General features: G+C 45.4%; 1 protein-coding gene across 3 annotated transcripts; it reads left to right on the top strand.

The window, feature by feature from the left end:
- Window positions 1-14841: 14841 nt before the first annotated feature.
- nucks1a (nuclear casein kinase and cyclin-dependent kinase substrate 1a) lies at window positions 14842-57919 on the top strand. 3 transcript variants are annotated; one of them, XM_038819437.1, is made up of 8 exons: window positions 14842-15249; window positions 16794-16837; window positions 28865-28970; window positions 29497-29579; window positions 31028-31171; window positions 45552-45704; window positions 53195-53350; window positions 56013-57919. In XM_038819437.1, the coding sequence occupies exons 1-8, from the start codon at window positions 15233-15235 to the stop codon at window positions 56243-56245; spliced, it is 936 nt and encodes a 311-aa protein (XP_038675365.1). In that variant the 5' UTR covers window positions 14842-15232; the 3' UTR covers window positions 56246-57919. The 3 variants fall into 3 exon arrangements, with proteins under 3 accessions (XP_038675365.1, XP_038675364.1, XP_038675366.1); XM_038819436.1 differs by having other exon boundaries at window positions 14844-15249; window positions 45549-45704; XM_038819438.1 differs by having other exon boundaries at window positions 15148-15249; window positions 16794-16860; window positions 45549-45704.
- The last annotated feature ends 1991 nt before the right edge of the window (window positions 57920-59910 follow it).

Below are 59910 nucleotides of genomic sequence, written 5' to 3'. Positions count from 1 at the left end.
AATTGAGGCCTGTCTGCAGGTTGGGTGGACGTAAAGGATCCTGTGGCGTGCCCTGGTACCCTGGTCTATCACTCATGCAATTGATAGGACAACAAAAATCTGGCCATTATCACTGGGGGCTTGCTGTATGTTGGCTGTTGTGTTTCCCATGTGCTATGACGTGTCCTGTGCTGTAAGATGCAATGCATTTCTGATTTCCAGCATCTGCAGAGTTTGCTTTTTATTTAAACCAGCCAGGGTGTTGAGTGCCTTGGGGATTCCTGCAGGTGAGGTGTTCCCTTTTTGCCTGGATTTGGATTTGTTTATTGTCGCATGTTGCTCCTTCTGGGTGAGTGTGCTTAACACTCAATTTGGCTCTGTTTCGTTACTTAGCTCTGGAGTCGCCAGGTGTCGTTAAGATACTGCCACATACTTCAAGGTGAAGTTCAAAGCAATAAAACCATACACCAATTAGTAAGTTCAAACAACTGAGTTTATTATAATACAATTATAATAACTACCCATGCACACGCTAAGAGGATTAAACTATTCCTACCGCTAAATAAACAAATACTTATCTCGAAGGAACTGCTGGATCAGGGGGCAAGGCCTCTTGCTCTGGTCTGCAGACTTCAGGTTGGTACAGATTAAAAGGGGGTCAGGAGTGTCTATCTCTGGTAGTGATCGTTGTGAGACTTACTGGCGGCTGCTGTCCCAAACCCCCCCCCTCTCTCGTTCAAGGTCTTCTTGGCAAAGTTGGTCGAAATGCTGGTCCGGAGAGAAGGGCTGGTCAAGGAGGAGAGGAGGGCTGGACAAGAACGAACTAAGTGGGACCTGTCTTTTATAGGTCCCAGGGATCCGCGCCCCTTTGGGCGGACCCCTTTACCTGCTCGGAATCAATTGGGTCTCTTCCCAATCGGTATGTTTGAATCCCCCCAATACTGAGGCTGTTCCTTGGCTACTGGGTGGGCTTTCAGGTGCTTTGTTTTCGGACCCCGCTGGTGTCTGGTATCTATACAATGTTGCAATTACTTCCCCATTTATGTCCATTGTCTCTGGGATCATTCCATTACGATGCTAACTATCCCGGAGATTGCCTCATTAGTATGCGGAATGTTCATTTCGGTGCTGTCTGCTCTCTTAGCCGACAGAATCCACATTTTGCTTGGTGCAGCCTGCTGGTGCTGCAAACATTTGTCCATTTTAACTTGTAAGCTTTGCATTCCTCCATTTTGAATTTAGGAATGACCAACCTCGGTGGCTACACACATGTATTGGGGTACAGTGAAAAGTATTGTTCTGCATACAGCTCACAGATGATTCCGTACATGAAAAGAAAATACATAGGGCAAACATAATACATAGACACAGGCATCGGGTGAAGCACATAGGAGTGTAGTACTATTCAGAAGAGAAGTATGACAAGATCAGATCAGTCCATAAGAGGGAGTCTGGTAACAGCAGGAAATAAACTGTTTTTGAATCTGTTAGTGCATGTTCTCAGACTTTTGTATCTCCTGCCCAATGGAAGAAGTTGAAAGAGGGAGTAAACCGGGTGGGATTATGCTGCCCCCTTTTCCCAAGGCAGCGGGAGGTGTAGACAAGAGTCAATAGATGGGGGAGATGTGCTTGTTCTTGTCTGGAAGTTGCTGTGGAAGAAGCCTTGCCGGTTTGTCCTAGTGCAGCTTGTGGATAGGAACCGCTGGCACAGTGTGCCTGTGATTGAGGGAGTTATTGCTTGAGGTGATGGTGAATGAGTGCCAAGCAAACGGGCTGCATTGCTTTGAACGGTGTTGAGTTTCGAGTGCTGTTCAAGCAGCACTCATCCAGGCATAATGCAATACTCTCCACACTTGTGCCTTATGGAAAGGCTTTGGGATGTCAGGAAAGTGAGTTACTCATTGTGTCTGTCAAGTGAAGTTGCACTTTCTCTTGAGAGAAATCAATGTGTGCCACTTGTGTGGTGTGAATGTTATTGCCACGCATCAACCTAAACCTGAATGTTCAGATTTTACTGCATGTGGAGATGGACTGCATCATACCTGAGGAGCTGTGAAAGGAACTGAACACTAATCAACAGTGAAATTCTCACTCGACAGGTAGATCAAATTATGCCTACTCTGGATAGGGGTGATGTAGATGCACCCCTGTTGCCATTTGAAGAGAAGTGTATTTAAGTATAACTTCTCCCTGCCAATGCCGCTGCCAATTTTTTATGGATTCTGCTATGTACATTTTACTGTGAGGTGCTTGAAACTGCATGGAGGACAAATTTTATTAATTGATTTCATGATGGCGAGGGGAACCCCAACTTTCTGTTGGATCAGGACATAAATTTAGTTCAACTTTTTTTCTTGACATTAATTTATGGCTTACACAGTTCAAAGATGTGCGGGTTATGTGGATTGGCCATGCTAAATTGCCCTTGGTGTCCAAGGTTGTGGGATTACGAGGATGGGGTGAAGGCATAGGCTTGAGTAGGGTGCTCTTTTCAAGGGCAGATGCAGACTTGATGGGCTGAATGGCCTCCTGCAAAGTAAATTCTATGATTGGACCATGTTAGCTAAAAGAAACATGAAGAATTTCTATGGGAACGGTGGCAACCAATTATGATCTGAGGTGCAGACTATTAATTGTGTCCCTTTTTTATGACTGAATACACCTGTAGAATAATGTTGCCAATTTAATTTTGCAATAAATTTTATATTGGAAGTAGCTCTGCTCTGGTTCAAAAATTAAATTAGGCTAATTGTGCAATGCTTGCAATAGAAGGATGTTGGGGCAGCACAAGTGGATAGCACTGTGGCTTCAGTGTCAGGATCCCAGGTTCGATTCCCCACTGGGTCACTGTCTGTGCGGAGTCTGCACATTCTCCCCGTGTCTGCGTGGGTTTCCTCCGGGTGCTCCGGTTTCCTCCCACAGTCCAAAGATGTGCAGGTTAGGTGGATTGGCCATGATAAATTGCCCTTAGTGACCAAAAAGGTTAGAAGGGGTTATTGGGTTATGGGGATAGGGTGGAAGTGAGGCCTTAAGTGGGCCGGTGCAGACTCTATGGGCCGAATGGCCTCCTTCTGCACTGTATTTTCTATGTTCTACTTCACCATCTACCCTTCTTGCCACTCTTTTATGTCAAATCAATATGTAAATGCCCCATACAGGTCAGATAATAGGAATTGCCATTGGGTCTGTCCTAAATTAACTAATATCTCCACTTATTAATCCGGGGATTGGCAGTGAGGTAGGCTGGGAGCTGTGCAATGACAACTATCACTGTCTCAATTGCTGTATTATTAGGTTAGTGCAAGATGATGTTCTCCTGAGACCTGCATGAATATAGATTATTTATTTATTTTTTTAATTATAAAGTTTATCATTGTCACAAGTAGGCTTACATTAACACTGCAATGAAGTTACTGTGAAAATCCCCTAGTCGCCACATCCCCGGCACCTGTTCAGGTATCCAGTTCGTGTAACGTGTGGGATGCAAGAACCCACACTAAGAAAATATACCATCAGTGATTAGCACTGCTGCCTCACTGCACTGAGGGCAGTTGGATCGAACCCAGGTCCTCAGTGCCGCAGTGTTTTTTTTTAAAAGGGGGGAGGTGTGACGATTGGAAGATGTTGGGGAAAATTGGATTATAAATGTAATGGGTAATTTTAAGGGTTTAAAGAAGGCTTATTTTTTTAAAAAATTGTTCTACAGTGGTCATAGGTTTTTAAAAAAAAGGATTTTGTTTTGCTTCTACAAAACAGATGGTGAAATTGACGAGGAATGTGTTTATTAGTCTGGGCTGATGCATAGCGGTTTGCTTGGCAAGGTCCGTGGGGAGTTGATGTGCTTTAGCAGCCTGCGGGGATAATAGGGTGAATTCTCCGCCGGGGGAATTCTCTGTTCACTGGCAGTGCCCCCTTGCCCATGGGTTTCCCAGTGGTGTGGGGTAGTCCCAATGGGAAATTGCTTTGGCTGGTGCTGGGAACAGAATCCTGCTGCCAGCAAATGCCCCCTGTCGAGGAACATGCAACTGAGGATTTGGATTCACCCGACTTTGGATTCGGATTCACCCCAATATGTTTCAGCTTGGTAAGATGAGGGTATGGCTGGGTGGAGCTCAGAAAAGGCAAAGAACGTGAGTTTGGAGAAGCTGTGAGAGGAGCAGAGCTCTGGTCTGCCCGACAGTTGAGTCCACAATTCTTTTCAAGTTGGATAGTCTGGGGGGGGGGAAAAATAATATCTTGTCTGAAGACCAGGAAGAGGCCAAAACCAAGTTGAAGCAGCTATTTGAAGATATTTAGCTAGGGTCTGAAAGGGTTCCAACCAGAACCAAATCTGTTTTATAAAGCAAGCATTACTCTATGCCTTGCTAATCATAAACTAGTTTGAGTCTTTTCTTGTTGTTAATGGATGATTGTAAGGGGTAAATCAGGTGTGAGGTTAAAAGTTTTTAATATTGTATCCATAAAGTTTTTTGTTTTACAAATAAGAAAGCCACCACTTTTTTTTTTCCATACAATTGCTCCTGGAGCGACAAATCATTCTTTCCGCACTCTTAAAATAAACTAAAATATTGGTGTTTTGGTCCAGTATCCTAGTCATTGTTGGGGTGTGGTCTGGGATCATAATAGGCAAGTTCTGCATGGCCATTGATCCGGATTTCAAATGCAATTTAAAAGGATATTAAATTCGTCTCCACTCCTTTTCTCACTGGTAAATTACCTAGCTCAACACAAGTCAATTCTTAACTTGGAATCTGTCATTTAGTGGACATTTGGCATTCATATTTTGTAGTAGCACCTAATTACCATCCACTTGATGCTCTTTTTATTTGACTACACTGCTGCAGATCCTGCATCTCAAAATAGAGTTGTGTAGTTGCAATAGCCAGTGAACTCGTAGGTACCCTGTTTGCAGATATAGAGCAGATTAGTGATCGAGTCTTGTCTCATGCAGACCATTCGCCCTGTACTTGTATCCATATAACACTGCTGAATGAGGTTTTTGCAATGTTTTTTCACTCCAATCCATTTGGTGCAAGCATCAAACGTGTGATGTTGGACTTGGTATGAGCTGCATGTACAATATCAGTGTCAATGAATCCTTATGATTATTATAGGAAGCACCAATTGAAGATGAAAGTCTTATTTATGTAGCATCCTTTTCTCAACTTGTTTTGTAAATGGTGCCTTTCTGATCAATATAGGGAGTAGTTTGTGCCAAATATAAGCAGAAAGTTGAGTAAACCTGTATTTGGGTAGGTTGATTATCAAAAATAATAAAGGGTGGCACAGTGGTGAGCACTGTAGCCTCACCACCAGGGATCCGGGTTCAGTTCCAGCCTTGGGTGGCTGTGAATTTTGCACTTTCTCCCTTTTTGTCTGTGTGGGTTTCCTCCCCGGGTGATCCGGTTTCCTCCCACAAATCCTGAAAGACGTGCAGGTTAGGTGGGTTGGACGTGTTAAATTGCCCCTTAGAGTTGGGTTAAGGGGTTAGGGGAGTGGGCCTGGATGGGGTGATCTTTCTGAGGGCCAGAGTTGACTCTCTGGGCTGCATAGCCTCTTGCACTGTAGGAATTCTATAAAGGGATAGTTAGTTCCCTTTACGCTTCACTGGGATCAAAACTCTGTCTAACTGCCCCTCAACTTCATATATGTCTCCACCATCAAATCAGGAAACTAGAAAATTGAGAATAAGTAAACTTCCTCTACATTGCAACACAATTCCTCATACATAAACAATAAAATCTTAAAGTTAATCAAAAGAGAAGGCGTGAGCCTCCTACCAGAAATGTGGAAAAGCTGCTGAATCCATACTGTCTGGGCAGGATTCTGTGTTTGATGCCTGAATCCTCACTTGCACCCCCTCCCCATTCGCCAATCACATTGACCTCTCTGAACTACATTGACTCCCAGTTCCTGTGCACTCCCATTTTACTTCCTCCTTATTCAAATCCCTTCATGGCCTCACCCCTCCCTCTGTCTGTAACCTTCCCTAGTTCTACAACTTTCAGAACTTTGCATCCTTCTTGTTTGTCACCATGCAGCCCATCCCAACATCCATCTTCACACAACCAATTGGGGTGCTGTCCCTTCAGTGTCTAGACTTTATGAAAAAATAAATTTAGAGTACCTAATTATTTTTTTCCCAATTAAGGGGCAATTTAGCATGGCCAATCCATCTACCCTGCACATCTTTGGGTTGTGGGGGTGAGACCCATGCAGACACTGGGAGAACGTGCAAACCGGGGCTGGGAGCCACCTCTGTTTAGTGTCTAGACTTGAAGCTCGGGAGTTCACTTCCTGATTCCTCTGTCCTGTTTAAAACCTACCTCTTTCACCAAGCTTTTGGTAACCTGCCTTAATGTGGTCTACTTTGGCTTAGTGTCAATCCAGTGAGTACTTAATTGCTTATGCACAGTGATCATAAGCAACCAATAGGACAGGTTTTCTTGAGTTTCACAGAGGTTAGCTTTATTACACTAAAGCAAAATTATAAAATATGCATTGTTCATGTGCGTACGCACTTGAAAATGAAAATCGCTTATTGTCACAAGTAGGCTTCAATAAAGTTACTGTGAAAAGCCTCTAGTCGCCACATTCTGACACCTGTTCGGGGAGGCTGGTACGGGAATTGAACCGTGCTGCTGGCCTGCCTTGCTCTGCTTTAAAGGCCAGAGATTTAGCCCAGTGTGCTAAACCAGCCCAGAGTGGGGAGGGAGGGGGGGCAGGTTGGCCAAATTAGAATCCATTAAAATAGAAGTCTGTAATTTGGTGATGAGGTTGGCTTCAGATTGGCATTGATGGTCTGAATTTGCTTCTATATCTTTTAAATCAGATGACTGAGTTGGTTATTCTTCAGGTGGTCGTGTTGGGTTGAATTCTTTTAAGAAATCCCTGTCTGCAACAGGGTGGCACAGTCATCGAGCAGGGCTCGAGGCTTACCAGGTGAGTTGGAGAAGAAGGGAGGTGGGAGGGGACCCCACTTAGCTTTTCCCCCTGAGCTGCATATCGTCCATTCTGCTGAGAAAACAGGCTTAAACCATGAAGGGTGTTGACTTGTAATGTGGCCTTCCTTCTCCAACTGCCAGGGGGAATTTAAAAAATATATATATTGTCCATGTATTCCAAAGGTGACTTGATTAGCCCAGTGTTAGAGGCTACCTTAGCAAGAATCCCACCATTCTCCAACATTTTAATACCTTTTTAAAAATAAATTTAGAGCACTCAATTCTTTTTTTCAATTAAGGGGCAATTTAGCGTAACCTAGCCATATCTTTTTGGGTTTGGGGGTGAGACCCATTCAACCATGGGGAGAAAAAGCAAACTCCACACAGATAGTGACCCAGGACCTGGGTCCTCAGTGCTGTGAGGCAGCAGTGCTAACCACTGCACCACCCAACAGTTGAATGCTATTGTAGGATAGAATTGCAGCTGTCTTCCTCTGATTGTGGCCAGCAATGATTCGTTTCAACCACTCCCATGAAGGTAAATTCATAGATTATCATACCACCACAAAACCGAATACTGATCAATGACTCGATACACCAGTTAGTAAGTTTGAAATCAAGGCACATTTATTTACACAGTCAATTATTACTCATGCACAAACTACAACTACTACAAGAAGCCTATACTTAGCTTCAGGTGCCCACTCAGTCAGAGGAACAATGGCCGTTGTCCAGTTCTGATACTGTTGGCTTCGAACTGGTATAGAATAGTAGCTAGGAGCGTCTATCTCTTAGCGTGCGTTGATCTTAGACTTACTTGGCTGGTGCTTGGCGGCCTCTCGTCGCTGAGAGCCAAATGCCAAGGTGAAGATGAAGACGAGTAAGACAGCAAACTGACCTTGGGAACTCTGTTTTATAGCCCCCAGGGTTTCGCGTCCTTCTGGGCGGACCCTGGACCTGGTCCCAATTAATTGGACCATGTCCCAATCGTTTCTATAGATTCTCTCCAATAACAGGGCCGTTCCCTGATCATTGGGCGGGCCCTAGGTAACCGTCGGCCTGCCTTTGTTTTAGCTTCCACTGGCGCCGGGGAGTCTGCCCTGGTACCGATTGTTTCAATGTTTCTTTTTGTCGCTCTGGAGGCCAAAATCGAAACGTTGATGGCGACCTAAGCTTGAAGGAGAAAGTCAAAGACCACCAGAATAGCTTTACTCTGTATCTAACCCCGTTCTGTACCTGTCCTGGGAGTGTTTGAAAGGGACAAGAAAGAGTGCAGGTTGAAGAACAAGATGGTGCCGCAGGCAGCCACTTTGGAGGGTCGCTAAACAAAGGTCGCTAGAATGCAGGGGTGCACCCACATGGCGCACCCAAAGTTGGCGGCCATGTTGGATGCCCCCTGGACAAAGGGAAACCCCGGAGTGCAGGCATACATCCATCAGGTAAGTATGGTAGATCCCGCAGAAAGGAGGGGGAACAAAATCCCCCCCCACCAGGATTATCACCTGGAACATTAGGGGACTTAACGGCGAAGTGAAAAGATCCAGAGTCTTCGCCCATTTGAGAAGTCTGAAAGCCAACATAGTTTTCCTCCAAGAGACGCACCTGAGGGAGAAGGACCAACTGCGGGTAAGGAAGGGCTGTGTCGAACAGAATCATCATTCCTGCGACAGGACCGGGGGGGGGGGGGGGGGGGGGGGGGGGCAGGGCAGGGCAGCTTTCCTGATTAGCAAGAGGGTGGTGTTTACGGTGACAAGGACAATCACGGACCCAAGGGGACGGTACATCATGATCACCCATGTCTTAGAGGTCACCGGTAATCCTGGTAATTGTGTACACGCCCAAGTGGGATGATACAGATTTTATAAGGAAGACCATGGCAGAAGTCCCCGACATCGACACACACCAACTGATCGTGGAATGGGTCCCATTGACGGACCGATTAAACCCCAGAACAGGGAAAAAGACATGGCTAGAGAATTGGAAGCATTATGGTGCAGATGGGCGCAGTAGACCCACGGTTGTTCCTACATCCTGGTGAGAAGGAATTTGTGTTCTTTTCACCGGCACACAAGGTATACCCCCACATCGACATCTTTGCAGTGGGGAAATCAGTGCTTCCAGACATAGTAAGAGAGGAATACTCCGCGATTGTCATCTCCGACCATGCTCCACATTACATGGATGTGAAGATGGAGACGGGCCGTGCACAACGCCCTGCATGGAGGTTGGACACAAGACTTCTTGCCTGCCAGAAAACATCACGGGCCATATGCGAGTAACAACAACCAGAATTTGGAAGTCTCACCTTCGACAATCTGGAGGCACTGAAGTCAATGATTGGGGGGGAGACTATAGCCTAATAGACACACAACGAAAGGGGAGAGAGAGCATCCAGGCAACAACTGATTGATTCCGTCCAAGAGGTCAACAGATACCCCGGCCGTAGAGCTTCTGGCAGAAAGGAAAAAGCTACAAATTTTGTTTTTTAAATACACATTAATATAGCAGATTTGTCAGGTTACAGACTGACAGCAACTCTCTATAACTAGATCAGATGAGTGTATCTGTATACATTTTAGAACCTAAATTTGATCTGAAAATGTGATTTTCATTACAGCAGATTTGTTTTCTTAAAAATCTTTGGTCTAATATCAACCTGCAATTTCATAGTTCGCAACACCTATTTAAATCACACCCGAGTTAAGTACAAGAGGAATGAGTTAACGTTGTGTGACAGCAAGGGAATCATGTTATCATGTTGCATCTGGGTGTTGCTACACTAAATATGTTGGCATATCCACATAGAAATGTTAATGTTTATGGAGAATATCAGTGATTTCTTATGAGATTTTCTCACTAAGACCATCGGATTTGGAAACCAAATCTTGTCCAACTGCTCAACAGTTCATTAAAACTTTTTTTAATGCATCACTCTGGACTTTGCCGGAGCGGGGCTGCAGTCTGAGGGGGGGGGGGGGGGGCTGCAGTCTGAGGGGGGGGGGGGCTGCAGTCTGAGGGGGGGGGCTGCAGTCTGGGGGGGGGGCTGCAGTCTGGGGGGGGGGGCTGCAGTCTGGAGGGGGGGCTGCAGTCTGGGGGGGGGGGGCTGCAGTCTGGGGGGGGGGCCTGCAGTCTGGGGGGGGGCTGCAGTCTGGGGGGGGGCTGCAGTCTGGGGGGGGCTGCAGTCTGAGGGGGGGGGCTGCAGTACTGAGGGGGGGGGCTGCAGTACTGAGGGGGGGGCTGCAGTACTGAGGGGGGGGCTGCAGTACTGAGGGGAGGGCTGCAGTACTGAGGGGGGGCTGCAGTCTGAGGGGGGGGCTGCAGTCTGAGGGGGGGGGGCTGCAGTCTGAGGGGGGGGGGCCTGCAGTCTGAGGGGGGGGGGGCTGCAGTCTGGGGGGGGGGGCTGCAGTTTGAGGGGGGGCTGCAGTCTGAGGGGGGGGCTGCAGTCTGAGGGGGGGGGCTGCAGTCTGAGGGGGGGGGCTGCAGTCTGAGGGGGGGGGCTGCAGTCCGAGGGGGGGGGCTGCAGTCCGAGGGGGGGGGCTGCAGTCCGAGGGGGGGGGGCTGCAGTCCGAGGGGGGGGGGGCTGCAGTCCGAGGGGGGGGGGCTGCAGTCCGAGGGGGGGGGGCTGCAGTCCGAGGGGGGGGGGCTGCAGTCCGAGGGGGGGGGCTGCAGTCCGAGGGGGGCTGCAGTCTGAGGGCGGGCTGCAATCGGGGGGGGGCTGCAATCGGGGGGGGCTGCAATCGGGGGGGGGTGGCTGCAATCGGGGGGTTGGCTGCAATCGGGGGGGGTGGCTGCAGCAATCGGGGGGGGGTGGCTGCAGCAATCGGGGGGGGGGGGGGGTTTGCAGCAATCCGGGGGGGGTGGCTGTAGTCGGGGGGGGGTGGCTGCAGTCGGGGGGGGGTGGCTGCAGTCGGCGGGGGGTGGCTGCAGTCGGCGGGGGGTGGCTGCAGTCGGGAGGGGGGGGGCTGCAGTCGGCGGGGGGTGGCTGCAGTCGGCGGGGGGTGGCTGCAGTCGGCGGGGGTGGCTGCAGTCGGCGGGGGGTGGCTGCAGTCGGCGGGGGGTGGCTGCAGTCGGGGGGGGGTGGCTGCAGTCGGGGGGGGGGGGCTGCAGTCTGAGGGAGGGGGGGGGCTGCAGTCTGAGGGAGGGGGGGCTGCAGTCTGAGGGAGGGGGGGCTGCAGTCTGAGGGAGGGGGGGCTGCAGTCTGAGGGAGGGGGGGGCTGCAGTCTGAGGGAGGGGGGGGCTGCAGTCTGAGGGAGGGGGGGGGCTGCAGTCTGAGGGAGGGGGGGGCTGCAGTCTGAGGGAGGGGGGGGGCTGCAGTCTGAGGGAGGGGGGGCTGCAGTCTGAGGGAGGGGGGGCTGCAGTCTGAGGGAGGGGGGGGCTGCAGTCTGAGGGAGGGGGGCTGCAGTCTGAGGGAGGGGGGGCTGCAGTCTGAGGGAGGGGGGGCTGCAGTCTGAGGGAGGGGGGGCTGCAGTCTGAGGGAGGGGGGGGCTGCAGTCTGAGGGAGGGGGGGCTGCAGTCTGAGGGAGGGGGGCTGCAGTCTGAGGGAGGGGGGGCTGCAGTCTGAGGGAGGGAGGGGCTGCAGTCTGAGGGGGGGGGGCGGCAGTCTGAGGGAGGGGGGCTGCAGTCTGAGGGAGGGGGGCTGCAGTCTGAGGGAGGGGGGGGCTGCAGTCTGAGGGAGGGGGGGGCTGCAGTCTGAGGGAGGGGGGGGCTGCGGTCTGAGGGAGGGGGGGGGCTGCAGTCTGAGGGAGGGGGGGGGCTGCAGTCTGAGGGAGGGGGGGGGCTGCAGTCTGAGGGAGGGGGGGGCTGCAGTGTGAGGGAGGGAGGGGGGGGCTGCAGTGTGAGGGAGGGAGGGGGGGGGGGCTGCAGTCTGAGGGAGGGAGGGGGGGCTGCAGTCTGAGGGAGGGGGGGGCTGCAGTCTGAGGGAGGGAGGGGGCTGCAGTCTGAGGGAGGGAGGGGGCTGCAGTCTGAGGGAGGGAGGGAGGGAGGGGGGGGGCTGCAGTCTGAGGGAGGGAGGGGGGGGCTGCAGTCTGAGGGAGGGAGGGGGGGGCTGCAGTCTGAGGGAGGGAGGGAGGGGGGGGGGCTGCAGTCTGAGGGAGGGGGGGGGGCTGCAGTCTGAGGGAGGGGGGGCTGCAGTCTGAGGGAGGGGGGGGGCTGCAGTCTGAGGGAGGGGGGGGGCTGCAGTCTGAGGGAGGGGGGGGGCTGCAGTCTGAGGGAGGGGGGGGGCTGCAGTCTGAGGGAGGGGGGGGCTGCAGTCTGAGGGAGGGGGGGGCTGCAGTCTGAGGGAGGGGGGGGGGCTGCAGTCTGAGGGAGGGGGGGGGGCTGCAGTCTGAGGGAGGGGGGGGGCTGCAGTCTGAGGAGGGAGGGAGGGGGGGGCTGCAGTCTGAGGGAGGGAGGGAGGGGGGGGCTGCAGTCTGAGGGAGGAGGGGGGGGCTGCAGTCTGAGGGAGGGAGGGGGGGGGCTGCAGTCTGAGGGAGGGAGGGGGGGCTGCAGTCTGAGGGAGGGAGGGGGGGCTGCAGTCTGAGGGAGGGAGGGGGGGGGGCTGCAGTCTGAGGGAGGGAGGGGGGGCTGCAGTCTGAGGGAGGGAGGGGGGGGCTGCAGTCTGAGGGAGGGAGGGGGGGGCTGCAGTCTGAGGGAGGGAGGGGGGGCTGCAGTCTGAGGGAGGGAGGGGGGGGCTGCAGTCTGAGGGAGGGAGGGGGGGGGGCTGCAGTCTGAGGGAGGGGGGGGCTGCAGTCTGAGGGAGGGAGGGAGGGGGGGGCTGCAGTCTGAGGGAGGGAGGGGGGGCTGCAGTCTGAGGGAGGGAGGGGGGGCTGCAGTCTGAGGGAGGGAGGGGGGGCTGCAGTCTGAGGGAGGGAGGGGGGGCTGCAGTCTGAGGGAGGGAGGGGGGGCTGCAGTCTGAGGGAGGGAGGGGGGGCTGCAGTCTGAGGGAGGGAGGGGGGGCTGCAGTCTGAGGGAGGGAGGGGGGGCTGCAGTCTGAGGGAGGGAGGGGGGGCTGCAGTCTGAGGGAGGGAGGGGGGGCTGCAGTCTGAGGGAGGGAGGGAGGGGGGCTGCAGTCTGAGGGAGGGGGGGGGGCTGCAGTCTGAGGGAGGGGGGGCTGCAGTCTGAGGGAGGGGGGGGGCTGCAGTCTGAGGGAGGGGGGGGGGCTGCAGTCTGAGGGAGGGGGGGGGCTGCAGTCTGAGGGAGGGGGGGGGCTGCAGTCTGAGGGGGGGGGGGGGCTGCAGTCTGAGGGAGGGGGGGGCTGCAGTCTGAGGGAGGGGGGGGGCTGCAGTCTGAGGGAGGGGGGGGGCTGCAGTCTGAGGGAGGGGGGGGCTGCAGTCTGAGGGAGGGGGGGGCTGCAGTCTGAGGGAGGGGGGGGCTGCAGTCTGAGGGAGGGGGGGGCTGCAGTCTGAGGGAGGGGGGGGCTGCAGTCTGAGGGAGGGGGGGGCTGCAGTCTGAGGGAGGGGGGGGCTGCAGTCTGAGGGAGGGGGGGCTGCAGTCTGAGGGAGGGGGGAGGGCTGCAGTCTGAGGGAGGGGGGAGGGCTGCAGTCTGAGGGAGGGGGGAGGGCTGCAGTCTGAGGGAGGGGGGAGGGCTGCAGTCTGAGGGAGGGGGGAGGGCTGCAGTCTGAGGGAGGGAGGGCTGCAGTCTGAGGGAGGGGGGCTGCAGTCTGAGGGAGGGGGGGGCTGCAGTCTGAGGGAGGGGGGGGGGCTGCAGTCTGAGGGAGGGGGGGGGGCTGCAGTCTGAGGGAGGGGGGGGGCTGCAGTCTGAGGGAGGGGGGGGCTGCAGTCTGAGGGAGGGGGGGGGCTGCAGTCTGAGGGAGGGGGGGGCTGCAGTCTGAGGGAGGGGGGGGCTGCAGTCTGAGGGAGGGGGGGGGCTGCAGTCTGAGGGAGGGGGGGCTGCAGTCTGAGGGAGGGGGGGGGCTGCAGTCTGAGGGAGGGGGGGCTGCAGTCTGAGGGAGGGGGGGCTGCAGTCTGAGGGAGGGGGGGCTGCAGTCTGAGGGAGGGGGCTGCAGTCTGAGGGAGGGGGGGCTGCAGTCTGAGGGAGGGGGGGCTGCAGTCTGAGGGAGGGGGGGCTGCAGTCTGAGGGAGGGGGGGCTGCAGTCTGAGGGAGGGGGGGGCTGCAGTCTGAGGGAGGGGGGGGCTGCAGTCTGAGGGAGGGGGGGGCTGCAGTCTGAGGGAGGGGGGGGCTGCAGTCTGAGGGAGGGGGGGCTGCAGTCTGAGGGAGGGGGGGGGGCTGCAGTCTGAGGGAGGGGGGGGGTGGGCTGCAGTCTGAGGGGGGGGGGGGGGGGTGGGCTGCAGTCTGAGGGGGGGGGGGGTGGGCTGCAGTCTGAGGGAGGGGGGGGGGGGGTGTAATTCCGGGGCCGGAAAACCGACTCGCTAACGGCGGGAGGGTTTTGCCGCCAAAAATCAATAAAGATGAAGGAGGCCGCTCTGGGAGGAGCTGCTATGGAGGGAGGAAGGGGGGCAAGTAGACTGCCGCGGGCCGGAACCCGGTCTCTGTCGGCAGCCGGGACTCGGGCGGGAACCAGCCTTTCACCGGGGCACCTGGCGAATCTGCCGTCGGGAAACCGCAATTTTCCGTTTGGAAAATCCGAGAACATTGACTTTTTAAGCTATCAAAAAATATACAGACATATATGGATAGAATCGTCGTAGAACCTGAGGGAAACCTCGCCGGGATCGGCGTCCTTTTCGTTCAGGTGTTCCCGGGGTTGTGTGCCGAATCGGCAGATGCGGAATGTGGGCTAGCTCCGGGTTGGGGAGGTGGGCGGACGCGCCTCGACGGCGCGCGCGCGCAAGGCGTTCTGCTCCCCACCCCCCTCCACCAGCGGCCCCGCCCCTCCGACCCTGACGGACAGGCGAAGCGGCCAACCGGGGGGCGGGTTGTTTTTCAAACGGGCCAATGGGCAGCGGGGAGGGCGGGACCGGGGCCTAGGCTGGTGAGGCGGCCCTGGAAGTATTTCCCTCTTCTTCCCCCCCCCCTCATCTCCCGAGTTGTGCATTGACTGAGGGAATTCAAGTCACCTCCAGTCCAGCTTCTTTAAAAGACATGTAATTTATATATAATATATATATATTAAAAAAACGGGTTGGGAAGGGCGGCTTGGCGCCAAAGGCGGAATTTATTTCCCCTTCCAGTGGTCTTTTATTATTTTATTGGAAAATACACGTTTAAAAAGAGCGTGTGTGAGGGGGGGGCGGGGAGGGGGGGAGACGGTGAAGCCTGAGGCCTGCGGATTTTTATTATAAATTTTATTTAAAGGAGGAGGGGGGGTGTGGGGGAAACACCATTACTTGGTTTTATTCTTGGAAAGCCCTCTCGCGTTCCCGCCGAAGAGATGTCGAGACCTGTCAGGTTCGTATGTGCAGCATTTAAACCGATTATTATTGGGTGCAAAACAAAAATCTTTATTTTATTCATTTTTTTAAATGTTCAACCTGGGGTTGAGGGTCTCTCTCTTTCTCCCCCCCCCCCCCCCCCCCCCCATTTAATCTACACTCCCCCTTTTAATGGCGGGGAATAGTCCCCACAAAATGTCTGTGTCTTTCCCCTTTGCTCCAAATTATTATTATTTTTCTTTTAAACAGCCTTCATTTTCACCCGTGGATTATACTCATTAAGTCCCCCTCTCTTTCCCCCCCCCACCAATTCTTTATTGTGCAATTTGTGCTCTGGGTTGACCACAACTGCTTAAAATGTAATGAGATCCAATACTGTATACCTTTTTATCGTTTAGCTTCATTTAACATATTCCAATGTTTCATTCCTCTTTTTTTAAATCCCAACCTGGGTTTTATATATATATATATATATATATGTGTGTGTATGTAGTGTAAGATGCATTCGCCTGGGGGGGGGGGGGTGGAATTGTGTGATGGTCTTTGCCTTGGGTAACGTTTGTGGAGGGTGGGGGGATTTTTTGTTTCTTCTTAGCTCTCGTTTTATTCCCTCTTAAGGTTTATCAGGCAAAGTCAGCAGCATCTGGGTCTCCATTTTGAATTGTGCCCTGCGAAAAAAAAAGACATGTGGTTTCTGGGAAGTTGGAAGGAACAAATGGGCTCTCCTGCTGTGTGTAGATACTGCTGTTCTGAATTCCTGGAGAAGTACATAAGGAGACTCGAGTCTTTTTGAGTCCAGTGGTCTCACTTCCTTGTGCACCCCAAGGTGCCATCCTGGCAGATATTCGTTTTTAATTTGAAATAAATTAACTTTGTACCTGTCCCTTTAAGCGCGAGTTCTGTGGCTGACTGGAAATAAGTGCAAGGGTGTGTTTCTGTTGAGAGGATGCACAGCTATAATTCCAGGTGCATTCAGCTTCAAAGTGGTTTAGAATGGAAATTAATTCCCCCCCCCCCCCCCCCCCTCATAATGAGCTACCAGTATAATCCGAAATCTGACAGTATCATTAAAAAAAATTCAGATTTAAAGAAAAACCCAGAAAATGTGGGAAATACGTTTTGGCAGCATCTGTGGATTCTTCGGATTAATTCTTCTGATTGATAATTGGAATTTTAAAATTTGTAGTGTCCACAGTATTTTACCTTTGAGGTCCCATTTTTAGAAGTTGCATGTGAATAGAGAGGTCGATGAAAGGATTTTAAAGTTACACTGACAGTAGTTTATGTACTCTTGTTCTCCCCGATATTAATTCCTGCCTCCCTGCTTTTCCATTCAAACAGGATATATAAGGGCACCAGACTGGTAGTTTTTGTTTTTTATTGAAGTGGTAGGAGTTTGGGCAAATAATCTTAAAATTTCTCCACAATTTGGTACTGGTTGAACTTTCAGTAACTACTGCAACTTGTATTTAGATAACGTCCTTCAATGTAGTAAAAGCGTTGCATGGTGATTCACAGCATTATAAAGCCAAATTAACTATTTTCTATTATTTTTCTCAGGAATAGGAAGGTCATTGACTACTCACAGTTTGAAGACTCTGATGGTATGTACTATGCATGACATCAGGTAATTTTTAAGTAGCTTGTCTTGTGAATTTAAGAAAAAAATCTTTTCTTGAGGCTGCTTATTCATATTGTATGTTTTTATGGACCCATGGGCACCATCTATCAAAAACAACTTGCATTTATTGAATGTGGTTTTTAAAAAAAACAAGCTTCAAGAGTGTTAGCAATCAAATTTTGACACCGAGCCACATGATATTAGGACAAGTGACCAGAAGCTTGGTCAGAGAGGTAGATTCAAACAATGTATTCATGGACGAGAGAGCACGAAAAATGGAGAGACTTGGTAGGCAATTGCAGAGCTTTGGGCCTGAGTTTCTGAAGGTGCGGTTGCCAATGATGGAGCGAATAAGCAGGGATGTAGGGCAGCACGGTGGCGCAGTGGTTAGCACTCCAGCTTCAAAGTGCCGAGGTCCCAGATTCAATCCCAGCTCTACGTCACTGTCCGTGTAGAGTTTGTACACTTTCTCCATACCTGCGTGGGTTTTGCCCCCCAACCCAAAAATGTGCAGGGTAGGTGAATTGGCCACGCTAAATTGCCCCTTAATTGGAAAAAATGAATTGCGCATTCTAAATTTATATTTAAAAAAAGAATAAACAGGGATGTAAATGAGGTCTGAATTAGAGCACAGAATTCTTGGAGGAAGATGGGGGAAGGATGAGCCTATGGAGGGCTTCTAAAGCAAGGATGAACATTTTATGATTGAGCCATTTCCAGGAAGCCAACGTAAGTCGTCGGGTAATGGTAAGTCAAGGGTAATGGATGAACAGAACTGGTTGAGGGCGCTAATTGGTATTGTATACCTCTGTGATGTTCTGTATGGGCAGCAGAGTTTTGGGTGAGAAGTTTATGGAGGATGTAAGATGGGAAGCAGGGCAGAATAGCACTGGTATAGTCTAGAGGTTACAAAGGCATGGATGTGGTTTGCAGTAGATGAGTGGAGGCAGGTGCTGAGACAGGCGATGCTATGAAGAAGGAAGTAGGTGGCCTTGGAAGTGGATACTTATCTCACGGTAAAGATGACATCAAGGTTGCAAGGTTCAGCCTCAAAAGGTGGCCAGGGCTAGAGTTTGCACATTCTCCCTGTGTCTGCGTGGGTCTCGCCCCCACAACCCAAAAAGATGTGCAAGGATGGTGAATTGGCCATGCTACATTTCTCCTTAGTTGGGAAAAAAAAAGAATTGGGTACTCTAAATTTATTTTTTAAGACGTGGCCAGGGTTAGAATTGGTGGGAATGGGATGGGGTTTATGGTGAGGACAAAAGACTGGCTTTGGTTTTCCTGATATTTGGTTGGGACCAAATTTCTGCTCATCCAGTGCCTGAAGTCCGACACAATATGTAATGCAAGTGTTGACAAGGGTGGTCATGTGGTAGAAGTAGATGTTGGCAGCATATGGCCAAGTGCAGACTTGATGGGCCAAATGGCCTCCTCCTGCACTGTAAATTCTATGTGTGGAACCTGATCCGTTTTGATACTGTCGAGAGGCAGCATGCGGGATATAAATGGGATTGGGCCTAGGATAGATTCTGGGAGCACTCCGGGTGCAACGGTAAGGAGTGAAAAGGTGATTCCCTGGCTACAACTGGAGGGATAAGAATGGAATTGGGGAGATTCAGTAAGGGTGGTTGTGGATTTTGGAACCAACAACAGGTTCAAAGACTTGTAAGTTTAAAGAGGTTGAAGAGGGGGTGGTAACTTGCAATGACGAGCTGAGTACTTTATGAGGAGAGTGGTGATGCAGGCAGATTTTGATAAGTGGGGGATCTGAAAGGAAAGTTGCGCTGTTGGCATTTTAGTGTGAATAAGGCTTAGTGGACGAAGTAAGCTTGATGGGAAGTCTCACAGTTGAGCACAGAAACTTTAGGTCCGCTTAGGTGCTCTTCAAGGCAGGATTCTTGGGTTATTCAAATTCTTCGTGGGACCTGGTTTTTGCTGACTTGGCCAACACTTATTAGCCACCTCTAATTGCTCTGGAGAAGGTGGTGATGAGCTGCCTTCTTGAACTATAATAATAATCTTTATTATTCAAGTAGGCTTACGTTAACACCGCAATGAAGTTACTGTGAAAATCCCTGAGTCGCCACATTCCGGTGCCTATTCGGGTACAGAGGGAGAATTCAGAATGTCCAACTCACTTAACTATTGCAGTCCATGCAGCGTAGGTACGCCCACAATGCTGTTAAGGGAATTCCAGGATTTTGACCCAATATCAACAAAGTGACAATATGGTTCCAAATCATGATCGTGTGTGGCTTGGAGGTGTTGATGTTCCCACGCACATGCTGCCCTTGCCCTTTTTTTTATTATATAAATTTAGAGTACCCAATTCATTTTTTCCAATTAAAGGGCAATTTAGTGTGGCCAATCCACCTAACCTGCACATCTTTTGGGTTGTGGGGGTGAAACCCACGCAAACGCGGGGAGATTCTGCAAACTCCACATGGACAGTGATCCAGAGCCGGGATCGAACCTGGGACCTCAGCGCCATGAGGCAGCAGTGCTAACCCACTGTGCCACCGTGCTGCCTGCCCTTGCCCTTCTAGGTGATGTAGGTCACAGGTTTCAAAGATGCTGTTGAGGGAGCCCTGCTGAGTTGCCACTGTGCCAGTTTTGGAGGGGGTGAATGTTTAAGGTAGATGGAGTGCTAGTCAAGTGTTGTACTTTTTCCTGGATAGTGTTGAGCTTCTTGTGTTGTTGAGACTACTATTTAGGCAAGTGGACAGTATTCCATTACACTTCTGACTTGCGCCTTGCAGATGGTGGACAGATGTTGGGGAGGAGTTGGTCACCACACAATTCCCAGTCTCTGACTTGTTCCTGTAGCCATAATAATTTAGGTGGTTGATCGGTACAGTTCAGTTCAGAGTCAATGGTGATCCCCAGGATGTTGATGGGGGAGAGATTCAGCAATGGTAATGCCATTGACTGTCTTTTTTTTCTATCTCGCTTCCTCTCCCCAACCAATGGCAGACAACGTGGTGCTCTTGGTACCCTTCCTTCTACTGCAATCAACCGTAAATAATGGGACTAGAACCTTAGCGTGTCTGATTTGTACGGCGTAATCACAATGGGCAGTAAATGTAAACATGGCCCCCGTTGGAGTTTTTAGGTTTATATTTGAAAGAAAAAGCTCTAACTGAGATTGTCTATTGGAAATTGTGTTAAACAAAACACAAAAGGCAAACAGGGATAGGTTGATTTTGAATCTGCCGATCCCTGGGGTTTTTATTCAGCAATTATGTGCCCACAATCTTTGATGTGGCAAGACATTTATCTGTTCATATTTGTCAACCGCTCACTTGTGACATTGTGAAGAACAGACTAAAATTCGGCAGCATTCAATTCCCATGAACTAATTGTAAATTTGTATAATGCTTCTCTGGATATCTCAAAATACTTGACAAAACCTCTAATGCATAACAAGGTCCCACAAAGAGCGAAGTGTGCTTGTTTTTAGTGTTCTTTCTTGAGGAATAGATGCTGGTCAGATACCTAAAATAATTCCCCAGCTCTTTTAAGAGTGGCATGGGCTTTTATTTACTTACTGCCCGAACAGGTAGCTTACCATTTCCACTGAAAAATACCATTTGTGGCAATGCAGCTCTCCCTCATTGCTGCATTGAAGTGTCAGGCTAGGTTATATGCTCGGGTCACTGGGCTTTATTCCACAAAAATAGTGGTGAGACTGCGACCATGGATCTGAGTAACTACATACTGATCAAAAAAAATTAAGAGCACTACATTGGCTGGTGGTAATCGTATGACTTATTTTTTGAGCCTCCTGTTAATGAATAGCAATCATGATCTTGCCAAATGTGTGTTTCTAAAGCAATCTCTGCATTATACAAGCAGACTAAATAGAATGAAAATGAATGGCAAAACCTGGTTTCAAAATGGTACTGGCAAAATAGGATTGGCAGAACCTAATAGTCATGAGTTCAAACAATTTAATGCTAGCTGAGCTGAGGTTGTTTATTTATGGAATCATGGAATCCTAGAGTTTACAGTGCAGAAGGAGGCTATTCGGCCCATCGGGTCTGCACTGGTCCTTGGAAAGAGCACTCTACCCCTCCACCAGTAACCCCACCTAACCTTTTTGGAAACTAAGGGGCAATTTAGCATGGCCAATCCACCTAACCTCCACATCTTTGGACCGTAGAAGGAAACCGGAGCACCCGGAGGAAACCCATGCAGACACGGGGAGGAAGTGCAAACTCCACACAGACAGTAACCCGAGGCAGCAGTGCTAACCACCGTTCCACCCATATGTCAAATGAATTGCCATATTGATCCATATTGCTGTCTTGGGTTGGGTTATAACTTTGGTTTTAAAACATGCATGTTTATTTTGATCTGCTTTTATTACTACAGCTTGAGTGGTGTGCACCTGTCTAAATTTCTTGTAAGTTTCATGTGATTATATTGAGTGTTGAATAGAAGACAGTGGTACATGGGTATTGGATGGGTTTGACATCTAAATCATTTCTATTGTCTTATATTATGTGAATTTCTAATTTGAGCTGCACCAGTGGTTTACGACAGTAGTATATTACTACCCAGATTTTGCCATCCGGTGAATAAACGGCATTCATTACGCTTGCTGCCGCCCTCTGACTTGTCGTTGGGCTTTTGAGTCGTGACTTAAAATTACTGACGATTCCTTTCCAGAGCAGCAATTTTCTACAGGGGATCCGTGGATTATTTAAACAGGGCAAGTAACAGCATGTCCCTTCAGCCAATCAAATTGAAGAGTCTTCACCGATCCCGACAGAGTCAAAGCCAGGAGAATATTTATTTCACTAAGGCCATGTACAGAAAACAAAATGTAACGGAAAGAAAGGTGGAATTGGTGGAGATAGATTAGCGATATGTATTTTTTAAAAATGTACTTTTTTTTAAAAAAACATCTCCTGCGATAGTTAAATTCTGGCAAAATGAGACTGCACACTTGTAAAGTTTAAATTTTCAGTGTTGGAGATTGTTTGGCAGTAATTGCATTGTTTAAAAGATAATTTGCACAAAGTACCAGCCCTAACTTTTCTGATGTAGGTAGTGGGTATGCCCAAAAGCCTTGCACCTTAATACGAACATCCAACATGGGAGTAGAAGTAGGCCATTCTGTCCCTCGAGCTTGCTCTGCTTGATTTGTTTCTGTTCCCACTTCTACACCCCGTAATCTTCGATTCCCTTGCCGTACAAGAATCTATCTACGTCCGCCTTAAAAATATTCAATGACCCTGCCTTCCAAGGCAGAATTCCAAAATCTGAGCACCCTCTGAGAGAAACAATTCTCATTATTGTCTGCCCTAAAAGAGTGACCGCTAATTTTAAAACAGTGCCCCCTCGTTCTGGACACGCCCACACATTTCTACACCTTCCTTATCGAGACCATTCAGAACCTTGGATACTTCAATCAAGTCACTCCTCACTCTTCTGAACTCCAATGTAAACAAGCCCAGTATGTCCAACCTTTCCTCGTAAGACAACCCAGTGTCTCCAATGCATTTGTAGCCTTCATTAAGGAGACCAAAGCTATACAGTGTTCGAGATATGGTCTCACCATGCCCTGTATAACTGAAGCATACTTTTCTGTTCAATTCCTCTTATAATAGAGGATAACATACCATTAGCCGCCTTAATTGTTGTATCAACATAATAACCTTTTGTGACCTTTGCAGTAGAGCATCTAGATCCCTCTGCTCCTCTGAATTCTGCAGTCCTCTATTTAAGTAATACTCTGCTATATGAAAATGAAATAAAAATTGCTTATTGTCACGGGTAGGCTTCAATGAAGTTACTGTGAAAAGCCCCTAGTCGCCATGTTCCGGCGCCTGTCCTGGGAGGCTGGTACGGGAATCGAACTGTGCTGCTGGCCTGCTTGGTCTGCTTTAAAAGCCAGCGATTTAGCCCAGTGAGCTAAACCAGCCCCTGTATACTTCTGACAAAGTGCACAACTGCATATTTTCCCACGTTATCCTTCGTCTGCTAGATTTTTCTCCACTCAACCCAACTGCAGTCCATCTGCAACCCACTCACTTCCTCTTTACAATATACTTAACTACCCATCTTTGTGTCATTGAAAATGTAAATACCATGCCTTCACTCTCCACATCTAAGTTATTGATATAAATTGCAAAAAGTTGAGCCCCCCTCATAGACTCCTGTGTGAACTTCACTTGTTACATACTGTCATTCAGAAAATGGCCCATTTATGCATTTATACTCCATGCGAGCAAATCTTCAAATCGCTACAGTGCAGGAGGAGGCCATTTGGCCCATCGCCACCAACCCTCCTAATGGAGCACTACAAACCCACTACCCCTATCCCAATAACTCCTTAACCTAACTTTGGGTTAGGCCTTTGGATACTAAGGTGCAATTTAGCATGGTCAATCCACATCTTTGGATTGTGGGAGGAAACCGGAGCACCAAGAGGAAGCCCACACAGACAAAGGGAGAATGTGTAAACTCCACACAGAATGGAGTTCAAGACTCACTCAAGGCTGGAATTGAATCTGGGCCCCTGGCACTGTGAAGCAGCAGTGCTAACCACTGTGCTGCCCCTCTTCGATCATGGTAATATGTTACTCCCTAAACCATGGGCATTTATTTTCTGCAATAACCTTCGATGTGACACCTTATCAGATGCCTTCTGGAAATTAAGTGGCCCATGACCACTATCACCGATTGTTGTACAAACTCACCTGGTTCACTAATGTCCTTTGGGGAAGGAAATTTGCCATCCTTATCCAGTCTGACCGCCATGTGCCGTCAGACCCACAGCAATGTGGTTGGATCTTAAGTGCCCTCTGAAATAGCTTGACACGATACCGAGTTCAAGGGCTATAAGGGGTAGGTAACAAATGCTGACTTGCCAGAGATACTCGCATCTCCTGAAATAATTTGTTTTTAAAATTTAGAATACCCAATTCATTTTTTCCAATGAAGGGGCAATTTAGCGTGGCCAATCCACCTACCCTGCACATCTTTTGGGTTGTGGGGGTGAAACCCACACAAACACGGGGAGAATGTGCAAACTTCACACGGACAGTAACCCAGAGCCAGGATCGGACCTCGGTGCCGTGAGGCAGCAGGGCTAACCCACTGCGCCACCGTGCTGCCCTTTGAAATTATATTTTAAGAATGTTTTTTATTTTATAAATTTAGAGTACCCAATTCATTTCCCCCCCCAAATTAGGGGCAATTTAGCGTGGCCAATCCACCTACTCTGAACATCTTTGGGTTGTGGGGCGAAACCCACGCAAACACGGGGAGAAGGTACAAACTCCACACGGACAGTGACCCAGAGCCTGGATCGAACCTGGGACCTCGCGTCATGAGGCCACAGCGCTAGCCCACTGCGTCACCGTGCTGCCCTAAGAATGTTTTTAACGCCAAATCTCTGAAGCAAAACCAGATAGCAGCTTCCTGAATTTAAGGTTTTAACATATATGTGCAGGCTCCAGCAGTTGTTACAAAAGCACAATATTGCAGATGCTGGAAATTTGAAATCTAGGCAAAATGTTGAAAAAACTCAGCAGGTCAGGCAGCATCTGTGGAGTCAATGTTTCATATCGATGATCCTTCATTGCAACTGCTTCTGATGAAGGGTCATCAGCCTGAAATGTTAACTGCTTCTCTCTCTGAATGTACTGCCAGTATTTTCTGTTAACACTAGAAGTTGTATGGGCAGCATGGTGGCGCAGTAGTTAGCATTGCTGCCTCACGGAGCCGAGGTTCCAGATTCGATCCCAGCTCTGGCTCACTGTCCATGTGGAGTTTGCGCAGTCTTCCCGTGTTTGCGTGGGCTTCGCCCCCTAAGCCCAAAGATGTGCAGGGTAGGTGGACTGGCCACACTAAATTGCCCCTTAATTGGGGGGGGAAATGAATTGGGTACTCTAAAAAAATTTTGAAACACTAGAAGTTGCTGTTTGATTTACCCCATAATAACGGTGACTGCATTCTCCTCACCATTATTTATATTACAAAATTTGCGTGAGTGTGATTACTCATTGGCTAACAGAGGCCAAGTAGTTCTCTGCTTGATTTCCTGCTTTTTCTTTTGCCGTGTTAGCTGATCTCTACTTGATTTGTGCTGATGGGGCAACAGTTCCCTGCCAGTCTATGGGTGGGGAGGGTGAAATTGACCAGAATCCATGGTTCTGATTGCTATCCTGACCTTGTTGGTATTGTGTATATGTGGATTGTGTAAGAACGGGAGCATGTATGGTTTTGGTATCGTATTGTATGGTTTTGGTATCATATTGTGATTGAATAGTCTCCCACCTGACTCTTGCATCAAGTAACAGTCACTTGGTGAGGTTATAAGGGGACTTTCTGCCATGGAACCATACCTGATCAAGAATCGGTGCTATCAAGGGAAGAATGTTTTTTGAAAATTGACCGGGGGTTGGACAATGTACAGATTAGAGCCCCGTTCTATTAAATGGCAAAGTGGCCGCAAAGATTGAACGGTCCTTGGAGTTCTATTTATTGTGATTTAATGTACTCCCATGTATGCTTCTACTAATCCAGTGATATGTTTGATTCAACCTATCATTGCTGACTCTGATTGCAGCCTGGTCCCAACTGCTGCCTCTTCCCACTTGTTTCTTTCCTGCATCAAATGATTTTATCTTCATATCTGACCCCCTCTTATTCATACATTAAGCAACCTCAGCCGGTCTGGCAGTATCTGTGGAGAGAGAACGGAGCTAATGTTTCGAGTCTAGGTGACCATCCACTCTAGGTTAACTTCCTTCTCTCCACAGACACTGTCAGACCAGCTGGGATTGTCCAGCATTTCCAGTGTTTGCTTCAGATTCCAGCATCCGCAGTAATTTGGTTTTATCCCCTCTTATTCACAGTCCTTGGGCTGGATTCTCCGTTTCAGGGACTAAACTGTGGTCTTTTACGCCAGAACAACTGGCGTCAAAAGGCCACAGATTCACCATCCTGCAGGGGGCTAGCAGGCAGCTGTCGTGCAGCTCATAGCTCTAGCTGCCGATACGGGCCCAGCACTTCCGGGTCAGAAGCTGCGCGTGCGCATGGTGCTCCATGGTGGACTAACACTGCGGGCCTGGAACCCTGAAATAGTGATCCCGATAGGCTGCTCGCCCGACCTGGACTTCCCGCACAATAAAGGCCCAGTCCCGTATGCCCCGCCCCGACCATGGCGGCCACAGACTGAATCCGCAGCTGCGTCGCGAGTTCCGTGATCGGCTGGGACCATATTAGAAATATGACGTCGGGAATTCGGCCGGCCGGGAGTGGAAAATAGTGGGGCGGGCCTCAAACAATGGCCGCAGGTGGGGGGGCTCGCGGCGTACTCCCAGGGTACGGCACTTTTCGAAGCGTACTCCCCGGGTGCGCCGGTCTCGATTCTGTGCTTGAAACTAGATTCTCCGTCCCGGCGCCGGACGTGATTTCGCTGTCGGGGTGTGGAGAAACCAGCCCATTTGTTTGCTTTTTTTATCTGAAGTGTTTTATGGAACTCTGTAGCCAGCAGTTTCTGCAAAACTGAGCTGACTTGTAGTAGTTAGCACCTCTACGCTCCGTTAGACACCGTTAAAATTTAAAGACACCAGGATGCTGTTGTTATAGTGAATGACTGAAAAAGAAAACAAGCAATATGACATGCAGTCTCATGATAGCCACTTATTACTGCAGACTGATTAAGTTTGCTTTCTATAATAAATAAAATACTGTGGGTGCTGGAATCTGAACCAAAAACAGAATGCTGGAACAACTCAGCAGGTCTGGCATTATCTATAGGGAGAGAAAATTAATCCGTTTGACTCTTCATCAGACCTAAAGAGAGAGCGAGAAGATGTTGGGATATGTTGGAGTCCAAAGATATGCAGGGTAGGTGGATTGACCTTGTTAAATTAGTGTCCAAAAGGTTAGGTGGGGTTACGGGGATAGGGTGAAGGCATGCACTTGTAGGCTGCGTTTTCTAAGGGTTGGTGCAGACTCGATGGGCTGAATGGCCTCCTGCACTTCTGATTCTATGATATTAAACTGTAGCTGTGAGAGATTGAACAAGATGTAGCAACTTTGAGAACACTTGAGACATGACTGCAGGGTGGTAATTGCATTGAAACAATAAATGGATGGGATATTTACATAAAAAATAGCAGGTGATCGTTTAATATGGGTTGAAAAGGTCACAGTGTAAAGTTGCTGAACTCAAAAATGTTAGTCCTGAGGACTATAATGTGTCGAAACGGAAGATGAGATGTGGTTTCTCCAGCTTGCATGGGCTTCACTGGAGCATCGCAGCAAACCAATGGCGGACATACGAGCAAGGTGCTGAGTTAAAATGGCAAGCAACAGGAAGTTTTGGCTAATGTTTGCAGACTGATCAAACGGTCACCCATTCTGTGCTTAGTCCCCACAATGTAGAGGAGACCACGTTGCGAGCAGCAAATTGACTGGACCAAATTGAAGTCCCAAGTGAAACACTGCTTAACCTGAAAATGAGTGTTTGGGACATTGAATGGGGAAGAGGTAAAGGGGAAGGTGCTGCACCTCTGCTATTGCATGGGAAGGGGTTGGGGAGTTGGGCATGATGGAAGAGTGAACCAGGGTATCATAGAAGGAGTGAGTCCTGTAAAATGTTGACGGGAGTGAAGGGAAGATGTGTTTTGTGGTAGCACTGTGTTCGAGTTGGAGGAAATGGCGGAGCATGGTCCTTTGAATGCGGACACTGGTGGGGTGAAAATTTAAGACTTGGGGGATCGTATCATGGTTCTGGAAATGAGGACAGAGGTACGGGAAATTGGTCGAACCTGGTTGAGTACCCTGTCAACCACTGGGAAGTGGTGGCAGCAGCGGCGGACACCTTTGGTTAAGGGTGGGGGGGGGGGAGGCTGACAGATTAAAAGTGCCATTTTCAACAGTGGCACCAGCGGAACAGATGCAACGGAGAAACTGGGAGAATGGGATGGGATTCATCTGTGAAGCAGGGTATGAGGCGCTGTAGTCTAGGCCGCTGTGGAGTCGGTTGGTTTGTAATGAATGTTGGTCAGCCTATCATCGGGAATGGAGACGGTCAAGGGAGTGAAGGGTACTGTCAGAGATGGGCCATGTGAAGGTGAGAGATGGGTGGAAATTGGAATCAAAATTGATCAAATTTTTTCAGATCCAGATGAGCGCATTAAGCAGCACCAATGCAGTCATTAATGTAGTGGAAAAGAAGTTGTGGGAGCAGGCCTGAGTAGGACTGGAACAAGAGTGTTCCACATAACCCACAGAAAGACGGACGTAACTGGAACCCATGTGGATACGCATAGACGCACCTTTTTTTACAGGGAGTGAGAAAAGTTAACCGAGACATAGTGACAGAACAAGTTCAGCCAGGCTGGAGGAGTGGTGGTGGATGGGGATTTTTCTGGCCTCTTGCTCAAGGAAGAACCCTCAGACCCACCAGGTGGGGGATGGAGGTGTAGAGGGATTGGACATCCATTGTGAAGAGGAGGTGGTTGGGGCCAGGGAACTGAAAATTGTAGATGTGACGTAGGGAATCAGAAGCGCCGCAAATATATCTGGGAAGAGGCTGGAGTTAGGATCAGAAGAAATTAGTCCCGTGAGGCAGTAACAGGCTGATGCAATGGGTCTACAGCGACAGCCCTGTTTGTGGATTTTGGGAAGTAGGTAGAAATAGGTTGTGTGGGGTTGGTCGACTGAGGTTGAAGAGAGGTTGAGACTGGAGAGAAGATCTCCAGAGGTGATGAAAGTTAGCTTTCTGATTACTACATTTCTATGCATATATTGTCTTGCCATATTTTCTTGCTTCTGTGGCATAATTCTAAAATATTTTTGGGTTGCATCTAATTGGATGTGAACCTCAATTTCGGTGAAGGCTTACCTGTCTTTGGGGATTATCTCATGTTTTTGAATAAGGCTTTTCTCCTTTCCCAACCAAAAGTTCATTATTCTATTTGTCTTAGTGGCTATAGGGAATTGGTAAAATAGCAAAATTAACCAGAATCTCTATTTGCAGATGAAGCTTATGGACGAGATTCACCCCCTCCTGCTAAGCGAGCACGAGCATCTCCCCGGGAAGGAAAAAACAAACGAAAGTCTGCAAAAAATGCACGAGATGAAAGGTAACATTTATGAGAACTCCTTCAGTGTCTGTCACTTTGGTTTTATAGGATTATCCTTTCGGTTATGTTTCTGGGGGTTTGCATTATGAGGGCATAAGTAGTTAAGTGTAAAAGACGGACTTTTAATTTATTTTTTGGTGTTGAAAGTGGGTTACCGCTACACCAGGATTGTGGTTTCTTGTGGGGCAGTCGTGCTGTTGGTAAACAATTGTTTCTGCTCTGAGGCATGAGTTTATGTTCACCCCCAGCAAGCCAGATGAAGGAATCAGTATCTTGATTGACATGTTAGCTGGTCACCCTTGACCTTAAAGGCCACAAAAGAGTTGAATGGACAGATGTCATAAACAAGTAATAGATTTTGGCTTTTGAGACTTCAAGGGTTCATTACCAGAACCAAGGATTTGTTTAGTTGACTGAATGCATCATTGTCAAAATTGGGGAAAATCATTGCAGCTATTGACATTTATCAGGGTAATTTGTACATAAATCTCTTTTGTGTTGACATGTGTTCTCATTTATTTGGCAGTGAGGAATCAGACGACAAGCTGTATGAAAAAGACCTGAAGGCTGCCATTGCCCTGTCAAAGAAGGAGGCCTCCCATTCAGCTGGTGGGTTTATATTAAACTGTATGGTACAGGTTAACGGTCAGACCGAAGGAAGCAACCTAATGTAAGTGTAGTACGTCTCATAGCTCTGAATTTCTAGGTTTTGGTTATTCCTGGAGGTGGCATGCCTACATAGGAATTTAATCGGCTGCTGATGAGACTTTGTAGGGTAAAGTCTTTGGCTGATGCGACACTTGCGTATTCGATCAATGGAACAACATTTTCAATTAGAGTAATCTGTCACCCGTAGTTGAGGGTTTACAATAGAAAAACTGAAGGAACTTGAAGCAAAGTAACTAACAGTAATAAAAAGCTGGCAATAGAAAGAAAATGAGGCACCACAGTTTAAAAAAAATTGCTGAACGCAATTTCATGATCTTTACATCATACCAGAACAGAAGTCTAGTGGGTAGTAATATCTAGTTTGTAGAAGATTAGCAATAGGGAAGCATTTTCACTAGAAATCTTGAGAGCATAAACAAGTTTTACCCCAAAATATAGCAAGTTAAGATGAATGCTTTCTTGTGCCTATAGCAAGGTCTGAACTCTCATACCCCTCTCTGTACTTCAAATTTAAACAAAGTAAAGCTTAAAAGCGTTCTGTTGCAATTTGTTTGTTATAAGACCAATGACAAATTGCTGAAATGAATTATAAATGTTCATGTCCAAGATCTCCAAATAGGGCACGTGTAGTTTTCTGTGCTAGTAGTTGCATTTCTCTTTCAGTCTTGATTTTGTCCCCCCGCTTTTACGTAAATACGCATGTGGCTTGGTTTTTCTTTGTGGATAATTGATTGTATATTTGCAAGCTTGCTCTGCTTTTATTTTGTGTGTTTTCATACTATTTCTCAAACCTCCTGGGGGTGGAATTTGTGATCGTGCACACGCTCCTGAGTGATTAACTTGATTATGAAATAGCAAATGGCAGCAGGACATCTTGGAATGAACAAAGGCTAAGTAAACATGTGCAGGGTTTTAATTTCCCTTCCTGCTTGATTCCAAATCGGCAGCTCGGGGTAGAGGCTGCAGCCATGCTGGGTTGGAATGACAGCATCGCTGGGGAATGGTATTTTACCTCCTTGTGTCCAAGAAGAAACAGAATATTGGTTGGCGCATAGATGCAGGCCACTTGCCCAGATTGTCAGTTCTAGTTTGATTAGTTTAGAAATGATTAACTCCTGCCATTGGGAATCATCTGTTGATAGATTGTTTTGTCAATCTTTGCTGTTCCTTCTTCCTCACCTCCCCCTACCACTGGAACAATAAAACATTATAAATGATCCATACTCATTTAGCAACAAAGGCTGAAGCATTGTCCCAGTTTCAGTGCTAGGAATACCTGATTTAGTGTTCTGTGCCTGACTTACATAGGACATCTGCCAATGCAGTTCATGAAATTATCAGCAGTCCAGTTTACTTTTTGTAAGAATTGTTTTGTAATTTGCCTTCAGACGAGGACATGGGGAGTGAGGAGGATTTGGACCATGGTGACAGCGATTATGAGGCTTCAAAGAAAAAGGGCAAAAAAGGAAAAAAGACTAAAGCAGAAAAGAAGGAGAAAAGGACACCCAAAAAACCCAGAAAAACAGCCGAAGGTAAGTTGCATCTTGTGTTTTAAGATGTGGAAATAGGTAGTGCTAAAAAGATTGAAATTGGCGATGGTACCTGAGAACATGAGGAGGGAGCTAAAGCCAAAAAGAGGAAAGGACGTCTCAAAGGGCAGCAGGTGGGTTGTGTTGTGGAATGTCCATCAGTTGTGGTTATTGTGAAGTGCAGACTGGGCTAAGAAAGAGTGCATGGCATTTGGTGAAAGGTGAGGCATTTCCATGATGTTTGGATTTATAGTAATTTATTTTATACCGCAATGGCCTAATATACAAAATGATCAACTTTGTATACAGAGCTAAGTTAGTTAGTTGAAAGCTTGGCTCAGATTTGTTTGTTGTAAAAGCTCTACCCTGACTGTTAACCGTAATCCTGCCCTTACCTGACATGAACATTTTAGTAAGTGTTTACTGTGTAGTTATCAAGAGCAGAACCCTCACTGATTTTAAAAAAATATTCTATACCTAGTCATAGCATACCAGCCAGTCATTAAACTCCATGCAGATTAAGGGATCCGAGCTGGGATCTACATGGTCTGTAAGGCCCAGTGAGGCAGTACATTTAACCCTGAAAATCAAGTTTTAAAACTTTGTGTCAGAACTACATTTTTTTTTTAACTGATTAATTTTGTGTTCTTCCTCTTCACCTTTGCCCAATTACCCATTCCCTTCTGTGTGCAGGAGTCAAAAGCCTGCGCGGATCCACCACAGCAAAGTTTTAACATTCTTTGTATCCATACTCGAACAGTTCTAACAGGAGTCACTGGACAATCATTAGGAGCAGCAAACTTTTGTCAGCTGCCCCTCAGCGCACCCCACATCTGGAACTTTCTGACCTCTGACTCACTAACACTTTAAGATAAATCTAGAGCTATCGGGTGGTGGGGAGCATGGTGGAGAGTTCCACTATGCGTGGTAGCATGAATATAAGGTCATTTATATTAAGCTGTCATAAGGACTATCAAATGGATAGGTGATTTGTTAAAGAACACACATTTTTGTTGTCTGTAATTTGATGCGTTGTCTAATTTTTTTGTTGTTGTTTAATTTCTTGGCTATATACATATAACCGTTGGGGTGGTACTCCAACTGTCTTTCTCAGTGCTGCTTTTAACTGGTAGATGGGGCTGTTTGAGAACCTGGTGGTGACACTTTTTATTGCTTACCCGTGCACACACTTTACGTTCTACATTTGATAATGCACCAGGGGGCAGAGTGCAATCCGTCAAAATGACGGTTCTCCCGAGGTTCTTGTTCCTCTTCCAGTGCTTGCCCATCTTTATCCCTAGGGCCTTTTTTAAAAGAGTGACCAGCAGCATCATGGGATTTGTTTGGGCGCATGGCACCCCAAGGGTGAAGAGGGTCTTCTTGGAGCGGAGTAGGGATGGGGGGGGGCTGGCGTTGCCCAACCTCTCGGGGTATTACTGGGCGGCCAACGTGTCGATGGTGCGTAAGTGGGTGATGGAGGGGGAGGGGGCAGCATGGAAACGGATGGAGAGAGCGTCCTGTGGGGATACAAGCCTGGGGGCCCTGGTAACGGCGCCGTGGCCGCTCCCTCCCACGAGGTATACCACGAGTCCGGTGGTGGCGGCTACCCTCAAGATTTGGGGGCAGTGGAGGCGACATAGGGGAGAAGTGGGGGGCTCGATGGAGGCTCCGTTAAGGGGGAACCATAGGTTCGTCCCGGGGAACATGGATGGGGGATTTCGGGGATGGTATAGAGCGGGCATTAGACAGCTGAAGGACCTGTTTATCGACGGAAGGTTTGCGAGCCTGGGGGAGTTGGAAGAGAAATTTGGGCTCCCGCCGGGAAACATGTTTAGATATCTGCAGGTAAAGGCATTTGCTAGACGGCAGGTGGAGGGATTCCCTGCGCTCCCCGCGAAGGGGGTGAGTGACAGGGTGCTCTCGGGGGTCTGGGTCGGGGAGGGGAAGATATCCGATATCTACAAGCTTATGCAGGAGAAGGAAGAGGCGTCAGTAGAGGAGCTGAAAACGAAGTGGGAGGGGGAACTGGGGGAACAGATCGAAGACGGGACATGGGCTGATGCCCTGGAGAGGGTAAATTCTTCCTCCTCGTGTGCGCGGCTTAGCCTCATCCAATTCAAGGTGCTGCATAGGGCCCACATGACTGGGACGAGGATGAATAGGTTCTTTGGGGGTGAAGATAGGTGTGCCAGGTGCTCGGGGAGTCCAGCGAACCATGCCCATATGTTCTGGGCATGCCCGGCATTGGAGGAGTTCTGGAAGGGGGTGGCGAGGACGGTGTCAAGGGTGGTGGGATCCAGGGTCAAGCCAGGATGGGGACTCGCGATCTTTGGGGTTGGGGTAGAGCCGGGAGTGCAGGAGGCGAAAGAGGCCGGTGTGCTGGCCTTTGCGTCCCTAGTAGCCCGGCGAAGGATTTTGCTACAGTGGAAGGACGCGAGGCCCCCAAGCGCGGAGACCTGGATCAATGACATGGCGGGCTTTATTAAGCTTGAGAAGGTTAAATTCGCCCTGAGAGGATCGGTGCAAGGGTTCTTTAAACGGTGGCAACCTTTCCTCGACTTTCTGGCTCAACGATAGGGTACTGGGACAGTAGCAGCAGCAACCCGGGGGGGGGGGGGGGGGGGGCGTTGATTATGTTAGCTTATTTTATTTAAATTTGATTTATCTAATTTTAATTTATGGTTAAGTTCTCTTGTTTGGGGGGGGGGGTGGGGGAATGTGATACATGTGATGTTACGGTATGGGGGGAATTGTGGGTGTTATGGGGCTGTTAGTTGCATATTACTGCTTTTTGCTATACTTTTTGTTATATTTTCTGCAAAAAATTCCAATAAAAAAATTTAAAAAAAAAAAAAAAAAAAAAAAAAAAAAAAGATAATGCACCAGGGATCCTGTGTACACTCTAGAAATTATGCACACTAGTGTTACTGTGGCTTGCACCACTGCACAGAGCTACCTATTCAAAACTCCTCATAGTCTACAATAATGAAGACGTGCAGGGAACAGTTGGCTGTAATTGGCACAGATCCCAGTTTGTCATTTCAGCTTACTGTTCATCCTTCCCAGAGTTGTATTGAATCGTCAGTCTTGCTTTACATTACTAGTTCACACTATCTTTTGTAACCGTTGAGCGGCGGTATAAACAATTTTCCGAAGGTGGCGATTAGAAACTGACCATAAGGGGTTGCCTTCAGGACAGGTATCCAGGTATAATTGTATTTAAAAATAATATTTTCAAAGAAGTTAGACAAATGACAAAAATCATTCATACTCAACTTTGTGTGTATAATAATTTTTGGCAATGCGGCATTTTTTTCTTCTTTCTGGGTTCCTGGAATTGCTGCTTAAAGGATAACTCCAGTCTCCAAACAACTTCTATTTTAAAGAAGGTAATTATAGTAAGTACTCCTGAATGGTAAGTACTTACCTGTAGATGTGTCCCAGGTATGTATCTTCCAATTATACAGTGTTCTTCTCTCTCCTCCCCATTTTACCCCACTGTCCCTCACATGCCCTCAACTTTATCTCCTTTTTTTTTTTGCTCTCCTGTTCTGCAGGTGGTGACTTGTGCTGGGTACGGTTCCACTGGTACCGATACGTTAGCTGAGAAATCATTTGCTCAGTTACTGAGCATTGCAGGTTGATTAAGGACATGGCTGATTACAGCTTCAGGCTTCACTGCAGTGTCCATGTGTGCACTCTCTTGTAATAGTTACTGGATAGTGATTCAAACAGGAGATTCTCTCTGATTTCATTTTTTCCCCCCCATGACTCCATTAACTTCCAAGTCCATGGGAACCAAAGCTTATTGTTGTGCTACTATTGGTTGAGAATAATTAACTCACCCCAAACAAAGGATCAAATCTGGAATCTTCCAAAAGTTCATTCGCATCCTAGCACTCGGCTCCATTTTACAGGTTATTTTTGGAACTTGTAAGCCGTTATGGTGAAACATTGTTTAAAAACTGCAGAAACACTCCTTTTGGTTGACTGCATGTGAAAATAAACCCAGTGCTAGGAATGAATGAAAATCGTTTATTGTCACAAGAAGGCTTCAAATGAAGTTACTCTGAAAAGCTGCTAGTCGCCACATTCCGGCGCCTGCTCAGGGAGGCTGGTACAGGAATTGAAGTCGCGCTGCTGGCCTGCCTGGGTCTGCTTTAAAAGCCAGCTATTTAGCCCTGTGCTAAACCAGCCCCAGGAAGCAGTGGTGGTTAAGCTTTTCATCCCACATCATGTGAAGGAGCTCTTCGGAATTGAGTTATAGTTGTGTTTGTATTTCCATAGTGTGTTTTCAAAAATTGTATACCTGGGACATCATCAGGGTAGTATTTATTATCCAGTAACTAGATCCTAGCATTAATTCCATTTTTATATCTATATGTACATATGCATAGCTTTTTCTAAAAGTTTCAATTTGAGTATTTCACTTGGCTAGAAATGGGCATTAATCTGTAGGACACGTATGATTTGGGTTGCTGATGGATCAAATTCAGAAGTCTTTGTTAATTTTCTTTTCAATGAGCTGTGTTTTGTTAATTTGATTTGGCTAATGGCTGTTTCAAATGTTAATTATGCCAACTAGCATTGATCAGTAATTAATGGCGACTGGTCTGAGCATACCACTTTGAACATTCCATAGAATTCCTACAGTGCAGAAGGAGGCCATTCGGCCTATGAGTCTGCACCGACCCTCTGACAGAGCACCCTACCATGGCCCACTTCCCCGTAACCCCACCTAATGTACACGTTTTGGACACTTAAGGGGCCACTTAGCATGGGCAATCTGCACTTTGGACTGGTAGGAAACCGGAGCACCCGTAGGAAACCCACTCAGACACGGGGAGAAAATGTAAACTGCACACACAGTCACCCAAGGCTGCAATTGAACCTGGGTCTCTGGCACTGAGGCAGCAGTGTCAACCACTGTGCCAACATTATTGTCATTGGACCTAAGGAAGTTCAATGTGATTCCTGTGGTAATCTTCCAAACTGACTGGTTCAAGTGAACACTAGGACATCTCCACTTGTTGGCGACTATTTTTTTAAACATTCAACATTCACTACAATCAATTTGAATTGGAGAATTTTTAAATATTTACGCAATTTAGGAATAGGCACATAATCAACAGGAAAGTTGTGCAATGCATAAAATATCGAAAATACACTGCTTTCTGATTTTTATCTCGTGTCTGAGCAGTGTTTCAGAAGATTAGCTTGTTCAAACCGTGCAGATCTCTGGCAAGACTTCCAATGTTATGTCTAGATCTCTTCACCAAGGCACAGGCGAGTCATTTAGGTGCTGGTGTTGTGGAGGACATCTGCTCAGACTGATTCTTGGCATCGGGGAATTGTGTTTTGAGGAAAGACCAGGAAAAACCTGAGAATGTTTGATTTTCAAAGGAGCGGACAGAAAGGGACTCGGGGCTTTATATGACAGTGTAAGATGTGGAACAGGTAAACCTGGGATATTGCTTCAAATTAAATTTAACCCCCACTCTTGCTGTTTAATTTAGGGATTTAAAACTAACATCAGGATATTCCTAGTACTCAGTGGGCAACACTGAATGGACTTCTGGGCAGGTGTGGAGGTAAAAACCAGGCATACATTTAAGAAACACTGAGGAGGGAGTACATACTTTTCATTCTGGATATATTGTGAACACTTCTTTAGAAATCGCAGTTTTAACAAAAGTTGTGTTTTCACTTCAGACACTTGTATCTCTTTCCTCCTGTTCCCACTTTCTGCTAATCATCTTTTCACCTCTCCCCTTTTGAAGCATTAACATTTTACCAGGTATTAACTCCGTTTGTTCAAGCCTTTTCTCCGGTCCTCTGCCAACGTCCAGGTGAATACTTCCAACAGGGGTCACTGTTTCGTAATTGGCATGACCCCCATCTTTGCTCCTCATCCCAGATGCTACTTTTCACATTCGATGTGATGAGCTAATTCAGCACAGGCTGGGAATAGGACCTGAGCTTTCTGGTCTGTTGTTCAACTATTTTCCTCCAATTTTATTTCTCTTGCTAAATTAGCATTCTCGCTGGGTTAAATTCTGCTAATGCCACTCCACAAGTGCCAATCACATTCAAGTAATCCTTTATTTGTGCGTCAGTCTTAATGAGTGGTGTCAGGGTGCTGAGTCTTGAGGATATGCTACTGTGCCTGATGCTGTCCTCACTTGCATTGTATTGGTTTCTTCCAGTAAGAATTGACATAGAACATTAAGGAGCAGAGACGTGGCATATTTTGCCTTTCCTAATCCAGGGGATATGCATCTTATTGCCATGCCTTTTGCTGCTGTATAGAAAAAAAAAAATTAGTTGCTGATCTTTGGTTTGTTGTGACTGAGTAGTAGCTGGGTGACCCATTCCTGGGCTCCCATGAATGTGATGTAAAACAGGAGCTAGGAAGTGTACATATGCATCCAGTTATGATCCTGTCGATGTCAATAACTTTTTAAAATGATGAATTTCCCAGTGACTGAAAAGAATGAGGACACTATTTCACATGCTGAGACTTTTACTTTAACTAACAAACTGAAATGAACATAGTTAACCAAACGCATCAAAGTAACAAAATAGTACAGAAAAGTAAGTTATCAAGCGGTCTGCAAAGGGATATAGACAGGTTAAGTAAGTGGACAAGTGAGATGGAGTATAACGTGAGTAAATGTGAAATTCTTCACTTTGGCAGGAAGAATAGAAAAGCAATACTCCATTTAAATGAAGAAAGATTGCAGAACTCTGGAATATATTGGGGGTCCTGGTATATGTATCGCAAAATGTTAGTATGCAGGTACAGCAAATGATCGGAAGGCAAATGGAATGTTGGCCTTTATTGCAAGAAGAATGGAATGGAAAAGTGGGGAGGTTTTGCTGCAGCTGTACAGGGCCTTGGCCTTGGGGCTGACTTAGCTCAGGTGGTTGGACAGCTGGTTTGTGATGTGAAGCAAGGCCAACAGCATGGGTTCAGTCCCTGTACCGGCTGAGGTTATTCATGAAGGCACGCATGCGCAACCTTTTCACTCGCCTGAGGTGTGGTGATCCTCGTGTCGCAGTGGTTAGCACTGCTGCCTCACAGCGCTGAGGACCTGGGTTCGATCCCGGCCCCAAGTCACTCTGCGGAGTTTGCACATTCTCCCCGTGTTTGTGTGGGTCTTACCCCCACAGCCCAAAGATATGCAGGTGAGGTGGATTGGCCACGCTAAATTGCCCCTTAATTGAAGAAAATTGGGTACTCTAAATTTTTTTTAAAACCATTAAAAACAGTTCTCCCCGCTTTTCAAAGTAGCTGCTGTTTCCCCATGCAGCAGTTATTTATTTCTGTCTTTATTATGTGTCTTAAAAAAAACATCCGTCTCTTTTTGTGTTAAGGTGTAAAAACTGTCACTTGATAAATTTTGGTTTGCATTTCTTACCCCATGACTACTAAATCACACAAACCTGTCTCACGCTAGTTAGTATGCTCACCACCTCCCATTCAGAATAATGTTTCCTTCAGTTAGAAGAGACTAGAAGTGACATAACTGTCTTGAAAGATCAGTGTTCGGAACAATCTCAACATGGTTGAAGTCTGAAACTTCCAATATGGAGAATTAAATCTCTGGTATGTCTGAGTGTTGATACTTTTATCACCTCACCAATCTGGAAGTAGTGGTATGAAGTACATAGATATAATGTTGGCGAGGGGCTATTAAGTGCTTGATTTATAGGGCATATTTAAGTTTGGAGCTGTGCACTGTTATTTTTAGGGTTTATATGATTCCTGCTTAACATCTAAGGAGAAAGCAAGATTCCCTTTGTATTTCCTTGGGAAGAAGTAATCACCGATGATTCCATACTTTATGGTAGGATGGAGATTGGAAACGATCAGCTTATAATGAAAGAAAAGGAAACCGGGCAGATATCCTCCAAATGGATGTTTTAATGTAACCCTTCTATTGAAAGTGTTTTGCCTGTCCATCCTGTTTAGCCTTTTGACAACTTTGTTCACAGAACAGTCTTCTTCAGAATAGCTTTTGCTGTATCATGCACCTTATCGTTCAGCCTAGTTTTTGCTACAAATGTTTACATGCTGTTGAACCATTTTGAGTCTGCAGTGATGGTGATATTTACTCAGCACAGAGGGTACCGGGTAGTAACATGTAAATTAATTTTTGGGATCCCATCAATTGAGCAAGAAAAATACAGTTGTCATCTGACCCTTCAGATGCTGCTTATTTGAAAGACCGGTGGCTGAAATGTTTCTAACATGGGTGGGGAGATCAGTCCTCTATCTCTAGAACTAAACTTGCATCTCTCTAGTTTCTCTCTTATCTCCTCATACGCCCATTCTGAACTCATCTTGCCTATGAGATCCACCTCCTGCCCTTCGACCCTAATCCCACTAAACTGCTGATGACATAACTTTCCCTCTTGCTCCCAGGAGAGCTTTTTGTTGAGCAAAGATATTAAGGGATATGGGTCAGTGGCGGGTATGTGGAGTTAGGTCACAGATCAGCCATGATCTCATTAAATGGTGGGACCGGCTGGAGGGGTCTTTGCAAACTGCCACACTCCCTTTCCCATCCAAAGTCCTTGAACATGTTTCCACCTTCCAAATCTATGTCAATTTTCCCTGGAAATTTTGTTTGAAATCCTCCACTGGTTTCTGTCCTTGCCACAGTGCTGAAATGGCTCTTAACGGTGCAAATGGTACCCTGTGCGATTTCAATGAAGGTAAAATACCTCTCCTCGACTTGTCTGCAATGTTAGTCACACCATCTTCCAAAGTTTCTTGCTGTTGTCCAGACTGCTCTTTCTCGCCTAATTATAGCCAAGTGTCATTTGCACGACTTCTCGTACCTCTGGTGTCACATAAGGATCTATCCTCTGGGATCGTCCCATCCAATTATTCCATCAACTGGGATTGTAACAGGGTCTTGGTATTAGTTAGGATATGGGCAGCAAAAGTATGGTGTGGGGGGGGGAAGAATCTGAGAGACCAGAAAGGAGTGTGTTGGACGAGTTGAGTCCAGAGGTAACAAAGGTATGAGTGAGGGTTTCAGATGTGCATTGTTACAGAAGTGAAAATAGGCAGTTAGCAGAATCATGTCCCTGGAAGCTCACCACCTTTTTCATACCTACATGCAGCCCCTTGGCAACATCATCTGAAAGCTGTTAGTTTTCAGATGTGCAATGGCAAAACCCAACTCTAACGCCGCACTGACCTGAGCAGTAACTTTTCAATGAAATGGTAGGAAAACTAAAGCCATTGTTTTTGTCTCCTGCTCCAAACTTTGTTCCTTGGTGATAACTCCGTCCTTCGCCCTGGAAACTGAGATTAAACCAGACCGTTCACAATCGTAGTGCCATATTTAACACCGAGATGAGCTTCCGGGCACATGTTTCTGCTCATTGTCTATTTCCACCTCTAGCCTGACTTCGGTCGTTGGTGAGATTTTGGAATTGAAACCAACCCTCACATAGATGGACACCGTTGTCCAGCATGCATCTAATCATAGATTTTATCCTTCTAGGAACACTCTGCCAGGCACAGAAACATTGAATTAAAGCCACTTATAACCATACCTTATTTCTAATGTTTACCAAATATAAATCCCTTAAAACCACCTTTAATTTTCCTATCAACCTGCTCACCTGTTATCTCTTTGCTGACCTAAATTGACTCTTGGTAAAATGATGCTTGATTTTACAATTCTCATCCTTGTTTTCTGCAGGGTAATCTTTAGCCCTACAATTATCCAAGATCTCATCTAATTTTGACCTCTTGCGCATCCCTGATTTTGATCATTCCAGTGTTGCTGGCCGTGCCTTCAGTTGCTTCGGCCCCACAGTCTGGAATTCCCTCCTTTCATCTCTAACTCTCAGCTTTAAACATACCTCTTTGCCCTAATATCCTCCCATGTGATATTTTTTGCTGTGTTCCTGTGAAGCACCTTAGGATGTATATAACCGTAAGGGGACTCATTTTTCCCATGTTTGTACAGTTCTGCTATGGACAGTGCTAGATGGCTTGTAGCTCAGCCAAACTATACCAAAGATTTGAAGGATAATAATGGGTTTTGGTTTCAGAATGAAATAGCGGGCAGGATTGTCCCTTGCCTGACACCGATTTTGTAATCGTCGATTGGCGGAGAATCTCTTTTGATGGCGAAATTGGGGGCGCCGCCTGTTTGCCACAGGTTTCATATGCTCCGCCCCCTCCGAAACGGCATCATCGCAGCGCATCCCGTTGGGACGGCCTGAGCGTGTCACCCGAAGTCCCTCCCCCCAATAGGCTGAGTTCCCGACGTCGCGGCTCACTTCTGATCTCAGCCGTGCGGGAACCTGGCGTGGCGGCTGCAAACTGTGTCCAGCGCCGCCACAATTAGGCAGCGGCCGGGGGGGGGGGGGGGGGGGGGGGGGGGCCAAGGGGCACTATCTGGCAGCTCGGGTCTGCGCACGGCTGATGCCATGTTTTACAGCGCGACCACTGCAGGTCGTTGCCATGGACCCAGCCATTCTCTGGCTGTTTACTTTGTGGAGGCAGGAAGTTGTACACGGCACGGCTGCTAGCCCATCACCAGTTGCAGGATCGGTGAGGGGGCGTCGCCGATTTTTTTTCCCCACATAAAAAGCCACAGATCCTCCAGACCTAACCTCAGAAATGGTGAATCTGGCCCCAAATCTATTTTTTCTCTACGCTCATCTTGGCTTCTTCTGTTGGCTGGTAAACCTGCCTGTGTGGGAAATATTTTCATTTGGCTTTTTATTCACATATTTTCTTCGCATATAAACCTTTGGGTGTTTCTGTTACTAGCATCAGCGGTGATATTTTTCCCAAATGTGAGCATGCTATTCCAATTGCCCTGTGTGCTTGGTCCCTGGAAATTTTAATAATTTCTCTTGTTCAAGAAATATTTCATTTTTCTTTATCCGGGAACTTGAGTACTTTGTTTCAGTTCTGATTTAAGCTGGAGAATTCTACATTCAAACCATCCTCTGTATCGTGAAAGTTCTAACTCAGTATTTTTATGATTTTGAATTTGTGCCTTCTATTTACTGTCTTGCCATGATGTGTTTGACTTTTAGCGGCCTTGTTTACTTGCGCTGATACCTTTTATAATGACCTGTGTATCGATAGACCTTAATAGGTTTCATTTTCAGAGTGAAACAGAATTATTTGTGCTGTTTTTTGCACAATTATTACTGAGCTGAAATTCCATCAGCTGCTGTGGTGGGATTTGAGGCCCCATCCCCAGCGCATTAGCCCAGGCCCCATGGTTACTCTCCCAGTTACATTGCCGCTATGCCGCCATCTCGTGTCGCGTCTTTTCGTCCGACGTCATTTCGTCCAACGACACTTCGTCCACGTCTTTTGGTCCAACGTCTTTTTGTCCGCCCGTCTTTTGGTCCAACGTCACTTCGTCCAATTAACCAATTGCAAATCAACTCCGTATAAAAGCATTTAATTGATAGAAAGCAGGCACAATACAGCAAGTGAATTTAATTGCTAAAATGCAAGTAATTGATGAAATGCAAGTAAAATGCAAGCTGAAAAATGCAGTTAAAAAGTTAAAAAATCTAAAAATGCATTTAAAAAGATCTAAAAGTTTACTAAGGATGAATTCCCGAAATTACTTAAAATTGATGTAAATTGTGAGCAACATTCCTCAAGAAATCAATTTTCGCTGTAGGAACATATTCAACGACCAATCTTTTGAGGCGTTCAGTTATTTTCTTGTATCGCGTACATGACGTCGACTGATCTCCCCGAAGAATTTGAGCCTTTTTGCCTATTATTAGCCCTTCCCTGAACTTTGCCATTTCTGGATGGGCGAATTCGGGATTAGGAAAGAGACCGATAATATCTATCCTTTAACGAGGCTCGTTAAAGGGGAGAGAACGATAATAACTATCCTTTAACGAGGCTCGTTAAAGGAAAGAGGCTGGTAATAAAGATCCTTTATTGTATATTATGTGCATTTGAGAAGATTTCTATTTACAAAAGTTAAAGTGGAGTGGAGTGCTACTAAGCAAGTTTGGTCATGCTAAATTACTATGCTACTAAAAAAGTCTTTGACAAAAAAAATCATCCGACAAAAACACTCAAAAAGTCACAAAAATTCTTTGACGAAAAAAATCATCGGACAAAATGACGTTGGACCAAAAGACGAGCGGACAAAAAGACGTTGGACCAAAAGACGTGGACGAAGTGTCGTTGGACGAAATGACGTCGGACAAAAAGACATAGCACCCCGCCATCTCCCCACAGATTAGAGGATCTCCGTTATTTATTTTCTATTGTCTGTTTCTAAGAGTTGTGATAGAATCGCAACAGATCTATTACTTGGCTTCCACCCCTGGGGAGGAAGGGGGAGGTGCATTTAAAAGAACTGCCTCTTTTTAGAAACCGATTGAGCAATTAGCCTATAATCTACCACATTATTTGCTTATTTCAAGCTCCTCTGTGTGCCGACATTAAAGGATATGTAAAATTAGATACCACTCCACTTCAAGTAAATATGGCTCATCGGTAGGTTGAGATACGGAGTATGATCTCAATGACACATGGGGGAATTCTTGTTTCATGGAATCAAGATTTTTTAAAATCTTCACAACATCGAGGGCCGAAGGGCCTGTTCTGTGCTGTACTATTCTATGTTCTAATGGCTTGCTCTCCTCACCTTTATGATTTTTCTGCAGTTGATTTTTGAAACGTTGCTTGTTTGCAGAAATTTGGCTCGGTCTTATATTTTTTACTTCTTGATTTTCGTTATCTGGTTTGGGTGTCCTTGATCTTGAAATTTATTTTTATCTGGTTTCCAGCAAAATATTTTGTTACCTAGTGATTTCCTGTGTTGTTTGCCACGCTTTTCTAAGTAATTTGGGAAGCTCGAACAAGGTGTGAGGTTGCCTTTACTGAACTCTTAACCACACAGCTTTTGTGGAATTTAAGATCTAGATTGGTTTAATTCAACATAGTTTCCCTTCCCGTGACTGATCGGCGTGATACGACCAGCGACAAAACACTTGTTTATCTCTGAAAAATGATTTGTGTGTCTTTTTGAGAAAGAAAATGCCAAATTGAAACTGGGCAATATACAAAGATGAGTAAATTGATGCTAAGACCTGGGTACTACCTTTTGAGGAGTGCTCTGTAAAGTTAAAGTTGTTATCCAAACCTATTAACCTCTGCAAAAAATATGCCTCGCTTCCTGAAAACACTTGTACACCGTTGATGTTTCATGTTAAATGGTGGAACATATGATTAAACAATGAAATGAGAAATGATCAAGAATGAAGTCTTTCTGCAGCCTCTCAATAACAACTCAATACATTGGTTTCCTTTAGCAGTTCTTGTTTAAGTTGTATGAAATAGCTGTACAAAGGAACCTTTGAGTGAATGATATGCAGTACTTTTTAAAAATGTCATTACTCTGGGTATTAAATAAATAACATTTTGCCCAATATCCTACTGACCCTGTTTTCATTGCCTGCTTTTTTTTGTGATTGTCAAATTTAGAACATTATCATGATTAACAAATGGGATGGAGCTCTATCAATATTGCTAATTTTAACAGTCCGGAAAATAAATATTAATCTGTTCTGATCAATTTCTTAAATTTATGTTGGCCACAGAAACAGTACACTCATAAAATCAATTTTTTTTTGCACTTGACCCTTGAGTGTTAGCATATCATAGGCGTCAGTGCTATTTGATGGATACGGCCACTTGAGAAACTGATTTGTGAATTTATTGCTTGCACTTTGACCAGTTTCATTTCTCAATAACTTCACCGCCGCCGGCTTTTCTGTGTTGTAACCAGTGATGTTTCAAATGTAAGGAGGATTCTAATGGCCACTGCCACCAAAAGGGATTGTAGTGATGAGGCTGTTGGGTGCTTTTGAAAAAGAAAATGCAGACTGGAAACTGGTGCTTCTGAGCTTGCCTCTGGTGGTAGATTTGCTGACCTGTAAACCCTGATAACTTAAAGCATAAATGCCAGACTGGACTGGTTCAGCCAAATAGCCTGTTGCTGTGTCGTAATCTTGTGTAAATCATCACGTGATGCAAACAGCAACACCGTTTGCTGAGTGAAGGTTTGTCAGCCATGTGAACATCAGGTCATGTAGAACGTAGCTACTAGAAGAGTAAAAGTCCTTTTATTCCACAGTTGAGTCGCATACATAGGGCAGAGTAGCACTCCCAGTTGAATTTATGGAATTTTTCCCCCCATCCTGTCCACCAACCATCCCCACAGCATCTGAGTGAGATTACCGCCATGATTTCGGAAGCTGTAAACACGTTACGCTTCGCAAGTGTCCATAATGCGCATGTGCAAGCACTGGATTCAAGTGATTTTAAAATTAAATCCATTTTTGCATCATTTAGCAGGGGATGAAGAGAGTGAAGACGAAAAAGGCCACAAAGATGGTCGCCAGAAAAGGCAAGCTGCGTCTAAAGCTGCAAGCAAACAGAGAGAGATTCTGCTGGATGATGGAGGAAGTGAAGAGGAGCATGAAGATGATGAAGAGGCTGTTCAAGAAAGTGAGTGGTTTTATTTGTGCCAATGGCTTCAATAGTAATTCTGTGCACAGTAAAATTGAAATTGGCGGGTACAGTGTGGGCACCACAGAGACGTGGGGGATCAGGGCTGGGATCTAAATATCCAAGGATGTGTGTCCATAAGACATAAGAGCAGAATTAGGCCATTCAGCCCATCGAGTCTGCTCTGTCATTAAATCATGGCTGATATGTCTCTCATCCCCATTCTTCTGCTTTCTCCCCATAACTCCTGATCCCCATGTTAATCAAGAACCTATCTATCTCTGTCTCAAAGACACTCGAGTGATTTTTGCCTCCACAGCCTTCTACGGCAAAGAATTTCACAGATTCACCGCCATCTGGTTGACAAAATTCCTGTGTTTTAAAGGATCATCCCTTCAGTATGAGGCTCTGCCCTCGGATTCTAGTTTTTCCTACAAGTGAAAACATCAGTATCCTGGAAAATCTCAGCAAGTCTGGCAGCATCTGTAGGGAGAGAAAAGAGCTAACGTTTCGAGTCCGATGACTCGAGTCATCGGGCGCTAAACGTTTGCTCTTTTCTCTCCCTACAGATGCTGCCAGACTTGCTGAGATTTTCCAGCATTTTCCCTTTCGTTTCAGATTCCAGGATCCACTTTTCTCAGTACCCTGTAAGTTTCAATAAGATCCCCTCTCAACCTAAACTCAAACGAGTACAGACCCAGAGTCCTCGACTACTCCACATATGACGAGCTCTTTGTTCCAGGGATCATTCTTGTGAACCTCTTCTGGACCTTTCAAAGGCCAGAACTTCAAGAGAGTTAGAGCAGAGGTGAGTGTAGTGGCCATCATGAAGGAGAAAATGCTGGGAAGCTGAAAGGTCTGAAGGTAGATAAATCACCCGGGCTGGATGGACTACACCCAGAACTCTGAAGGAGATACCCGAGGAGATTGTGGAGGCATTGGTGGTGGTCTTTCAGGAATCACTGGAGTCAGGTAGGGTCCCAGAGGACTGAAAAATGGCTAATTTTACACCCCGTTTAAGAAGGGAGGGAGGTAGGAGACGGGAAATTATAGACTGGTTAGCCTGACATTGGTCGTTGGTGAGATTTTGGAGTCCGTTATTAGGGCTGAGTCAACACAGCTTTGATCAAGGGGTGATCATGCCTGACCAATCTGTTAGAATTCTTTGCGGAAGTAATGAGGAAGTTAGGCTAAGGAGAGCCTGTGGACCTGATCTATTTGGATTTCCAGAAGACCTTTGACATGGTGCTGTACAGCAGGCTGCTAACACCCATGGTGTTGGGGAAAAGGTACTGGCATGGGTAGAGGATTGGCTGACTGACAGAAGGCCGAGAATGGGGATAAAGGGGTCTATTTCAGGGTGGCAGCGGTGATTAGTGGTGCTCTGCAGGGGTCCGTGTTGGGATCACAACTATTGACTATATACATTAACGATTTGAAGGAAGGAACTGAGGGCATTGTTGCTAAGTTTTCAGATGATGCAAAGATATGTAGAGAGACACTGTTGAGGAAGCGGAGAGGCTGCAGAAGGACTTGGACAGGCTAGGAAAGTTGGCAAAAAAGTGGCAGATGGAATTCAAAGAAATGGCAGATGGAATACAATGTGGGAAAGTGAGAGGTTATGCATTTTGGAAGGACGAATAGAGGCATAGACTGTTTTCTAAATCGTGAACCGCTTTGAAAATCTGAAACGCAAAGGACTTGGAAGTCCGAGTTCAGGATTTGAGGTTAACATGCAGGTTCCATTGGCAGGTAGGAAGGCTCATGCTTTGTTAGTGTTCATTTTGAAAGGGCTGTATAGCTGAGGCTGTTTAAGGCTCCGGTCCGACCCCATTTGGAGCATTGTGAGCAGTTTTAGGCCCTGTAATTAAGGAAGGATCTGCTGGCCTTGGAGAGGGTTCAGAGGAGGTTCACCAGATTGATCCCAGGAATGAAGGGCTTGTTATATGAGGAGTGGTTGAGGACTCTGGGTATGTACGCTATGGAATTCAGAAGGATATGGGGGGGGGGGTCTCATTGAAACTTAATACTGAGTGGCCTAGATAGAATAGACGTGGAGATGTTTCCACTAGTAGGAGAAAATAGAACCCAAGCGTTCAGTCTCAAACTGAAGGGACGGTCCTGTAAAACTGAGATGAGGAAGAATTTCTTCAGGCAGAAGGTGGTGAATCTGTGGAACTAATTGCTGTAGAAAGCTTTGGAAGCTAAATCACTGAGTGTCTTTAAGACAGATAGATAGGTTCTTGATTTAATAAGGGGAGAGGGCAGTAGAATGGGGGTGAGTACCTATCTGCTAGCACAGTGATTAGCACTGTTGCTTCACAGCACCAGGGTCCCAGGTGCGATTCCCGAAAGTCGTGCTGTTAGGTAATTTGGGCATTCTGAATTCTCCCTCAGTGTGCTCGAACAGGCACCAGAATGTGGCGACCAGGGGCTTTTCACAGTACTTAATTGCCGTGTTAATGTAAGCCTACTTGTGACAAAGATTATTATTATGATTGAATGGCGAAGCAAGCTCCCAAGGGCTGAGTGGCCTAATTCTGCTCCGACATTCACCCCGTGTCTGCATGGGTCTCACTCCCACAACCCAAAAAGATGTGCAGGGTAGGTGAATTGGCCACGCTAAATTGCTCCTTTGTGGTGGGGGGGGGGGGGGAATTAATTAGGTATTCTAAATAAAAAAATCTGCTCCTGTATTAGTGGTCTTGAAAGGTTAATTGAAAGGTCCGCTAATTAAATATTCTTTATCCAAAACCTGTGTGTCCAATTGCGTATTGATAGTCAGATTTTTCCGTTTTCTGATATAGTTACTGTTCATGTCGTAGACCTAGGCCGACTTGCATTGGACTAGCTTAAGCCTAGCTACAGTCTACAAATAATAGATTGTTTCTCCATTTGCCAACACTCTCACTCTACTTCTCACTTGTTAATATTATTGCACCTGTGATATAATATTACATTGTTTTATTAATCAATCCGTACTCCTCACTTAATTGCCTCATAGACGCAGCACGGTCAAACTTCTGCAACAACTCCAATTTTAGTTACAAATTGATGTTTCTGTTTCTTTTTCTCACTGTTGCCTAGAAGGACATCTGAAGTGTCTTTTTGACCTGCACTTAGTGGATTAAAAGCACTAAGTAACCACAAAAATCATGAGTGCGTGACTAAACTGGAGGAAAGCAACTGACCTCCCCTGCTAAGTTGGGTTTGGTTGGCGATAGAACATTACAGCGCAGTACGGGCCCTTCGGCCCTCGATGTTGCGCCGACCTGTGAAACCATCTGAAGCCTATCTGACCTACACTATTCCATTTTCATTCATATGTCTATCCAGCGACCACTTAAATGCCCTTAAAGTTGGCGAGTCTACTACTGTTGCAGGCAGGCCGTTCCACACCCCTACTACTCTCTGAGTAAAGAAACTGCCTCTGACATCTGTCCTATATCTACTACCCCTCAATTTAAAGCTATGTCCCCTCGTGTTGGTCATCACCATTCGAGGAAAGAGACTCTCACTGTCCACCCTATCTAACCCTCTGACTATCTTATATGTCTCTATAAAGTCACCTCTCAGCCTTCTCCTCTCTAACGAAAACAACTTCAAGTCCCTGAGCCTTTCCTTGTAAGACCTTCCCTCCATACCAGGCAACATCCTAGTAAATCTCCTCTGAACCCTTTCCAAAGCTTCCACATCCTTCCTATAATGTGGTGACCAGAACTGCACGCAGTACTCCAGGAGCGGCCGCATCAGAGTTATGTACAGCTGCAGCATGACCTTGTGGCTCCGAAACTCAATCCCCCTACTGATAAAGGCTAGCACACCATATGCCTTCTTAACAGTCCTATTTACCTGGGTGGCAACTTTCAGGGATTTATGTACCTGGATGCCGAGATCTCTCTGTTCATCTACACTACCAAGAATCTTGCCATTAGCCCAGTACTCTGCATTCCTGTTGCTCCTTCCAAAGTGAACCACCTCACACTTTTCCGCATTAAACTCCATCTGCCACCTCTCAGCCCAGCTCTGCAACTTATCTATGTCCCTCTGTATCCTACAACATCCTTCAGCACTATCCACAACTCCACCGACCTTCGTGTCATCTGCAAATTTACTAACCCATCCTTCTACACACTCTTCCAAGTCATTTATAAAAATGACAAATAGCAGTGGTCCCAAAACAGATCCTTGCGGAACACCATTAGTAACTGAACTCCAGGATGAACCACCACCCTCTGTCTTCTTTCAGCTAGCCAATTACTGATCCAAACCATTAAATCACCTTCAGTCCCATACTTCCTTATTTTCTGCAATAGCCTACCGTGTGGAACCTTACCAAACGCCTTACTGAAATCCATATACACCACATCAACTCACTGATGTGAGTTAACTTAACTCGCTTTACCCTCATCCACCTGTTTGGTCACCTTCTTAAAAAACTCTACGGTTTGTGAGACATGACCTACCCTTTGCAAAACCGTGTTGACTATCGCTAATCAACTTGTTCTTTTCAAGATGATTATAAACCCTATCTCTTATAACCTTTTCCAACATTTTACCCACAACCGAAGTAAAGCTCACAGGTCTATAATTACCAGGGTTGTCTCTATTCCCCTTCTTGAACAAGGGGACAACATTTGCTATCCTCCAGTCTTCCGGCACTATTCCTGTCGACAAAGACGACATAAAGATCAAGGACAAAGGCTCTGCAATCTCCTCCCTGGCTTCCCAGAGAATCCTAGGATAAATCCCATCTGGCCCAGGGGACTTATCTATTTTTACACTTTCCAAAATTACTAACACCTCCTCCTTGTGAACCTCAATTCCATCTAGCCTGGTCGACTGAACCTGAGTATTCTCCTCGACAACATTGTCTTTCTCCAGTGTAAACAGTGACAAAAAATATCCATTTAACGCTTCCCCTATCTCCTCTGATTTCACACACAACTTTCCACTACTATCCTTGATTGGCGATGTTCGTGTTAGCTCACATTGGGGTTATTAAAAAAAATGGTTCCCAAGATGTACGGATAAAAGGATATTCAACTGTATAATATCCGAGGATGTGTCTCAGACCAGGAACTCCATCGTCTCCATTAGCTGACCATGGCAGTTGGGTGCTTAGCTGGTGTGTCAGTGACAGTAGGACTGAGCTTAGCCTTGGTTTCATCCATAGGCTGCAAAATATGTCTCGCATATGGAGTGGGCATTTGGCAAAGGAGTGGGATTATTACATGCACAGAAGGGACGATAACTGGAACAGCGAGGGGTGAAAGTTCCATTAAATTACCTGACCTTCTGGCTTACTTTGTTTTCTATTAACTGTCCTATTTGAAATGAATAGATCTCACTATCACATATTTGGTTTAATTTGGAGCCATTTCTTTTAAAGGCAAAGTTGCATTTAATGAATTGTGCGGCATATACATGGTAAATATAATGAAGTGAAATGCATATGTGCAGTAATTGGACATTGTTTTGAGATGGGATTAAAATCCTGAACAGTACATAAACTCAAGCCTATTAAATGAAATGTGTTGAAGAGTCGAAATTGCTTGATGTGTAATTAAGGTAGAGGCATTTTACTCATACCTTGTGGTTTTATTCGTATGTAATCCTATATTCTGCATTAGAAACTCTCAGAAAATCATTCTGGTTGGAAGTAATGCTGTGTGGTTGTATAATAATGTCAATAAATAGGTCTGAGATACTGCCAGAGTTCCCATGTTATAGTGCCAGTCCTGCTTAAGGAGTGGTTTCCATGGTGTCTGGAGAATAAAAATACTGTACACAATGACTGGGCCAGTTATCGTAAAGCAGCCAGGGGAAAACTGCACACTAGACGCATTATCGTTGGTGTCTGAGCCTTTTAAAGCAGTTTGCTGCTGGTGAGGTAAGTACTGTTACTGGTTCAGTTGATAGTTTTAATATGTGCTTATTTAGGGTTTGAGTTTAAAATTATCGCTTTTCTGTGAGCATACATTCTTACATTGGTATTGTTTCTCAGTCTTAAGATGTTCTTCAAAACATGTGTTTTATTCTATCTCGTTTATCGTGGTAAAGTGACTTGATGATTTTTGTTTTTAAACTTGATGGATGACAAACACGCTAGTTTCAAGTGTGCATTTATTTATGTCTGGAAATGGTTAAAAGACATGAGGGCCCCTTGTGACTTGATTGTAAGAAGGGTGCACATTTGTTGCAAGATATTGAAGGTAACATTTGGGACCTCCTTTTATCTGCAGTTCAAACAGCTTCATTTATTGTAAATTTAAGTAGTTCTGATGGTGCATTCGGAGGTGGCTAAAATAAATGTGGATTATTTTTTCTTTATGAATCTAGCTGGTTCTCATTTGAGAATACTCATATGCATTGGCAAAATAGGCTTGACCTAGACTCCATTGGTTTTTGAACATTCAGGAAATTTCACAGTGATGATTTTTTAAAAAAATGGCCAACATTACTTTCCATAAGTGCTTGTAAACAAACGTTGACTTCTAGCCTCTTGCATAAATTGCCTTAGTCTTCAATTTGCTCACTGGCAGCTGAGATGCCAGTTTGAAAGTAATGCCTCTGGCTGAAAGCCCGTGTCCCTGTTTTGGAATGTGATCACTCTCGTGTTTATCCCTTCTTGACTGCTTGGAAGATGCAAGGATGAGTAACAAAACATTTATTTAATTACATTCATTTTGAGCACTCCTTAACAGGAAAGCTCTAAACGGTATAGAAGACTGCACCATCAATTTACTGGAATGTTACCAGAAATGAGGAGCTTTAATTTTGAAGTGCCACTTGAGAAGGAAAATCCTTTTAAGTCAGGGCTAAGATTAATGAAGTTTATTTGGATGAAGTCTCTTGAGAGATTTGACTTGTGTAAAGGGGTTCCAGAGTGTTCTGTTATATCTCTCAAGTTGGAAGCTGTACAATGGATCTGTTTAATTTTAAATGCCATGGACAATTGGCTTTCAGGTTTATTGACAAATGAAAGGAAACCGTTCGCTATATTTTTGTCCAGATTTTGCCAAGAGTATTGATCAGTGGAGGCTTCTCAGCTGAGGCAACTTCTTTATTTGTTCTCGTCATATGGGTGATGCTGGCATTTGCTGCTGCTCCTTGCCTTGACAGCAGTCGGGTGGGTAGTTGGAGCAGATAGCTGTGGCAGGTTCCGTTAATTATTCGGCAGATCAGAATTTTACTGGAATTCAGTTTCGTGACTTGTCGTGGTGGGCCTTGAATTCACAATTTGTGGATTTCCAGTCCAGAACTCTCACTTCTCCATCACCATGTAATATATCATGCCGCTGGGTATGTGCTTGCTTAATAAGCATCAGCACCGATTTCATGTTGCTGTTTATGACGACGGACAACATATTTTCAAAATCCTTAATTTAAATGGTTTATTTAAATCCTGAATAATGTTCAGTGGGACCAACATGAAAAGAAATTATGCTTGTGTGGCTGAATTTCACAATTATTCAATATTATTTTAGAAGGGGATTCTGGAAGTGATGCAGACTTTTATGTGGAAGATGACGATGACAGTGACTACGAGAGTTCTTTGAAGAAAAGCAAAAAGGGAAGGAAGACTAAAACAGTACCTGAGAAAAAAGAAAAGAAGACACCCAAACCCAGACTTAGCGCTACAGGTAAGCTGCATACTTCTGTTCATGGAAAAGTTGTGCAGGGGATTATCTCAAGTTCTTTTTTCATAAATCAAGCTTATAAATGCAAAGGACCAATAGGTTGTTTGCAATCATTGGTGTGAAAGACAGCACTGGGGACAAGGGAAATTAAGTACTTAGCTTTTTTTTAAAAATGACGGTTAAAGTAAGAAGGGATCACCTGAGTGGGGCATGAAATTCCATGGTTTCCAGGTTCTAAGGGGAAAACAGAGCTGAAGTAGAATCTACATGCATACGATGGTGTATTTAGAGCCAGACGTGAAGAGCACCAACTGCCATCGTTTGCGACATGGATTAGTTGGAAAGGTATGGTTCTAACAAGAATTGTTTGGAAGTTCATAGATTTTACAGTGCAGAAGGAGGCCATTCGGCCCATCGAGTCTGCACCGGCTCTTGGAAAGAGCATCCTACCCAAGCCCATACCTCCACCCTATCCCCATAACCCAGTAACCCCACCTCACACTAAGGGCAATTTGGACCCGACGGGCAATTTATCACGGCCAATCCACCTAACCAGCACATGTTTGGACTGTGGGAGGAAACCGGAGCACCCGGAGGAAACCCACGCACACACTGGGAGAACGTGCAGACTCCACACAGACAGTGACCCAAGCCGGGATTCGATCCTGGGATCCTGGAGCTGTGAAGCATTTGTGCTATCCACAATGCTACCGTGCTGCCCTAAGTTAATTCCGATGTGCTGGGGAATTGATGCTCGTGCTGAATAGTTACTCTTGAAGAATTCCCATGATTTGCCAGCTTGCTGAAAAAATGATTTGCCGGTTTTGCTTACATTTTCTGTTATTTTTACATTCCTGTATTACTGGGCACTCAGGAAATCAAACAATTTTGGGTTAAGTTGGAAAGTAGAGTTAAGATTTTTTTTTTTTTAATCTGCCATTGTTGAATGGCAAAGCAGATTCCAGGGGTGTACCTACTTCTGATTCTATTTCTTCCTATTAATTTTCAGCAGTTTGCCCTGCTGCCAAGCTTTAGAACATCTGGAAAAATAGGTAGCTGCAAAACCTAAATTTGGGAAAGGAAAATCAATTCTGGGATGATTTCTCATGTGACTCCATGCTCAAGCGTGTTTAATAGTTTTAAGCTTTTGTGAAATATATTGATTTGTGTCAAAAAGCTTACAGTTGTAAAGTTTCCATTTCCTTGATTCTGCTGGATTTAAATTTGGGTGGATTTGCAGTAATGTGTCGAACCAGTGTAGAGGTAATACTAAAATCTTTCTTGGTACTGTTTCTCCAGAATTTAATCCTTGGAAAAATAGTTGCACACAATAATGTGCAACTGTGCTGATGCATGGTCAGGAATTGTCAGGATTCCTTGGTATTTGGGACACTATTATTACACTTATTTTTGAAAAATTATCACACATGATTTTTGAACTACATTTAATGAGCTTATGAAAACACGAGCACAGTTCCCTTGAACTATTTTTGGTTCCTTTCAACATTGAGTAAATTACTCAGCTTTGCATATTTATACATTTTAAAGAAATTAGTAAGCACCAAATTTTAGCAAAACTATGTTTTTATGAAAAAATAATTGCGTGTTGTTGGCTTTTCCTTTTCAACTGCTAAATATAAATAATTGGCACTGTCAATCTAGATGAATGAAAAACCCTGGGGATGCTTTCTTTGGGTTTTCACAAAACTACGTGGTCTTTCACTCCTGATTTTACATGGTCTTATTCTGGAGGCACGTCACTGTTAGCACAGGGGACAAATTAATCTTCATGCCAAGTGATCATCACAGCTGATTTGTAGGTTGCAGGCAGCCATTGAAGATTTGGGTTTGTGTGACCATTGTTTATGTTGGGCTTAAAATCGGTCTGTCGATAAAGTTTATACTAAACGTTTGAGCTTACTGTCTTGGGGAATCTGCTGCAACAGTTATTTCAGCTATGTGCTTCCTCCCAGAAATGAAGTGCCATTTTGTTCTGTGTGTTGCAGTTCTATATAGTTATGACCAGAGTCTCTTGATAGATCAAACCAGTGATTTTATATTGCCCAACTCTAAACTGACGTCGTATCGCTGAGCTTCATACTTCGTTTTAACATGTTGTCATATTGGGGGTTAACAAATGGGGATGGTTTTCTAATGAATCATTTACTGCAATTCCGATTATGCTTCCTCGATGAATGTAGTTCAACTGTAGAAGTATAAATCTCAGTCCCTACTTATGTTTCTCTCTGTCCCTAGCACAAGTGAAGCATCCTGTTTTGTAAATGATCTCTGCTGCAACAAGCTCTGCATTCATCAGCAATTTAACCTCAATTTCATTCTCTCCCATTTGACTGCTTGTTCAATCAAATGTGGGTGTTCAATTTCTGAACTTGTGTTCAGAATGCTGCTTACTATATCTAATGGGGGTGTCTCACCTGTCGCTCGCTTTCTGAAATGTTTTTCTTTCTTTTTAAAAAACACATGATTTCCAATGCTGTCATTATGCGATGTTTAAATGGCGTAATCCTTTTACAGCTGTACTTAAAATATTTCAGGCTTTTTTACTTGTACGGTTTGAATCTGAATTTACTAGTTTCAATGGCATAGTGCAATTCTGAAGTAGATTGTAATATAATCGTCTACTTTGTGTGCTTTTCCTTACAAGTCACCCCTGCAACTCCTAGTCCGGTAAAAGGCAAAGGAAAGGGGCGGGTTGCTACCACAAAGGCATCACCACCTTCAAAGGGGCAGCCACCTGAAAACCCTGCGAAAGAGTCAAAGAAGGAGAAGAGTCCTCCACCAGAAACAAATGAGGAAGAGCCAGAAGATGAGGAGGAAGAAGATGAGGAGGAGGAGGAGGAGGAGGAAGAGGAAGAAGTTAATTCTGGCGATGACTGAAAAATGCAAGGGGATATTTTTTTATATAAGTAGGGATAGAAAATGACTTCACTGACAGCTTGGTTCACAAGGTTTAGACACAAGACTTGTTATGTTTTTTCAAGACTGTCCCTTTGTGTGTCCTGCAGACCACTAATACAATCAAATCATTTGAATTTGGCTTGGCATTTTATGGGAGTTGCTTTGATCTTTTCAAAATTAGGAACTGTAAGCCCAGCACGATGTCTCGTATTTTTGTCAAATCATCTTTTTTTTGTGTAATGGCAATATCAAGTAAAGTTGTGAAAATCTGACCGCACCATAAAAGTTTTGCCACAAAACTCAGATGAAGGCAAACTCTTTTGATCTTTTCATTTAAGAAACCTAAGTTTACAGTATCTAATTCTTGTATACAAAAAGGGCAAACGAGTTGCAAACTTGTAATGTACAAGTACATATATACAACAAGCAGTTCATTTTTTTGAACGCTAACAAAAAAAACGCTGCGCATCATTTTCTTTGTCTCCAATGTATTATCTGTCCTTCCTGGGGATTTCTTTATCTGAAATGTTTCACGGCAAAGTTTTTTTTTGAAACAGAGAACAAGATCAAAGACTCCTGTAAATATAACATCAGCTTAATTATCTCAACCTTGTAAAATGTAGGTGTTGTACATACATGTAGCCAAACGACAAAAAAGTTTCGATGTAGCTTCATTTTAAAAATAGGTGTAGATTTTGCTTACGGCCATTTTACCTTAACAGAGTAAATAAGTGTTTCTGGTGACTTAAAGAAAAGTGTCTGCCAACAATGCTAACTGATTATCATCTCTCCCAGTTCATTATCTACGTTTCTAAAAATCTGTCTCCATAGCATTGTAGTTTTTCATGTGCAAATCATGAGTCAGTCAAGTAAATCAAACTTAAGTTGTCTTAAGACGATTCCATCCATTTTAATTGAAAATGTGAACCCCTGTTGTATCTCTCCAGCATAACTAAGTATCAAAGTGTTACAAATGAATAATTCCTTGTCTATTTAGTCCCAACTGTACGATTTATTTGGGTACTCTTTCAACTAAGGTAGTGTCATAAGATTATTTTTAAGAAACCTGAATATTGTATTTTGAAGGTGTCTTAAGCTTTATGGGTTTGCCGAGATTTTTTTATAGCAAAATACACGTTTTTGGATCTAAAAGGTCACAATCTTTTATAGTTCAAATCTAACCAGTTCGTAACGTGGGCAATATTGCATCGTAAGCAATGAATGTATCTAAAATAGTATGGGCGAGCTTTCCTAGTAAATGAGTGATGATGTGGGATGCCGTAATCCTGAGAAGCTATCACAAAATTGTCAATGCCAGTTGGACCTTCCTCTAAGAAGCCAGAAAAAAAAGCTGCACACCACCACCAAAAATCACCCGAGTCGACAGGTCTGATCTTGTGAACTAAATTGTTTTTTTTTTGTTTTTTTTTTGCAGATTGAAATGTTTAAAAATTAATGTGATTGAATCCTGAAAAACTGCGCAGTTGTTTGTCTGTATCAGCATTTTGTTAAAGCAGCCATATCTTTGTAAGTTACAAAAGAAAAGAACTTGTACAGCCAATTCTTATGATGTTAACATCTAATTCACATGGGCTTTCAATTTCTTTGGTTTTTATTTTCGCTACAGAACATTAAATGTCTGCTGGTGTAAAATGGTCTCTTCGAGCAATTATTTTGGAGGTTGCGAAAAGGATTAGTTAAAGGAGTTGGGAAATGGGAGCTTTTTTGAAACATTTGTTTGCTTCAAGCAGTGTAACTAAATGTAATTGTATTTTACATCAGCTTATAGAAATCTTTATGCATGCTAAAATCTATTTGCTATAACAATGGTTCTCAAACTTTTTATGTTTGCAGGGCATCTTTTTGAGCGCATTAGTAATCATGGGCCCCGTCTAAATTATAACGAAAGTGCCACACATAAAGAATAATTCAGCAATGCTTTTAAGAAAACAGGTGTTTATTGCAGATATCTGAGATTGATGCGCCTGTTTCTTACTGTGAATTCATAGGCTCAGCAGAGGCCTATCCGCAATCTGCACACCAGGACCGGAATAAATTACTTGGCTTAGGAATTTGCATTTGCAAAATAAATAAACTGTGAATTTATCTTTGGGGTTCCCATGGTAGGGGTTCTGCGTAATACTTGTGGCAGCCGCATTCTACTCCAGCTTGCACAAAAGCCAGCCTCTGACTGCCACCTGTTCACCTACTCTTGACCACTCCCTCCTGGCCACTGTCCGCCTATGAGGTCAGCCCTCCCCAGTGAGCACTTACGCATTCTTGTGCGGATCCCAAAAGGTGACAGATCACGGTTTGAGAACCACTGCGTTTGAATGTCTGATGATCGCTGAGTTTAAATACATATCATCCCTGTAATACTGTTTTGAGCTGTTTGGTGTTTAACATGGGTACAGATTACAAAATATTGCCCTCATATGATCTCTGAAATTTTTTTTTCAGCAAGGGCTACGTTTCTGCAAATTAAAACACATACATACGGGGGAGGCTGTTGTAGTTATCACTTTTATAAAAAAAAAAATTCATTCTAACCTCGTGCTACACAGTGTTAACTCAATGTTATATTCTGTTTGGTTGACTAGATTTTTAAAGAGAACTTTTGCAGTTTAGATGAATACAGTATTTAATAAATCTCTGCTCTTAGATGTTGTGAAAGATTATTGATTGTGAGTAGCTAAACAGTTGCATCATGCTTAAAAAGTAGCGCAATTAGAGAAATGTATCATTGCCCATCTTATTGGGGAATGTACTTTTGAAAAGTTCTCATGGAGAAGTGTGAGGATTTTTTATATGTTGATTTGGAGGAGACCAAATGTACTCCTTTAAATAGTGACCTAGATGAAAGACATGCTTCTCATTCCTATAGTTTAAGTGAAACCATGCAATTGCTGTAATAGTGCACTCCAAGGAGCTTCTGTACAGGCGAATTTCAGGTGGGTCCCATGATTTGGGGGTAATTCCCTTTTCTCCCTTGATTTTTATTGTGCAACAGTTTAAATTATACTAACCGTTTACTTGCATGTGACAACAAGCCAGAAGAACTGGACTATTATCAAGAAAATACCCAAAACGTAATCCCGTGGGAATTTTGAGACATGCAAATTCCCTAACACCAGAAAGATAAACAGGGAATAAGAAATGCATACAGTTGAATTCAACTGCATTTCATTATAGTCCCCTGCCTGTGGCACTACCAAAAACTATTAAATATCAAAATTAAGTTCAAGTACAGGTTGTGTTTGTTGAAACAGTAGACATTTGAGTGCTCTTTGCACTTGTAGAACAATGGGGACAAAATCAACCCAAGTTAAAGTTTGTGTATGGTTCACTATAATGCAATGGTTTTCAAGCACATGGAAATAATTGGCTGCACGTTTTGAAAGAGAAAATGAAAAGTATATGTAATTTCAACCTTCTGTAATCTAAATGTTACTGGCTCAAGCCTTTGAATTAAAAAAAAAAGCCTCAGGTCTACCTATTTGGAAAAACATCTGGACTATTTTCCCCTGATGCCAATTGCAGAAAGATACTGGTGCCAGGGAACTTGTACTTTCTGAAACCCTTGTGAGCAGGTTTTGCATCTGTCAGCAACCCATGTTGATTTGCACAGTTCTTCCCATGTAACC

Source organism: Scyliorhinus canicula, chromosome 15, assembly GCF_902713615.1.
Source record: "Scyliorhinus canicula chromosome 15, sScyCan1.1, whole genome shotgun sequence".
In the NCBI taxonomy this organism is placed as follows: Eukaryota; Metazoa; Chordata; class Chondrichthyes; order Carcharhiniformes; family Scyliorhinidae; genus Scyliorhinus; species Scyliorhinus canicula.
The sequence above is the reverse complement of the archived record's forward strand: the minus strand, read 5'-3'. Positions and strand labels throughout refer to the sequence as shown.

Excerpts from the sequence above, each read along its gene's own strand:
- nucks1a (XM_038819436.1), top strand. Across the intron at positions 28,971-29,496 it reads AAAAATGCACGAGATGAAAG|TGAGGAATCAGACGACAAGC; the intron begins GTAACATTTATG and ends TTTATTTGGCAG. Across the intron at positions 29,580-31,027 it reads GGAGGCCTCCCATTCAGCTG|ACGAGGACATGGGGAGTGAG; the intron begins GTGGGTTTATAT and ends ATTTGCCTTCAG.